The sequence below is a fragment of the Chelonoidis abingdonii genome, chromosome 11 (genome assembly GCF_003597395.2).
Source record: "Chelonoidis abingdonii isolate Lonesome George chromosome 11, CheloAbing_2.0, whole genome shotgun sequence".
In the NCBI taxonomy this organism is placed as follows: Eukaryota; Metazoa; Chordata; order Testudines; family Testudinidae; genus Chelonoidis; species Chelonoidis abingdonii.
In genome coordinates, this window is record NC_133779.1 from 6,356,324 (window position 1) to 6,426,281 (window position 69,958).

The 69,958-nt window shown below is 54.7% G+C and overlaps 2 protein-coding genes across 5 annotated transcripts; one reads left to right on the forward strand and one right to left on the reverse strand.

The window, feature by feature from the left end:
* The first annotated feature begins 16,501 nt into the window (after nucleotides 1–16,501).
* Nucleotides 16,502–24,174, forward strand: LOC116835314 (snake venom vascular endothelial growth factor toxin-like). The gene is made up of 7 exons (XM_032798075.1): nucleotides 16,502–16,570; nucleotides 19,806–19,836; nucleotides 20,403–20,599; nucleotides 21,298–21,377; nucleotides 22,182–22,211; nucleotides 22,817–22,882; nucleotides 23,478–24,174. Exons 1-7 carry the CDS (start codon nucleotides 16,523–16,525, stop codon nucleotides 23,659–23,661), a joined length of 636 nt encoding a protein of 211 aa, XP_032653966.1. The 5' UTR covers nucleotides 16,502–16,522; the 3' UTR covers nucleotides 23,662–24,174.
* Nucleotides 24,175–31,601: 7,427 nt separating this feature from the next.
* On the reverse strand, nucleotides 31,602–57,347 carry LOC116835304 (uncharacterized). 4 transcript variants are annotated; one of them, XM_075071435.1, is made up of 7 exons: nucleotides 57,289–57,347; nucleotides 41,687–41,814; nucleotides 39,563–40,364; nucleotides 38,269–39,245; nucleotides 35,674–35,800; nucleotides 33,902–34,015; nucleotides 31,602–33,345 (listed from the first exon to the last, which is right to left on the reverse strand). In XM_075071435.1, exons 4-7 carry the CDS (start codon nucleotides 39,232–39,234, stop codon nucleotides 33,014–33,016), a joined length of 1,539 nt encoding a protein of 512 aa, XP_074927536.1. In that variant the 5' UTR covers nucleotides 39,235–39,245; nucleotides 39,563–40,364; nucleotides 41,687–41,814; nucleotides 57,289–57,347; the 3' UTR covers nucleotides 31,602–33,013. The 4 variants fall into 4 exon arrangements, with proteins under 4 accessions (XP_074927536.1, XP_074927535.1, XP_074927537.1 ...); XM_075071434.1 differs by lacking the exon at nucleotides 39,563–40,364; XM_075071436.1 differs by lacking the exons at nucleotides 39,563–40,364; nucleotides 57,289–57,347 and adding an exon at nucleotides 43,588–43,921.
* Nucleotides 57,348–69,958: the final 12,611 nt, after the last annotated feature.

Here is a 69,958-nt window from a genome sequence, read left to right on the forward strand (position 1 = left end):
ATGATGGGGCAGCAAGTGGGCAATTGCCTAGGGCTCCATGCCACAGGGATCCCCACAAAGCTCAGACTTCAGCTTCAGCCCACAGCGGGGCTTGAGCTTTCTGCCCTGGGCCCCCATGAGTCTAACACTGGCCCTGCTTGCTGGTCCCCCCTTAAACCTGCTTGTGGCCCCTAGGGGGCCCAGACTCCTGGCTGAGAACCGCTGCACTAGAGGACCCAGCAGAGGACTCATGGGCAGAGCTAAAGGACCCGTGACTCCTGCCCCACGCTGGGGGGTCATTCCTAGAGGGGATCGTTCCAAAGGGCTGGGGCCTGTCCAGCAGCTGTATGGCAGGTGCAGAATCCCACAGGTTATTTACAGCTGCCCTGCTGGCCCCCCGCTGGTGACACATTGGGGCCAGAAGCAGGAGTGCTGGCATGGGGGTGGGGATGGGGTTTCCACCCAGGCAGCATGTCCTAGTGGATAGAGACCTGACCTGGAAGGCAAGAGAGCTGGGTGCTATTCCTGGCTCTGCCGCTGGCCTGGGGGGTGATGACCCCCTCTCTGCCTCGGTTTCCCCACTGTACAATGTAGATCATGATACTGACCTACTTTGTAAAGTGCTTTGAGATCAATGGCTGGAACGCGCTACCAAGGGGCTGTTATGACCATTACTATTCACTGCAGAGAAGGGAGCTGTGGTTAATACAGGCACAATGCCGTCTGCCCCCAGCGCTGTCAGGGCTGGGCGGGGGGCTCATGCCTAAAGGAAACACACACAGAAATCCACCCCCAGGCCATGGTTCTCCGTCAGACAGATGCTCTGATCCCTCGTTTTGAACCCTCCTTGGGTGAAGGGATATGACAGGCCGGCTCCTACCGGGTGATCCTCGGGGTGCTGAGCACCTACAGCACCCACTGCATCCCTAGTGCCCCAGGAGAGGAGGCTGGCGCCACTTGCCTGGTGCCTGCAGTGCCACTCTGAGAGCCAGGGGCAGCCCAGGGGCGGCCTGGCTGAGTTTCCTCATCCGAGCAAAATACAGCAGGGGACTGAGAAGAAGGGGGGCTGGTCTGGTCTGGAGGCAGGGCGCTGGGCTGATGCCCCGGACACCTGGGTTCTCTTCCCAGCTTACCCCTGCCCCGTCCTGCCAGTGGGCCCTGGCCAAGTCTCCAGTCTGCAACTCCTGGCTGTCCCAGAGAGAAGATCATAGAAACATCCGGCTGGAAGCATCCTCTAGAGGCCACCTAGTCCCTCTGCCCGCTGAGCCACCCAGCCCAGCGCTGGCCAGTGCCCAGCACTGGGCGGGTCCCAGGCCTGACCCAACCCTCCTGGCAGCAGCGGCTGGGCTGGGAGCTGCACTCGGGACTGTGGCCACTAGAGGGCACTGCTGTCTCCTGCATGGCTCGAGTGGAGTGGAGTGGAGTGTCCAGCAGTGGGCCCAGCTCAGATCCCAGGCTCCTTTGGGTGGGACTGGCTGGGGGACTTGGGTGCCCTGCCCCCGGGTGCAATCCATGGGGAGAGAGATGCCAGCCAATGGGCTCTGCCTGCGCCAACCAATGGGAGAGGCCCAGGACAGGGGGTGTGGCCTAAGCCGTGCCCTCCAAGTGGAGCCGGTGCTCCCCCCATTAGGGCTTTTAGCCAGTGGTCGGGCACTTGCCTGCTCCTGGCCTGGCTGGCCCCAGAGAGAGCGGGGGCTCTTCAAAGAAGACAGAGAGACGGGGTGGGAGGACGGTGCCAGGGTTGGACAGGCCCTGGAGGAGGTCGCTCCATTTCTGAGACCAGAGGGCTGGAGCTGACGCCAGACAGTCCCTGACCCAAGAGAGGGTGAGGGGCCCTGCTGGGCTGCTGCTGGGCCTGCCGAGATCCCAACTTGGGGGCGCTGGAGTGGGGCTCTGGGGATTCCAGCCTGCAGCGGCTCCAGGCAGTCTGGACAGACCCATCTGGAGAAGCGCCCGACTGGCTGGGCACTGGGCACAAGTCAGAGCTGATCCCACCCCCTGTGCCAAGCAAAACAACAGCCTCCAGCCTCCACCCTGGCTCTGCCAGCGCCCCTCACTCCCAACCCGCAGCCCCCTTCTCTCTGAGACTTGGACTCCCTAGTCCACCAGCTCTGCCAGGGCCCCTCAGTCCTGACCTGCTGCCCCCTGCTAGCCCAGCCCTGGTGTCTCTCCTGAGAGGAGATGGACACAAATGCCAGTTTGTTCTGTGGTTTTGTGTTCTTTGCAAACAACCATCCGTGACCTGAGTCTCATCCAGCTCTCCGGAGCAAGCTGGGCTCCCCCCATCTCTGAGCACCTTCAGCCTCAGCAAGGAGGGGTCAGACAGGGACAGAAAACAGCCCCCATCCCCACCCAGTGGCAAGAACTGGCCTGCTGCTCTAGCCCACGCTGGGCTGAGCCAGTGCCAGGGCCTTGACGTGCTCCCGTTCACGGGCTCGGGGTGAAGAGCCCTTGGCTTCATGCAAGCACCCTTGCCAAGGCCTGGCCCTGGGCCCATCCTGCTGCCTTTGGTGGTGTCAGGCCCAGCACGTCCCCTGGCCCTGGCACCAGCTGACGGGCCAAGGCTAGACTCAATGTGCGACCCCTTTACACAGTCAGTGGCTCACAGTGCCATAGGGTCTGGGTGAGAGGGTGGGACTTTACTCTAGCTGAGGTCACAGCTACAAGCCCTGCCCCCAACACCTGGCCCTGGATGAACACTGAGGATGTTCTGCCATCATTAGGGTTCAGAGTGAACAGCCCATAAGCACCCTCTGCTGCTGTGTCAGGTGATCTCTGACTCTGCAGGCCCAGGCAGGTGGCCGCTGCCTGGCCTTGGTCCAGGAACTTGCAGCCCTGAGAAGCTGACTGCCGCTGCCTCCTGCTTCTCTGCATGCCCCACTCCTGCCCTGCCCCCACTGCCTTTGCTCCTGTCATGCACCCAGCACATGCTAGCCAGGCTTGACACTAATGCCTGGTGCATGGGGAGGATAAGAGCCTACTACTGCTCCTGCTGGGTGGAGTCCCTCCTTCAGCTCCAGTGGCAGAGGCCTGTGCAGTGGGGCTGGCCTGCCTATGGGTGAGGTGGGGGGGCCACACCCAGATCCTTGTGAGTGGCATGGGGCTGTGCATGTGAAATGAACATGCTGGGTCCAGGAGCCTGCCAAGCAGCCAAGGTCCAGGGGCTATTTCACCCCACCCACCCCTGTGCCAGGCCCAGTGCCCTGAGGGGCCCAGAGCCTGGCCTTTGGGAGCCTGTGGGGGAGGGGCTGCGGGCTGGGATGGAACCCGGCAAGTGAAGGGTTAACATCCTTACTGCCTAAATGGGCAAAAAGCCCCTCAAACAGCCTTGGGTGGGAGGGGGTCAGCTGGGTGGTGGTTCTGTTTCCCCATCTGCCAGTCGTAGGGCTTCTGGGGCAGGCCTCCAGTGTGGGAGGCCTTCCCCATGTGAACCCAGGTGTCCGGGGTGCCCCCCAGTTCCAGGCCTGCCCCAGGCTCCAGGCTGCCCTGGCTCCCTGGGGGTTGTTTACCCAGAAGGAAGCCAGGCTGGAGCCTGCGGTGTCGCCGTTTTCCTGTGTCCCAGGCAGCAGCTGCCGTGCCCACCACAGGCAGGGAGACAGACACAGCCGGGCTGTGGGAGCGGCTCGGGGCCCGGCTCCCCGGGAAGCAGGGGGTGCTGCCACCCCCCAGGTCAGGAACCCATCTGGGGGGAACTAGCTAAGCTGCCCATTTCCAACCGTTGGCACAGAGCCCCCAGTGCCGCCCCTCTCTCTCAGGGTGCCTGGGTATCACTACCGGGGGTTGGGCTGCAGCAGGGGCCTCCTGCCCCGCCCCAGATCCACACTCGCTCAGCAATCCCTAGGGCCCCACCCCATCCACAACCCTCTCTCCCTCCCCATACCCACTCCTCCATCTAACCCTCCATCTCTGGACACCCCGCTCCATCCACCCACTCTGCCTATCTGTCCATCTATCCATCCATCCATACCCTGCCCTCCCTCCAGCCCCTCCACATCCATCCATCCATCCCTGTATACACCCCTCGATCGAATCCCTCCATCCCATACACACCCCTCCATCCACCCACACCCTCTGCCTATCTGTCCATCCATCCATCCATACCCTTCCCTCCCTCCACCCCATATACATCCATCCATCCATCCCTATACACACTTCTCGATCGAATCCCTCCATCCCATACACACCCCTCCATCCACCCACATTCCTCTACCTATCTGTCCATCCGTTCATCCATCCATCCATCCCCATCCACACCCCTCCCTCCCTCCTTCCATCCCCATACACATCCCTCTATCAAATCCCTCCATCCCTGTACATACCCCTCCCTCCATCCATATACACACCCCTCCCTCCATCCCTGTACACTCCCCTCCTTCCTTCCATCCTAGTAACACCCCTCCATCCATCCATCCCCCCACACCCCTCCATCCATCCCTGTACACATCTATCTATCTATCTATCCCCATACACCCCCTCTATCTATCTATCTATCTATCTATTCCCATACACCCCCTCTATCTATCTATCTATCTATCTATCTATCTATCCCCATACACCCCCTCTATCTACTATAACCCTTTATCTATCTATCCTTTAAGTACTATCTTATCCTAATACATTCCCTCCTATCTATCTATTTTCTAACTACCCCATACACCCACTCTATCTATCTATCCCTTTATCTATATCTATCTATCCCCATACATCCCTCTCTATCTATCTATCTCATTTATCTAACTTCCCATCACACCCCCTCTATCTATCTATCTACTCCTACATCCCACACCCCTCTTTCAGTCTATCTATCTATCCCACAACTCCCTCTCTCTCTCTCTCCTCTCCCCCACCCCCACCACACCCTTCTGTAGCCCTGGAGCAAACCGCAGCCTCCCGGGAGAGAGCTGCTTCCCCTGTAACAGCTGGACTGAGGTCGAGAGACGAGCAAGGGGTTCGGATCTCTGGCTGCCCTTCCATCCCCGGGCAGGGTGAGCCTGGTATGGGGTCAGGCCAAGGGGAAATCCCACCTTCCCTTCCCCCGCATGAGGCAGCCTGAAATTGAGAGAAGCTGGCTTCACACGTCGGCAAAGCAAGCCAATTGTCAAGGCCGGCTGGGGCGAAGGGCCAATCCTGGCCCTCCCACCCACTCGCCAGCCTGCCATTCAGCCGCAGGGGCACAATCGGAGGCAGCTGGCGGGGCGGGTGTGCGCACTGCTGAGGGCGAGGCGCTGAGGGCCCAGGGGGAGGCGCTGCTGAGGCCTGTGACGTTGCTCTCCGTATCAGTCTATGACAATATGCTAATGAGTGTGAATGTAATGTAACTGGAATATGCTTCATGCAAAAGGTCTCTTGTAAGGTATCATCCCAAAGCTTATCATCTATGGCGCATGGCCATCCTATTTGTACGTATCATTCTTGTATCTGAAACTAGAAATCTGAAATGTAGCTCCGAGGGCCTATTGTAATTATGCAAAGTGTGGGCCATTAATGGTGGTTTGGAATCTTGCTGGCTCCCATCAGCCGGGACAATAGGTTGTAAATGGCTCTGTTTTACTTGCAAGTCTTCCCGTGAGTCAGGGAGGCTTGGGGAGGGTCTCACAGGACATGTGACCATGTCCCTGGTACTGGAATCCATCTCAAACTTGGTGGGGACCCAGAGAGACAAAAGATTCCTGCCTTGTTGCCAAAGATATATACACGGGTGGAGCAGAACAAAGGAGGCTGCAATCATGAGAAATCCCCTAGCTACCATCTGAGATGGAGCAAGGGCTGCACCAGGGGAAAAGATTGGGCCCAGACTCGGAAGGAGTCTAGTGTGTGAAAGAAGCTTATTGCACCATCTGAGGGTGAGATTTCATCTGTAATCAGTTTCGTACTGTATTAGGGTTAGACTTGCGTGTTTTTGTTTTATTTTGCTTGGTGACTTATTTTGTTCTGTCTGTTACTACTTGGAACCACTTAAATCTTCAATAAATCCTACACTTAATTAAATCACTTTTGCTTATTAATTGACCCAGAGTAAGTAATTAACACTGGGGGGGGGGGGACAACTGTGCATATCTCTCTATCAGTGTTATAGAGGGTGGACAATTTATGAGTTTATCCTGTATAAGTTTTATACAAAGTAAAATGGATTTATTTGGGGTTTGGACCCATTGGGGACTGGGTATCTGGGTGCTGGAGACAGGAGTAGCTGCTAAGTGGTTTTCAGTTAAAGCCTGCAGCTTTGGGGGATGTGGTTCAGACCTGGCTCTGTGTTGCAGCAGGCTAGCACATCTGGCTCCACAAGGCAGGGTACTGAAGTCCCAAGCTGGCAGAGAAAATGAGCTCAGAGGTAGACTCAGCACATCAGGTGGCAGCTCCCAAGGGAGTTTCTGTGACCCAACCTGTCACAAGGCCGACTCTGGGTGACCCTGACTGAGGCTGAGGGACCCCCTGGCTCTGCACTTGCTGCGTGGCCCTGCTGCTGGCCCCGTCCTGGGGGCTCCTTGCCATCATTGGCTTCTTGGTCCCAGCACAACCCCCGGGGGCCTGGACTGGGAGCACCCATTTTGCGGGGGCTGGGACAGACAGTGAGTGGGGTGAGGGGACTGGGCTGGGGTCAGGGCTGCACTGGGCTCCCAGGCACAGGGACGGATCAAGACTTCCCGGAATAACCCTGCGCCGTGTTTACACTGTACGTGACCCCAACCCTTTCCATTAACGTCACATCAGCCTTTGCCTCCGGCATTTCTCAGAGCCGCGAGGCCTCCCAGGGGAACAGCCCTGCTCTCCCCAGCCATTCTCACGCCAGCCCCACTCCCCAGGGGCCAGCCTGCGGGACCGGAAGGGAGCAGCCCTCTGGAAACATGCCATGGCACCATCTCCTGCAAGGGACGCCCCCCAGAGGCCAAGCTTGTGGGGCAGATTCACTCTGGGGAGGGTGTCCCCAAAGGAGTCCAGGGTTCTCAGCCCATCCCTCCTTTCCCAGAAGCCAAGTCTTTGACCCCCCACATCAGCCTCTCCAAGTGCCTGGGTGATTCTCCCCCCAGCCCAGGTGGGGGTATGACACTCACCCCACCCCTCACCATTGGGCTGGGCTGTGGGGTGGATGCAGCCAGAGGGGCGGGAATGTTAGGCCTGGCACCGGACCCAGCTGGGCTGGATGAGTGGCCAGTGGCAGAGCAGAGGCTGCAGATGCTCCAGGCTGCCCCTGCCGGGCACGTCCCCATCTGCTGATCGGATTTTTCTCCATCCGTGTGTCTCCCTCCCTCCGGTGTCAGCCTGGGGACTTGGGGCTTGGAGCCAAGTGCGACATCCTGTGGGTGGGGGGTCCCCAGGGACAGACAGAGAGAGCTTCGTCCCCTCCCAGCTTGGGAACACAAATTCCAGTGATGTGACACTGGAGAGGGACTGCGGAAATGAGCCTCAGACTAAGAGGAGAAAGTCCCTGGCTCTGCTGCTGACTTGGGCCAGTTCTGTCATCGCCTGGTGCCTCAGTTTTCCCGTCTTGGCAATGACACCGACCCACCTCCATTAAACACCTGCACTCCCAGGAGGAAAAGACCCAGGGTGACGGTTGTTATGGGCTGTACAATATTGACCCCACCCTGCATCCGACCCCACCCCCTACCCCCTAAGCTGCTGGGCTGTGACAAGGGAAGCAGGGCCCAGCCACACAGGGCTGTGATCAGAGATTTCAAAGCTGGCCTCTCTCTCCTGGCCCGAGTGACCAGTGCAGGGCCAGGACAGCCCGGGTTAAACGTGTCACACGGGCCCAGGCAGGTTGGACACGTGTCATTGGCACTACTCATTTGGGGTGCCCGGCTTCCCTGCTCGTGGGTAAAGGGGTCAGCTGATGCTTATCCACCAACAGGGAGATTCCACCCCACCAGTGTCTGTGGCTGGGGCACCTTTCATGTGTATCCCCAAGCCCCTCTGAGAGGTAAGTAGGTGTCATATCCCCATTACACAGATAGGGGCAAAGTGCAGAGGGGACAAATGATGAAATCAAAGTCCACAAAAGAGCAAGGAATAACACCCAGGAGTCCTGATTCCCCTGTCTCACCCCTGGACCCCACTCCCCTCCCAGAGCTGGAGGCAGAACCCAGGAGTCCTGGCTCCAGCCCCCACTCCTCTAACCACTAGACCCCACTTAGGGTGACCAGACAGCAAGTGTGAAAAATCGGAACTGGGGTGGGATGGTAATAGGAGTCTATATAGGAAAAGACCCAAATATCAGGACTGTCCCTATAAAATTGGGACATCTGGTCACCCTAACCCCACTCCCCTCCCAGAGCCCGGGATAGAACCCAGGAATCCTGGCTCCAGCTCCCCCTCCTCCAACCACTAGACCCCATTCCCCTTCCAGAGACAGAACCCAGGAGTCCTGGTGCCCACCCCTCCCCCATGCTATGCACCCAGCTACACTGACATGCACTGGTAAGTGATTGGCTGCCTCCTTGACTCCCTGGGCTGTGATACCTGCCTTGGTGCTAGGGGCAGCACACTGCCCCAGCCAGTCCTGGGCAACGTGGGGCTTAGACCCCAGCAGGAGCTACAGGTGTCATGGGCGGAGGGTGGCTGAACTCAGTGGGCCTTGCCTGACTCCTGGCTAGTGCGGGTCCCCCTGGCCTGGGCCCTGCCCTGGGGAAGGGGCCACAGCTCCATCCAGGTGCAGGTTCTGCTGCCAGCCTGCTCTGCGCTTACCCCGTCCTCCTGGGCCCACCTGGGTGCTGGGCAGGAGATGTTCCGTCCCTCTCCCCCGCTTGTGCCCTCCCAGCTGGCACCAAAAGCATGTGCCAGCTGGGCCCTGCCTGCCCTTAGAGCCGCTGCCCTGCAGCATCCATCAGCCCCGGGCCTGGCAAATACAACAGGCCGAGCAGGGCCAGGTTGGGCCTGTGAGAGGAGGGGGGCACTAAGGAGAGGGCAGACCCTGCTCAGACCCCTCCTTATCTCCCCTGCTCCAATTGCCCCTTCCTCGCCATCCCTGCTGGAGCCCCCAAGTCTCCCCCCCAGCACTGCCCCTTCCTCACTCGGCTCCCTGACTGGGGGATCGGGCCTGTCCCTGCCCCCTCCTCTCCTTCTGCGGCTTTGGAGGCACCAGGGTACCCAGCCAGCTCCTCCCTGCCCCCCTGCCCTCACAAAGCTGCCGTTCTCTAGTGACCGGGGCACTCCACCGCCCCATCCCATCTGAAACCGTCACCCGCGCCCTCCGCCCAGCCCCTGTGCACGGCCCCAGCCCATCCCCAAGCTGGCCAAGGCCTGCAGAGTCCTTCCCTCCTTGTCTTCCCCCCAGCAGGTCCCAGCCCCACATCTCCAGAGCAACCCCACTTCAGGCATCTCCATGCCAAGGGCTTGTCCAGGGTGAGCTGAGTCACCAAGCGAGGGCCTGAGTGGCTGGTGGGCTGAGATCCCAGCCCCGGTTGTGGCTGTGATGAGCTATTATGGACTGGTGCTGAGGGGGCTGTGGTGGGGGTGTCCAATCTCCTCCCTCCCCTCCCCGCAGTGCCACGCTGGCTCCCGTGGAATGTGGACACAGGATTCGCTTCTAAAGACAGCGGCAGCCTGGGGCCCAGCGGCCTCCCCGGCTCCCAGGGACGGCTCCAGGCCCCAGCACGCCAAGCAAGCCGTGGAGGTCGCTCTGCCAGCACCATGAGAGCGGCAGGCAGGCTGCCCTCGGCGGCTTGGCTGCAGAGGGTCAACTGGTCCCACGGCTTCGGCGGACCCTCCACAGGCAAACCGCCGGAGCCAACCTGCCTGCTGTGCTCGGGGCAGCAAACTTCCTAGAGCCGCCCCTGCTGGCTCCACGAGGGCAAAGAGGGCCATTGCCTTGGTGTTTGGTGGCAGGGCAGAGACGCAGCCACTGAGCATGAGGGGCTGGGAAAATAGCCCAGAACTGATCTAATTACAGGTGTTAATCGGGTGTGTTACGAGCCAGCCAGTGGCTCCACCCGAGTTCAGGGCCCCATCGCTGCACAGACCTGGAGCCGGAGCCAGAGCCAGCCCCGAGCGGCCGAGTCCGAGAGGAAGTGACTTACTCCCCCCTCACAGAGCCCTCTGCTAGACCACCCTGTCTCTTGTAAACCCAGCCCACCCAGCCGGCGCTGCGCTGCGGAGGCAGCTCGTCTTCATGGGTCCTGAGCCATGGCAGCTCCAGCAGCCTCCTGCCTGCAGCTGCACTGGCACTGGGGAAGTGGGGCTGGGGTAATGTCACTCACAGGACAGTCACATGTGCATTCAATCACAGCCATATGCACAGTCACTCCCACTCACACAGTCACATGTACTCGTTCACACTGGGCTCTCGCTCCCACAGAGACTTTACTTTTGTTCTTTCTTGTCCATTTGCTAAAATAAAAGTTGTTCGGGCTGAATGCTGCTTGTTGTGTGTGGGGAAAACAGAGCAAACCCTGCTCCGCCCAAGCACTCATGTATACACACACATACACACTTGTGCGCAGACCCCTGCACGCACACACGTATGGATCTGTGTGCTCCCCCTCCCCCCAGCACAGCTGCTTTCCTGGCCAGTAGCAGCTCTGGGGGCCCAGCAAGGCCCTGATGCTGTTTCAGATTCATACAGCTCAGTCCGGGCTCTGTGTGGACATTCCCTGCCCAGGCTCTGTGCTCAGAGCAGAGAACGCCACTTTCCCCAAGGCCCAGGACCCGCAGGCTAGATCCCATGGCCATGGCATTTGTAGCCAAGCAGGCAGGGGAGCTGGTGCCCCTGCCAATGCAGCTCACAATGGGCCATCCTGACGCCAGCTGGGAAAGAAGACGTTCCTGGGGCGTTCTGCTGGCCCTGTGTTGTAGGGACACGGGGACAGGAGAGGGGTGCAGGGCACAAGCCTCGGGCTAGCAGGTCCATGCAGCAAGGACCCAGGACTGTTTGACCCTGCCCAGCGCATGTCCCAGCCAATGAGGACCGAGCCGGGGCCCCCCAGGCCAGAGCCCTAGCTGGGGCAGCTTGCAATGGTAGGGGAAACCCCAAACACCAGGTGGGGCTGGTCAGACCCCTCAGCCCCTGCGCTGGGCACCACCCTGCAGGGTCCCTGGGGTCTGCAAGCTCTGGGCCTGGCACCCACCAGACGCTCCCACTGGATGTCAGCATGGCAGGGATCCCTGTGGCGTGTGTCTTCCAAGCAAGGCCACGCTGAACTCAGCCCCAGAGGGTGCCCACGAGAGGCGCACTGGGGAACTGCCCCCCTGGGGCACCTCAGCCCTGGTGCCCCTCTGCCCTCCCCCTGCAGCCTGTGTGCCAGGGTGATTGCATACTGGCCTCATAGCAGAGCTCAGTCCCATAGTCTGGGGTCTTTCGAGGGCCCCTCTATGCTGTCTTACTGCCCCCCTTGCCCCCCGTGTTGGGCTGTCAGCCCCAGCCTCCCTGTCCTGGCTGCTCCTAGCCCCGAGCCCAGCCTCCCCTTCCCTGGTCTCTCAGCCTCACAGAGCATGGCCCAGCCTGGGGCTCAGCTGGGACCGTGCCTCTCACCCAGAACAGCCTGCAGTCCCCTCCAGCTCATTTGGGGAGGCAGGGGGCACCTTGACGCACCCTTACAGCTCTGCCCACGCCCTGCCTTGTCTGCCCACCACAGAGCACACTGAGAGCTGTTGTCTGAATGTCAACACCATCCCCCTCATGGGGAAACTGAGGCACCAAGACAGGAGCCCCCCCCCGCCCATCCCTAGTCGCACCCCAGGCCAACAGCTATTGATTTCAGGTGCCTGTTTCTGGGGCCTATAGTCGATCCCTGGGGGCTGAGTTTCGGAAGGGCCAATCAACCCAACTGCAGCAGACCACGTGGGAGCTGCAGATGCTCGTGGCTCTGGCAGGCAGGTCCTGTGGTGGTGGTGGGGGTGCAGGTTCAATGGGGCTCCCCAAACCAATGGCCATTTTGGTAAATCTTGGCCCATGGCAGTGCCAGAACCTGGAGAACTCAGGTGTCCTGGGTGGCCCAGGGCTGCCTTGCCTAGTCCACAGGCCCCCCAGATCCTATCAAATGGGGCTGGGCCCTGAAGCACTGGGAGCTCTGGCTGCAGCATCTGGTAACTAGCATCACCTTTGGCCTGGGCAGTGACAGGCACACGTGCCCGGTGCCCAAGAGTTTGGAATGGGGGGGGCTCTATCCCCTCAGTAACTGTCTCAGTTACTTGCTCTGGCGATGCCGGTAGGCAGAGCAGGGGCCGTACTGACAGACCAGGGCAGCGAGTGGTGATGGCCACAGGGGACTTGTGCCCCTCACGCCAGCTGTGAGGGTATCAAGCAGGGGCATCCTGGGACGTGAGCCATGTGGCTGGGCCATGCCACCCTCGCAGCAAGAGCTATGGGCCTCTCACTGCAAAGGGTCCCTCTCAGAGCCAAGCCAAGCCCAGCCCAGGGGGCACCTTGGCAGGAGAGGGGGGTGGTCCAGTGATGTGCCAATAGAACTCCTAGGTTCTATTCCTGGCCATGGAAGGGCAGTGGAGCCTAATGGTTAAGGGAGGCAGGACTCCTGGGTTCCCTTTCCCTGCTCGATGAGTTTAGGGCAAATCACTTTCCCTCTCTGTAACGGGGAGAATGATCTTCACCCCTCTTTCCTTCGAGATATTTGGCTCCCGGCTCCGCAGATGCTGGGGCAAAGCGACAAGGTGGGCGAGGTCCCATCTGTGACTGGGACAGCGTCTGCTGGTGACATAAGCTCCTGAGCCACACGGAGCTTGGCTCTCTCCCCAGCAGGAGTTGGCTCCAATAAAAGCTATGACCTGCCCCACCTTGTCTCTTGGAAGCCCTGGGACCACCACAGCTGCACCACCGCAGCAGGTGATTCTCGCTGGAGGCATATTCGGCTAATGGCACGGAGCCCCAGGATTGGGGCTACATCCCAGCTTTGGAATAGCCTTTTGGAGGAACCCATCAGTGGGTCAGGCCCCCCCCCCCCGCCAGGGGTCTCAGTTGCCCTCCAGGACTAGCCATGCAGCCTCCCAGCCTCCGAGACTGAACTGCCAAGCTCCAGCCCTCCTGCCGCCCAGCTCTGGGGGCCACGTGTTAAAAGGATGTTGAAAAATGGTTGAAGGGGCAGAAAAGAATCACAAAACTGATTCAAAGGCTGGAGAAATGGTCACCAGGCCCAGCTGGACCGAGCTCAGCCTGCTCAGCTGACCCAAGGAACGGTTCAGAGGTGACGATCCCAGCGTCTAAGCACCTTTCAGGGGAGAACATACAGGTGAGACAGGGCTCTTCAATCCACCGGAGACAGCCAGAAAGGGAGCCCAGGGCTGGGAGCTGTAGCCGGACACTTTCCAGACGGGATTAAGGCCTAAACCTTCACCAGGGAGGAGGATTATCTGGTGGGAAAAACTCCAGTGCAGAAGTGGAGGCTCCATCTCCTGGCTGCCTTTCAGGAAGAGGCTTCAGCCAAACACACTGACTGGGCTCTGACTAACAGAGCGGGCGGGTGACGTGTTGCCCTGTGTTATTACACAGGGTGTCAGACTATGATCTAATGGTCCCTTCTAGCCTGAAACTCTAGGAATCTATGTAGGCTGCTGCTTCTCGGCACTGGGCGAGGGGTCCATGTCTGAGCAGCCCCTGCGCCCCACCCCAGAGGTGGCTGCATCTCAGCACCAAGCAAGGGGTCCCTGTGTATAACATGGCCTGTCCATTGGTCTGTGGTGCTTTGGGATCCCAGGAGCTGACATGCCATTGATCTTCATGCTGGGGCTGTCCACGCCGTCCAACTGCACACGGCAGGTGATGACCCAGCAGCTCAGGCCGTTTCCTTGCCAAGTGTCGGCTCTGTATCCGTGCGCTGCACTGCCTGGGGGCTGCCAGAACCCAGCCAGTGTCACAGCAGCTGCATCCAGGAATTGAGCTCGCTGATGCAATCGTGCCCTTAAGGGGGCAACGCTGCGTGCCCAGCCACCTGCAGGCTCCCTGCGGCACGGCTCTTCCTCCTGTTCGCTGGCCTCTGTCCTGGGGAGCAGCCGGGCAGGATCCAGCCCAGAAGCTGCAGCCTAGGCTGGGTGAGCCAGAGACAGCAGGTCCCAGCCTCCGCCGCAGCCCCCACCCCAGCCTAACCACCCATCTCAGCACCAAACTGGCCCCCTTCTCTCCTCTTCACCCCATTAGCCGCCCCTCCCCTCCAGCAACCATCCACTGCCAGCCCCGGAGCCTGCCACAGCCCCCACCCCACTGCCCCACTTCCTCTCCTCCTCACCCCATCAGCTCCACTGCCAGCCCCATAGCCCACCACAGCCCCCCTCTCCACCCCACTCCATCCTACCTCCCCAGCCAGACTCTTCCTCCATCCCAACCCTTCAGTCCCTCTCCACCACCTGCCCCCAGGCAACCATCCACTCTCCAGCCCCATAGCTTACCCCTACAGGTGCAACCCCTCCCCTCCCTATTTCCACCCCCAACACCCCAGCCTCCTCCTCCCCAGCCCCAGGGCCAGGAGTCATCACCCCTGGAACCAGGCGGACCTTCCAAGAGAGGCGAGGCGCGGCAGAAAGCTTCTCACTACAGTCATGGAGGAAAAGGACAGTGCTGTGGTAGAGCTGACACGCCGGAGATCTGGGTTCGAATCCTGGTTCTGCCTTGCCCGTGAAAAGGGGAAGGCAGCAAACTCCCAGCCGCGATCCTTAAAGTTTGAGTCCCGAAGGGCTGGGCCACTTCACATTCACCCCTGAGCCGGGCTTTTGTGTGTAGACAGGCCCCGAGTGAGGCTATAAAATAATCACCATAGAGACAGACCCCAGGCCTTAGAAAAGCCTGCCTCCCCGGGCCCTTCTGCTGGAGCCCCGACGTGTTTATTTGCTCTTGCGCCTGCCGAGACAAGTCGTGAGAAGGAGCCCAGTGAGCAGCGGCTGCTAGGGGCAGCCTCCTGCTCTCAGCCTGGCCGGGGCTAGACATCCCGACCCGAGGGACCCCAGGCAGGGCAGTAACGCAGCAGCGGGATCAAATAACCGCGCAGCAAGAAGGAAGGGGCGCCAGACTCCCAGCGCTGGGGCACTGTCTACACTGGCGCTTTCCAGCGGTGAAACTTGCTGCGCTCCCCCGGTGTTTGTTCACAGCCCTGAGGGAGAAAGGTGCAGCGCTGTGAATGGCCAGTGTAGACAAGCCCTGAGTCAGCACCGCAGAGCCGGGATACGCAAGCGCTCGGGAGCCAATCGTTTGCCATGGAAATGCAGCCACCTCTGAGGTGGAACACAAGGGCTGGGTGGGAAAGGAGGCAAAGGCCCGGGCTGGATCCAACTGAAACTGACAGAGGTGGTGGTCTGTCATCCCCTTTGGGGTTTGGCTGGAGGTGGGTCACCTCCGCGCTCAGCGCCACTGGATCCCTACTGACCCCCAGGGGTTAGACCACACACCCCTACTGAGCCCCCCTCCCTGACTCCAGCCCCCCGCCTCGCTCCCTGCAGCACAGCGCCCCCTGCCGAGCCCCCCTCCGCCTGCAGCGCCCCCTGCTTAGCCCCCCCTGCAGCGCCTCCTACTGAGCCCCCCACCCGCTCCCTGCAGCACAGCGCCCCCTCCCCGCTCCCTGTCCTGCTGCGCTGAAGCGTTCCCCGGCCTCTGTTAGCCCCTGACAGAGCCACCGATGGGGGAGGAGTGGGGCACACGGGGGTCCCCATTCAACCCCCTGCCTCCACCCTGGGAGCAGATGCCACCTTACGAGGCCGGGAGCACCCCTGGCCTGCTGTCACCAGCAGAGCCCCCTGGCTCAGGGCGCAGAGCGGGCAGCCTGTGGGACCCACTTTCCAGCGCTCGCTCGCCACTAACTTTGCTCTTTCTCTCCCCCACCAGTTGCCCCTTTACGAGGTTCTCCGGGAACCCGGAGACGGCGGGTCCGGGGCTGTGCCGGGGGAGCCTGCGGGCGGGAGGAGCACGGGGAGGGAGAGCGAGCTGGGGATGTAGTCCAGGGGCTCCGGAAGGGGGCTTCGTAGTGCACGGGGCTCTGCGGTGTATGTATGGGGGGCTGGGGTGGTGCAGGGGAAGGGGACGCTGGGGGGTACATGTGGGGCTGGGTGGTGCAGGGGGAGGAGGCGCTGGGGGGCACATGTGGGGCTGGGTGGTGCAGGGAGAGGGGACGCTGGGGGGTACATGGGTGCTGGGGTGATGCATAGGGAGAAAGCGCTGGGGGTGATGCATGGGGGGTTGGGGTGGTGCAGGGGGAGAGAGCACCGGGGTGATGCATGGGGGCGCTGGGTTGGTGAAGGGGGAGGGACGCTGGGGTGATGCATGGGGGGCTGGGATGGTGCAGGGGGCGCTGGGGAGTACACAGGGGCTGGCGTGGGGCAGGGGCAGAGAGCGCCGGGGTGATGCACGGGGCTCTGGGCGTGAATAACCCCTCCCCAATTCCCCCTTGCTGGCGGCTGGGGCGGGAGCGCAGGTCCGGTTCTGGGGCTGGACCCTCCCTCTGTAACGTCCTTGGTTCCTGTCTCTGCCCATCGCCTCCCCTCCAGCCCGGAGCCCGCGGCTCAGCCCAGCCCCAGCGTCAGACGCCTCCGGGCTCCGGTCCTGGCTGCAGGCAGAGCTCGCCGCGGGCAGAAACGCCGGGCCGGGCCGCAGCTCCCCCGCCGAGCCCCCGGGATGGGCCCGGGAAGCCGGTGGCTGCTGGGCGCCGCCCTGCTGTGCCAGGTAAGGGCTGCGGGGAGAGCCTGGCCCCCTGCTGCCCTGGGTGGACGGGGCGCCCGCCGGGGGATTGCGCAGCCCTGTGCCCAGCGCGCCCGGCCAGGCACCGCGCCCTGCCCGGCTGGGTAGCTGAGCGGGGCTGCAGCGCCCTGCCCCGGGCCGGTTTGTGGCCGGCTCCCCTCTGCTTCCAGCTGCTGCGTCGGGCGGGGGGGGGGGGCGCAAAGGCGGGAGCGGCTGCCGCGGCCTTTCCCAGCCTGGCCAACTGCTCGGCTCACCGGGCACCTGCTGCCGGCGGCGGGGAGGGGCTGGCGCGGCCGGGGCTCGAAGCCGAGCCCAGTCTGAGCTCGCTGGAGACGGGGCGGGCCCGGTTTGAAGTGGCTGCAGTTCACCGGGTACATGGAGCTGAGGGCCCTTCGCCTGGCGGCGCCCCCGAGAATACTGTCCCGCCGTGCTGCTGAGCCAGGCCCTGCGCGGGGGTCGCAGCCAGCCCTGCTCCGAGGGACACGGCCCCGCAGACAGCGGAGATCTCCCCGCAGCCTGCTGCAGCCCCCCGGATCCAGCCCCCTCCCCGCAGCCTGCTTCAGCCCCCCCGGATCCAGCTCCCTCCCCGCAGTCTGCTCCAGCCCCCTGGATCCAGCCCCCTCCCCACAGCCTGCTACAACCCCCTCCCCGCAGTCTGTTCCAGCCCCTACGGATCCATCTCGCTCCCCGCAGCCTGCTGCTGCAGCCTCCCGGATCCAGCCCCTTCCCCGCAGCCTGATCCAGCCCCTCCGATCCAGCTTCCCCTGGCAGCCTGCTCCAGCCTCCCGGCTTGTGGCGCGTCCGACCCCCGGGTTCGGGGCCCATGGGCCTCATGCGGGGCTTCCCTCTCCAGCTACACCGGCCCCGGCCCTGCCGGCGCCCCCATGTCCCCCCTTTCCTGCGCTGGCCTTGAGCTCCCACTCCCGGAGGTGCGGGGCGTGTGTGACACTCCCACCCCCAATGTCCCGCGGGTTAAAGTGAGTGGTTCTCCGCTCCCACTCTGAGTCCGGGCTCTGGGGCATATGCTCAGAAGCTCCTGCTCCCGCCTCCCCCCCTGCCCCCATCGCAGCTGGGCTGCCTTTAAAAGTGCTTCCCTGCCACCAGGATGCTTTGGAGACTCAGGACCCCCACCCCACCTCTTCTTAGGGTGACCAGATGTCCCGATTTTATAGAGGCAGTCCTGAATTTTGGGTCTTTTTCTTATATAGGCTCCTATTACCCCCCACCCCTGTCCCGATTTTTCATATGTGCTGTCTGGCATCCTACCCTGTCTGGGTTATAGCAGGGCCAGTCTGCCCCCCACTTCCCCCCCCTCCCCCCTCCAGCTAGGCGGATGAGATTGGCACACTGAGATCATTCAAGCTTCCCTGGCCCTTAGGAGTGAGGGAAGGAGGAATGGGTGGTGGGATGGGGGGGGGGTGAGGGAGAGAAGTGAGTATGGGGGAGGGATGGTATTGGGGAAGAGGGGGGGGCAGGGGAGGAGGTTGTAGGTATGGGAGAGTGGGGTGTTTGTGAGGAGAGGGGAGGGGAGCGGAGAGGGAGTGGGTGGTGGGATGGGGAGAGGTGAGTGTGGGGGTGGTATTGGGGAGGAGCTTTTATGTATGGAAGGGTGGGGTGTTTGTGAGGGGAGGGTCAGTGGGTGGGGTGGGGTGAGTGGTATGTGTGGGTGTTTGTGAGGGGGTGGTGGTGTGGTGTGAAGGGAGAGGGAGTGGGTGGTGTGGGGGGGGGTGGGGTGGCAGGTAGTCCCAGTCTTCTGCCCCATTCCCAGTCTGCTAATCCCCCCACCCTGATTCTTCCTCACTTCTTGTCCTAATCTGTTGCTGCCACCTCCCACCCCAGAGGTGACTGCTCTTCGTGTAGGAATCAGCCCCTCTGGGAAGAGGTGACTGGGGCCACCTGGTCTGAGGTTAGAACCCAGGACTCCAAGTCAGGAGCTTCTGGATCTGCCCACTGCTCTGGGTGACCCCCAAGGCCCCAGGCTGGGCACCCTCCTGCTCTCATGGAGCTGGGGCGCCCTCTGGTGGCTGACTGGGAACAGCAGGCCCCCAAGTTTTCACCATTACCCCTCTGGGTGCTGCCCCCTTGGCCTCTCCCCTTGCCCAGGGCTTCTCCGCTGCTGCAGCTCGCTCTGCTGGTGAGAGAGCCTGGGGCTGCAGCTAGGAGGGATGGGGTGGAAGCCATACATGCCCTGACCCCCACATCCCATGACAGGAGGGAGATAAGGGATCAGTCACCTTAACTCTGACCCCTGGGGCACCATCTGGGCAGACCTCTGCTTGCCCCCTCCAGAGCCAGAAGGTGGGATAACTAGGGGGTAAAAGTGGGGGAACGACAGGGGCTAGAGCAGTGGTTCCCAAACTGGGGTTCATGAACCCCTGGGGGTTCACAAAATGTTACAGGGGGTTCTCAGGGAAAAAAATCTCTAACGCCAGCCAGAGCTGTCCCTAGGGACCCCGGGCAGCACGGGGCCAGCAGCCTGGACCCCCTGGACTTCCAAGAGCGAAGCAGATCAAAGCAAGCATCTCTATCACACTGAGGAGATTGAAACTTCAAGACTCCTTATAAGAAATAGAAAGGGAAGGGGATTTATTTTTTGCTCTTTTTTAAATGGAATGGGCAGCTAGGATTGTTTCTTAAATGATTAGGAAGAACAAGCTAAAGCTTTGTTGTAACGTGCACTGTTTGCCTGGACTGCTCAAGACCCGAATGCTTGTGTACGGGGAACTCTGAGTTGGCTTCTTAAATCCTGTCCTGCTGTTTCACATCGGATGCTGCTTGATGAAACCTAGGAGCCTTGTCTGAGACCAGGCTCAGTCCAAGTGCTACAAACTAGGAAAGTGAGAGCTTGGCAGAGTGGTGCCGGTTTCCTAATGTAATAAATTTACTGTCATGATACGTAATAATTAATACTAAATAGTGTGTCATAAACATGTCTTAAAAACAAATGTTATCGCGGCTTTTATAATTTATGCTCATGTAAAGGAGAAAAATCCCTGGAAATATTCATTTTTAGGAGGGGGTTCACAAGACTTGGCTGTGATGGGGGGGGACTAGGGGCTGGGGCCGGAGCTGGGGGGCCAGAGCTGGGGGTGGCTATGGTGTTGGTGGGGAGCTAGGGCTGGGGCAACGGGGGCAGGGACTGGGGGGCCAGAGCTGGGGGAGGGGCAAGAATAGGGGTCCTTGAGGGGTGCTGGTTTCTAACAGGTCTGTTGTGTTTCAGGTGGCGCCTCTGCTGGGCCAGACAGCAGCAGGTGAGTGCCCCAGCCCCTCGGCTGTAGCTGTTGGCTCCCACCTGGTCCCAGCTCTGCTGCCCTCCGCACTCAGAGTGCCCTGGGAAGGGGCAGCAAGGCTGGGGAAGCAGAGGGGATGGCGCAGAAAGAGCTGTGAGAGGGTTTGGGGAGGGGCAGGGGACTCTGGGCCCAGGGTGTGGGGGGTGAGAAGGGGCAAGGGGCTGGAGGAGGAGAGGTCAGTGGTGAGGGGTTTTGAGGACAGGCTGGGGCTGGAGGAGGACAGGGCAGTGGTGGGGGGTTTTGAGGAGGGGCTGGGGGTGAGGGGTGGGGGAGGATAGGGCAGTGGTGGTGGGGGTTGAGGACGGGTTGGGGGTGGGGGAGGATAGGGCAGTGCTGGGGTTTTGAGGAAGGTCTGGAAGAGGACAGGGCGGTGGTGGGGGGTTTTGAGGAGGGGAAGGGGGAGGACAGGGCAGTAGGGGGGTTGGGGAGGGGCTGAGCACAAGCAGGTGGTGGGAGAGGGGCCCTATGGCTCAGCAGGGAAAGGTCGAGTTGCAGCCCAGTTCTGGTATCCCCCCGGCCCCCCACAGTGGTCCCCTTCGAGGAGGTGTGGAGCCGCAGTTACTGCCGTGCCCTGGAGACGCTGGTGGACGTGCTGGGCGAGTTCCCCCACGAGGCTGAGCACGTGTTCAAGCCGTCCTGTGTCCCGCTGCGGCGCTGTGCCGGCTGCTGCGGCGATGAGGACCTGGAGTGTGTCGCTGTGGAGACCCGCCCCGTGGCCATGCAGGTGGGTCCAGGGGTGGGGGCACTCTGACCCCTGGGCTCTGGCCCTGTCCTGCGTGGGACTGTGGCTGGCAAATGGCCCCCTGTGCTCCTGCCCTGGCTCCCCTGGCCACCTTAAAATCAGGACATCTGGCCACCCTAGGCCCATCTAGCCCGGTATCCCGCCTCCTGCAGTGGCTGGTCCCAGCTGCCTTAGGGGAAGGTGCACAGAACCCCTGGTGGTTAACTCTGGAATAATCTGGCCAGGGATGGAGGGCGGGGGCAGCTCGTCCTCTGACCCCGGGGAGTGTAACCGGCTGTTCCCTGGGCCAGAGACACATCTGGCCAGCTCTGGCTCCCACTCGGCTCTTGGCCTGGCTGAGACCATGTGGCAGTGAGTCCTACAGGCTGCTGGTGCCCTGGTATGGTACAGTATGTACAATATTATGGTGGAGCCCAGGGGCCGCAGGCAGACTGTGCGTCCAGGCTGTGTCGCGTGGGGCAGGGGAGCATTTCCCCCACCAGCTCCCTGTCTTCTGCCCCCTGGGCACTGGCTTCCCTCCCATTTGGCCAGCTGGTAGCCCCCCAGCTTGGTCAGTACTTGGCCTTGCTGCTGCCTGGGAGAACTGAGCTTGGCCAGCGGAGCAGCAGCCCGGGGGGCGGGGGGCACGGCATGAGGCGGGCTGGGGGCCAGGGTACCAATGAGCTGCATCCTCCCACCAGGTCGTCCGCCTCAGCCCGATCCAGGGGAAGAGTCAGCAGGAAGAGATGAGGTTCACCGAGCACAGCCGCTGCGCATGCAGGTGGGGGGGGGGGGCACAGCCAGCGTGTGCAGGTGTGAGGGGGGCACAGCCAGCGCGTGCAGGTGGGGAGGCACGGCCAGAGTGTGCAGTGTGAGGGGGGCACGGCCAGCGTGTGCAGGTGAGGGGGGCATGGCCATCGCATGCAGGTGTGTGGGGAGGTATGGCTGGCACCTGCAGGTACAGCTGGTGCATGCAGGTGGGGGGGTACAGCCGGCGCATGCAAGTGTGGGGGGGTACGGCCTGCGGGTGCAGGTGGGGGGGTATGGCCGGATCATGTAGGTGTGGGGGCGGGCCCTGTGGCCGGGTACAAGCATAGGTGGAACACAGGTAGATGGCGGGTGTGTGTGTGTGTGTGTGCAGCTTGTGAGGGGTTAGGGCACGTGGCTGGTGCATGCTTTGAGCAGGGGGTTGGACTAGGTGACCCCTTGAGGCCTCTTCCAACCCTGATATTCTCTGATCCTATGTCTAGGGGAGGGGATAGTGTGGCCAGTGGGGGACAGTGTCTGTGTGAGGGGGCCGGGGCCGGTACATGTGCTGGGGGTGGGTTGTGGCCTGTGCGGGGGATGCTGGCCTGTGGGTGTAGGGGGCAGCTGTGCTGCTCATTCAGCCCCCACCAGGGACTCGCTGTTGGTTCCCGGACTGGCCCTGAGCCCCACCAGAGCTCAGTCGGGGTCCCAGCCCCAGGACCCCAGAGGTGCGGGTTCCATATCTTGCGCATCATCCCCCACAGTGAGACTTGTCCCTGGCTGAGCTACTTCCCCCTCCCCCCCGCCCGCCCCCTTACCAGTGTCTCTCCGCTTTCAGGCCTCGGAGGAAACGATTGAAAAGCGAGAGGTAGGTGCTGGTCTGGGGGCAGGGGGGGCTCCCTGGGCTGCAGGGGGTTTCTTGTGGGGGCTGGAGAGGGAAATGGGGGGCTCTCTGTGGTGCACAGGGTTCACTGGGGGGCTGGAGAGGGAAGTGGGGGTGGTTCCCTGGGGTGCAGAGGGTTCCTTGTGGGGCTGGGGAGGGAAGCAGGGGGAACTGGGCTCTCTGGTGATGGGGAGGTTCCCTAGAAAATTTGATGAATTGGGAAAGACCCCCAGCCACAGTGGGGGGAGGGGAGAGATGGACAGACATGGTGAGGGAGGGTGAGCACAAATCAGGAAGTAGCGGGAGGGGGGGGAGAGATTCCCCCTCCCCCCACCCCCCGCTTTAGCATGGCCGGGGGCTCTGGCACAGGGCTGTGGCCATGTCTGGGACCTCAAGGCTCTGGCTGGTGCCAAGTGGGTGCTGTGATCTGTACGTTTGGTGCCACCCCCCCGTCTGGGCCCTGAGTTCCCTGGGCTGGTGCCCAAAACCTGGGGGTGGGGCATAGCAGAGCTGCAGGATGAGGGAAGGGAGCCCTTGGAGCAGGGCAGGGGGCCTGGCATGCAGAGAGTAACTCCCCCCACCTCTTCCAGAGACAGCAAGAGAGGGGCCAGGAGGAGACCTCGGGACCCGGGCCCTGTGCCCCTCCCCACCCCCCTGTATGTACACACCCGGGCATAGGGGACAGAGGGGCTGGTGTGGGGGACGATGGTGTAGGCGGGGTGGGGGGCACCTTGGAATGCAGAGGCTGCTGGGAGTTGTGGGGAGGGGCAGAGACTGCTGTGGTCTCAGGGGGTCTGGGCTCCAGCCCCCATGACCGTTGCCCACTCTCCCTCCCATGATGTCTGGCCAGGACAGGGGGACACCAGCCGAGGCGCCCGGCCGCTCTCCATGGGCCCTGTGCTCTGGGGTGCTCCAGGTGACTCCCAGCTGGCTCAGGAATCAGGGTGAGCAGATCAGGAGAGAGGGGGCTGTTTCTCCAGTGGGGTTGGGCACAGGATCGGCTTTCAGCTGATTCCCAGGGAATTGCACCCCACACCGCCAAAGTGTTGCCGAGGCCCTGGACCGCCGCCGAGTATTCCAATTGGGGCCCGCGGGTCATAAAACCGGCCCTGGTTGGGCACAGCACAGGGGTGGATGGTGGGGGTGGGTGATGGACCCCAAGGAGGCTCTGTCCTAGTCATGCTCCACCCTCCCTTCTCCCCTCTGGTCCGGTTCTGCTGCGTGAGGCCATTGTCTGTGTTCCCTCCACAGGTGCCAGCCCCCATCACAGAGGGAGCTGAGGCCACAGCCGAGGCCAAGACCTGGGGTGAAGGAACCAGTCCTGCCCCCAGGTGGGGGTCCAGGGTGCAGCCCCCAAAGCAGACTGGAGCTGGGACCACCTCCAGCACCCAGTGAACGAGCCCACGTGCAGCATCCAGGCTGGGGGGGCTGGTGACCCCATGTGAAAGGGGCAAGGGGTGATGCCTCTAGGGCAGTGGGGGGAGGGGACTTGCTCTGAAGTGGCTGCTGTTCCAGGGGGTTCTGCCAGGGCAGCCAGGGGCTCCCAGGTTGATGTCAGGGATAGGCAGGAGCTGAAGGCAGCTGGATGGGGAATTGAGGACCTGAACTTCTGGCAAAGGGAGCTTCAGGCCAGGTGCCCCAGGGCCAGGAGCGGATAGTGGGTAGATGGGGGTTTGGTCCCACCCCCCCTTTCCAGCAATGGGAGCCCAGGAGCCAGCACCCTCTCCCTCAGCTTCAGGAGCCTCCCCCCCCCCCCCGATAGGAACCAGGTCCCCCTGGATGGGAGCAGGAGCCACCCGTAGCGAGATGTGAGCCGGTGAATTCCACGGGGCTGCAACGCCCAGCCTGGCCTCCCCTGTTCTGAGGCTGCAGATTGCTCATGTATAACCCATGCACAGATACTGAACCCAGAATAAACCCCATCTCCTACCTGCCCTGTTGTGAGTGTCCCCTCGCCTGGCTTATGCCCCAGCCCTGCCGGTGCACGATGGAGGAGTAGCCCAGAGATTCCCCAGAACGAGCACACCTGTGACACGGGCCCTGCGAGTGGGTGATGTGACCCACAGCTCCTGGCAGCAGGCTGGGCGAAGGGAGAAGGTAGCTGCTCTGACATGGGGGGAAAGGTGGAGGCTGTTGGGGACTTGGTTTGGGTTGCTAGGTTGTGTTCGTACAGGTGTGGGTTCCCTGGTTTCACACCCTAAGAGCATTTTTTTTAAACACCATCCGTGTCAGGGGGCCGCCCCACTGGCCGGCCCCCAGCTGTACAATCATGTGCTGCCTCCTAGCATGATGAGCTCAGTGCTGGTGGGGGGATCCTGCAGAGAGCACAGAGTGGCCTCATTTTTGGGGTTCAATCCCTTCCTGGTCTCCCCAAACCAGCTCCTGCCCCTGTGCCCTGAAAACCAGCAGGCCCAGCCCACCAGCCTCTGAGTCCCTGTGCCTGGCCCATGCAGACGGACGGGGCAGCTCAAATGGCTGCTCTGGTCCTAGCACCAGCCCATTGAGCCTGCTCCAACCTACCCCTTCCACTGGCTAGTGGGGAGGATGCAGCGGGTGAGGGAAGGATCCTGTCCCCCCACTGCATGCTTCGCTCCAGAGGGAGGAAACCCAGTGGGTGAGCCGCAATGGAGCTGCTGGGGCTGCATCGTGCTGTGCCTGAGCAAGCTGCTGACCGCTCCCCATGGAGCAGCGTTTGGGGGGCAGATAGCGGCCCTGCCCCACCACACAGGCCTCCAGGGGCTCTGGGGACAGGAGGACGACTGGGGCATTTTGACCCAGCCGTGAGAGTGCACGTGAGAGTGCACAGCTCCTTCGGGCGGCCCCTGGAACGGTGCAGCTGAGGCATGGATGGACTGACGGACAGACACACCTACATCACCCTATGGCTGCCTGTACAATGCCACAGTCAGGCTGCTGCGGTTGCATTGCAGTGAACACACTTCCTCCACTGATGGAAGGGATTTGTGCGTCGCTGGAGCTAGATCAATAGAAGAATCCTTTCCTTGGCTTCGCCATGGCTGCTCGGGAGCTTTGTCGCCCTAACTGGTGCTCTGGGCGTGACATTTTTCACAGGCCTGAGTGATTTAGGTCCCAGTCTAATTTTTCACTATAGCCCAGACCACATGGAGGGGGACAGAGGGAGGGACACAAGAGGATACACGCAGAGAGAGCGACACACAGATAAATCTATGCAGAGGGACATGGAGGTGGACATGGACACGGACACAGATGGAGGGATATACTCACACGGATACACACACAGGGATATGCACATGCGCACACTCAAAACGTACTGACCGTTACTGGCTCAGCACACAGTGCTTGTGCTGTTGAAGGACAAGCCAGGACCTGGCTGGGCTGATGGTGTTCGGAGGCAGCTATGATCCATGCAGTACAGGCCACGCCGTGGGCTCTGGCTTGACCCCAGCACAGGCCTGGTGCTATGGCATGATGCCTGTGACGCACTGGGAATGTTCTTAATGTTTGCTCTGAATACTGTGTCGGTGCCTTGGCATGATGCCTGTGATGCACTGGGAATGTTCTTAATGTTTGCTCTGAACACTGTGTCGGTGCCTCAGTGTCCCCTATGCAGTTCTTAATATCTAGGTGGTGGGATAAGGGTGTGTGATTGCTGCAGAGCAAAAGGGCCAGTGCACCTAAATGCCTGACGCTCTGTCTCCTAGCAATTGATGGCCTGGGCCCCTCCTCTGCAAAGGTGCCAATTGAAGGTGTTGGAGACAAAGGGATCAGGTGACCTCCTGGCCCGGGAAAGGAGCTGAGCAGAGAGGAGGGGCTGGAGGGGGTTGTTAGTCTGGAGCTGGTTGGGGACAAGGAGTGAAGTGCAGACGTGGGGGTCTGGCTCACTGGCCCCAGAATGGACCCAGCTGAGGGGTCTGGCTCACGGTACCTACAAGCTCTGTTTTAGACCCTGTTCCTGTCATCGAATAAACCTCTGTTACTGGCTGGGTGAGAGTCACGTCTGACTGCAAAGTGGGGGTGCAGGACCCTGTGGCTTCTCCAGGACCCCGCTGGGGTGGGCTCGCCGTGGGAAGCGCACGAAGGGGCAGAGGATGCTGAATGCTCCAAGGTCAGACCCAGGAGGTGAAGCCGTGTGAGATTCTTGCCCTGAAAAGTCTGCTCCAAGGGAGAGGAGGCTCCCCAAAGTCCTGACTGGCTTGGTGGGGAGCAGTTCCAGAGCATCACCCCGTGACTCCGTGACAATGCCACCTTGCTTGCCTCTCAGGGTTGGGCAGTTTGTCCTCAGAGCCATTTGCAGCCAATCAGCCTGAGAGTCTAGGGCAAGTTCTTCCCCAGCTCCCTGAATTTCACATGCTAGAGCAGAAAGTCCCGTTACCAGCTTTGCCTGTTTCTTTGGGGTATGCTTATGTATTAGGGTTATTCTTCGGGGGGGCGGGGGGAGGTTCTGTAATCCTATCAATGTACTGCCTGTGTCATGTGTGTTCTCATACAGAGCTCTACCCCCTGCTGCACAGTCCCTCCCACCAGCGCTATCCTGCAGGACCTCGGTTCCCCTAGGCTGGGTTCCTCCAGCCCCAGAATCAGACACACACACACCACACACACATTAACAGAGTGCTTCTGAGAGCACCGCGTTAATCAGTGCTCCCAAGCTGACCCCTTATGTCCCTAAACTCAGCAGACTGGGTCAAACAGCACCTCCAAGCTGCTACCTTATGTCCCTGGTTCAGCACGTCTCTCTCCCCACTTTCATGTTACAATTGTTCTGGTAGTAACCCACTTGATGAGAAAACCCCATAGGATTTTTGGGCATGGCAGGGATCTTTTAGCTTAGGTACAAGGAGCATCACTGCAGAGCGAACGAGGAAACCACAAACAGTATGGAGAGGGAAGAGAGCAAGAGCTGGGTTCTCACCACTCCATGAAGCTTGAATCGATCAGTGGTCCCAGTTGGTGGTGGTAGCTGAGGGTCCGGAGTGCTGGAGTCAGGCAGAGCCCCCAGCATGATCAGTCAGGGGAAGATGAAGTCCCCGTGGAACTGATGCAGAGTTTGGATCCAGGGATCAGAACGTTTCCTTGAACCATTGTTGTTTTTTACAAAAAAAATTGTACCCATGCTCAAGTGAGGACACTAGCTTTGTTTATGTGCAGACAAGGGGGATACCAAAGTTGTTTTGCTCAGGCTAGACAGGGGAGCTGATCATTCCTGGCTATGGGCAGTGTTCCTTCGAGAGACGGCACAATGCAATTAGGGAGCTTCACTATTTTGGATCCCAATAAAGGATTTATTACTAGAATTAGTCTGATTACGCAAAACCACAGCCCCACTCCCTCTGCAGATGAGGGTATGCCTCCAGCCAAGACTATGGTGCCCCACACCTCCTAAGCTCACCCTCCAGAGGACACCCTCCCACCCCAACTGGATCTCTCCAGACCCCCAAGACTACAATAGCACCACCCCTGCCTTGGCCCCAACAGGACCCCTGCCATCCAGATGACAGCGCCACCCCAGCCCCATCTAGGGACCCCCATGCTCCCACCACAGGCATTCACTCCTCGGGTGCTCCAGCGCTGGGGCACTCACTGGCAGCCAGTGAAAAAAACTGGTGCTTAGCACCTCCCGCACACCATCTCCTCCCCCACAGCACACACTCGGGGAAGGGGGTAGAATTGGGTAGCCAGGCCATCAGCTGCCGGGCTACAGCGTGCCGGCAATTGTCTGTGCCCAGGTAGCTAGCCGGCACTCACACCTGCCCACTAGGGGTCTCTGCAACAATCATACACCCTTGTCCTACCACCTAGATACTTGAGTAACACACAGGGGAAACTGAGGCATTCACACTATTCAAACAAAACATTAAAAACATTCCCACTTCGTCACACTCTCCCATCAGACAGACTAGGCCTGGCCAGGATGTCTCCCCACTTCCCTCCCACCAGAGACTCCAGAACTGGCCAGGATGTTTCCCCCCTTCCCTCACACCAGAGACCCCAGAACTAACCGAAACGTTTCCCCCCTCCCTTCCCACCAGAGAGACCAGAACTGTCCGGGACGTCTCCCCGCTTCCCTCCCATCAGGGAGACCAGAACCATCCGGGATGTCTCCCACCTTCCCTTCCACCAGGGAGACCAGAACCAGGCGGGACGTTTCCCCCATCCCCTCCCACCAGAGGGACTGGCACTGTGAATGTGTCCTAAAGTCTGGGGCTAAGGTAAGGGGGCTGCCCTGCCCCATTTCATTGTGCCCCTGGCAGGAGCCACTAACCCCAGGGAGGCGAGGGCCTGGGTAATGGGCTGGCGACGCATCCCAGCCCAACACCCTTTTGAAGAAATGGCACCGGACCCAGGCTCAGACCTTTCCAATATCCCCCAAAGAGACGGAAGTTTAACAGAGCCACAGATGAACAATACAGACACAGCTATGCACAGTCCAGGTGAGCCAGTGTCTCCACGGGATCTCATCTCCCCCTGCAGAACGTGGCTGGGGGCACACAGGGCGTTCCTCTCGCCCCTTGCTGTCCTAGACCCAGCCCCACTGAGCAGAGGCCATTGTCAGGCTTCCTGCATTGAATCTGTGACCCGCCCCTGGTGACAGCTCTCGCCTGTGTCCTGGTGTATGTTGTGCAGTGGCAGCACCCCCCGGGAACAGGCAATGAGTTTTTAGGCAGCCACTAACCCCAGGGAGGCGAGGGCCTGGGTGATGGGCCTTCAGCCTGCCCCAGGCGCACTCCTCCACTATCCGGCATCCGCTCTGGGGTGACTGAGCCTTCTGCTGTCAGGTGCTCTCTGTGACGAACTGGGACTGTTCCTAATGTTTGCTCTGAATACTGTGTTGGTGCCTCAGTGTCCCCTAGGCAGTTCTTAAGTATCTGGCAGAGCAAAGGGCCAGTGCACCTAATGCCTGGCACTCTGTCTCCTAGCAACTGATGGCCTGGGCCCCTCCTCTGCAAAGGTGCCAACTGAAGGTGTTGGAGACAAAGGGATCAGGTGACCTCCTGGCCCGGGAAAGGAGCTGAGCAGAGAGGAGGCGCGGGAGGGGGTGGTTAGTCGGGAGCTGCCTGGGGACAAGGAGTGAAGTGCAGACCTAGGGGTCTGGCTCACTGCCCCCCAGAATGGACCCGGCCGAGGGGTCTGGTTCGCTGTATCTACAAGCTCTGTTTTAGACCCTGTTCCTGTCATCGAATAAACCTCTGTTTTGCTGGCTGAGAGTCACGTCTGACTGCAAAGTGGGGGTGCAGAACCCTGTGGCTTCCCCAGGACCCCGCCTGGGTGGGCTCGGTGTGGGAAGCCCACGGAGGGGCAGAGGATGCTGAATGCTCCAAGGAGAGACCCAGGAGGTGAAGACGTGTGAGCTTCTTGCCCTGAACAAGTCTGCTCCAAGGGAGAGGAGGCTCCCAAAGTCCTGCCTGGCTTTGTGGGGAGCAGTTCCAGAGCATCGCCCGGGGACTCCGTGACACTCTCTCATCAGGGTTCAGCTTCATAAGCCAGGGCAGGGGGTGGGCCTGGCCATCCACGCAACAGTGGGCACAAACACCCCCATTGATAACCATATCATGGGGAAGGGACCAAAGCCCCTAATTGTCAAAACAGATAAATGCCAGGCCTCTGGAATGCTCTGGGACCATGTGCCTGGCCGGTGCGTCCTATGCTGGGTCCATGAATCCCCCTCTGTGGTTGTCCAAAGGCTCTTTTCCAACTGCCCCTTGGCCCCTTATGCTAGGCAGACCATAGCAACAGAAGTGCCAGCAAAGGCTCCTATACCAGCGTTAGTCAACAGGTGGACCATGGACCAAATCCAGATCGCCAGACACTTTTGAATGGACCCTGAAATCTTTCTACTTACTACTTATTATCATTATTATTGTTTGAATTTTTCTCTGGAGTGTGGACCTCGACTACACTTTTACTCTGGACCTTGATAAAAAATAACTGACTACCCCGATCCTACACGACTCGGAAACGCCATCAGCTCAAAGCCAGTCAGTATTTCGGGGCCCTTAATAATCGCCACCACCCGGGGACAAACCCCAGGAACAATCACCTCCCAACTTTCCATCACCACAACACCGACGGTTGGCTTGTTACCACCAAACTGACCAGCCACCGGTCTGCAACAGTCTGGGGCAGCCAGCTTCCATATGGCACTGGTGCGCCATTTCTGGACTGGACAGGTCTGGTCTCCCTGAGTCCTGGGGCTCAAGGGTCGGGCAAGCTCCTCACATGGCTCCTGTTTACTGACTTGGTGAGCTAAAAACACTTCCACACACAGGTCGAGGACACACAAGTTCTCCCACAATCCATTACAAAACAGTTCAGTGAGTGGCTTGGTCTCAAAATGGCCAGTTATGGGGAATCTGCCACAATCGTTGGCTATTAAAAATTTGTGCCTTATTTCCAGTGTGAATTTGTCTGGCTTCAAATTCCAAAGATTGGATCTTGTTAGACCTTTGCCTGCTAGACTGAAGAGCCCATTATTAAATATCTGCATCAAAGCAGGTACTTAGAAACTATGATCAAGCCACCCCATAACCTCCTCTTTGCTAAGCTAAACAGACAGAGCTCCTTAAGGCTCACGGTAAGGCAGGTTTTCCAATCCTTTCATCATTCTAGCAGCTCTTCTCTGAATCTCTCCAATGGTTCTATGCCCTCTTGAACTGTGGGTACCAGAACTCGACACAGGATTCCAGCAGCAGTCACACCAGTGCCAAACACAGAGGAGAAATAACCTCTCTGCCCTGACTCAAGGTTCCCCTGTTTATACGTCCAGAGATCACCTTAGCCCTTTGGGCACAGCGTCACACCGAACATCATAGAATATCAGAGCTGGAAGGGACCTCAGGAGGTCATCTAGTCCTACCCTCTCTCAAAGCAGAACCAATCCCCAGACAGGTTTTTGTCCCAAATTGTCCCCTTGAGGATTGACCTCACAACCCTGGGTTTAGCAGGCCAGTGTTCAAACCACTGAGCTATCCCTTCCCCCTTGGCAGGTTATGTTCAGCTGATTGTCCAAGATGATTCACCAAGATGATCTCCAAGTCTTTTTCAGAGTCGCTGCTTCCCAGGGTAGAGCCCTTCCAATCCAGTAAGTGTGGCCTGCATTCTCTGTTCCTCAATTACATTTACGTTTGGCCCTATTAAAACACACATTGCCCCCTTTACCAAGTGATCCAGACCGCTCTGTATCAGTGACCTGGCCCCTTCATTATTTACCCTTCCTCCAGTGTCTGTATCGTCTGCAAACTTTATCGGTGATGATTTTTTGCCTTCTTCCAAGTCATCGATAAAAATATTACACAGCGTAGGGCCAAGCTCCGATCCCTGCGGGACCCCACTGGAAACACACCCATCCACGAGGATTCCCTGTTTACAGTTATCTTTTGAGACCTGTCAGCAAGCCAGTTTTTAATCCATTTAATGGGTGCCACCATGTTCATTTCGTAGTGTTCTAGTTTCTTCATCAAAATGCTGCATTCACAAGTCAAATGCCTCACAAAATTCTAAGTATACCACATCAATGCTATTACCTTTATCAACCAAACGTAATCACATCAAAAAAAAAAAGATCTCAAGTTAGTTTGAGCCGATCTATTTTCTATAAACCCATGCTTTGCCATTAATTCTATTACCCTCCTTTCATTCTTTATTGATTGAGTTGGACATCTACCATTCTATTATTTTGCCTGGGATCAATGCCAGTCTCACAGACCTACAATTACCCAGGGTGAACTCTCTACCATTTTAAAATATTGGCACAACATTAGCATCCTTCCAGTCCTTTGGGACTTCCCCAGTGTATTAAGACTTTTCGAAAATCAGCATTAATGGGCTAGCAAGCTCCTCGGCCAGCTCTTTTAAAACTCCTAGATGCAAGTTATCTGAATCTGCTGCTTTAAAAGTAGCTGCTGTTAACATGCTGCTCCTTAGTTGCTGTTGGAATAGAAAGTATTTCTCACCATCATGTAACATGAATACATTATCTAGCATTTTCCCAAATGGAAAACAGAAATATTTATTGAACACGTTTTCCTTTTCTATGTTATTATTGTCAGCTCTACTATTTCCACCTAGTAATGGTCAAATACTATTTTTATGTTTCCTTTTGTTCTGAATATTCTTAAAGTATGTTTTTATTGTCCTTAACTCGGCTGGCCATAGATAATCTCCTTGTGTCCTTTTGCTTCCCTTAGCAATTTTCTACAGTTCCTAGCATCTCATTTATATTTCCCCTCATATGTTACGTATTGTATTTTTTTATATCTTCTTTCGCTTTTCCTCTAAGCCAGGTTGTTGTTCTTTCCCCCCACCAGTATAGCCTTCTTTCTTGCTTGGGGAATTTGGGCTTTTGGGGCATCTAGTAGAATGTTCTTATACAACTCCAAAATAGCATTCACAATTTTCTGATTAAATGCTTTCTCCCAGCTCATTGACTCGTCACTGTTTTCAGCTTTGTGAAACAGGCCAATTTAAAGTACAAGTGTAGATATAATTATATTGGTTTGGACATAATTCTGTTTGCACCTGACAAATGTAATCAAGTAATGATCACTGGCACCTAAGCAATGATCAATAAGCCCAAGATGCTTTTCCTTAATAATAAAATCAAATAAAATAATAATAAGACCTAGCTCTTGTCTAGTGCTTTTCATCACTAGACCGCAAAGTGTTTGACAAAGGTCAGTAAGATTATCCCCATTTTACTGATAGGGAAACTGAGGCAGAAAGCAGGGCAGTGACTTGCCCAAGGTCAGCCAGGAATCTTTCTCCTCTGGTTTCCACTCCAATGTCCCCGTTATAGGATTCCCAAGCAATTAATCACCCCATGAATGTGCTCCCTTTCCCCGAGCCCACAACTCACGGCTGACCTCACATGCCTCGAATGGTGTGTGATGCAGAACATGTCTGGTGGCCCCTGGACACATGTCCCTGCTGGTTTCTATCCGGCGGGGAGTCTCTGATGCAACACCAGCTGTGACGCCCTGCACAGTCAGTGCACGGAGGGGGTTTCTCTCCGTGCAGCTCCAGAGGGTGCCCACTGCTTTGCTCGCTCTCCAGTCGGGATTCCCAGATGAGGACTCTCGAGTTGGAGACACAATCCCATCATCATTTGGGATAAAGAGGCCGTCTGGGCACGAGCCGTTCCCTGGGGGTGGGAGACAGGGAACCTCAGGAATAGGAACTGCCCGCAGGTGTGTCACTGATAACCACTGCTCCCAGGACATGAAACCCAGAGCCCAACGCACAACATGCATCTGCTGAGGGGAGGAAATGGGCAAGGACAGCTAAGGGAACAGTGAAAGGAAGGCGCCAGAGTGACTCTCTCTTTCGAACATTAAGATCCTTTCTGGCTCAGTCACTAGCCCCAGGGCCGGATCAGGATTCTTCAGGGGAGGTTCTCTGGCCCGGGTGATTGAGGAGACCAGACTGGATGGGTGTAATGGTCCCTTCTGGCCTCAGGACTCTACATTTATATTTTGATTTATGGTTCCAGAATTCTCTGGTACTCAGGCGGTGAATCCCCCCAGGCAGAAAGGGGCTGCTCAGAGCCAAGGCAAACACTGCACATCTCCGGCCAAGACCTGCCTCCGCGGAGCTCACAAGAGGTGGCAGAGCTGGGGGTCCTCACACCGCTTTCCCAGGGTCCCAACATTTCACTTCATTCATCCACATGTTTGGAGGGGTTTTATCTCATCCCTCACCTGTGTAGATGCCTCTCAGGATCTCTGGTTCCTCGAGGTCCTGGGCAGCTGGGACAAAGGGCTCCTCTCCTCGCTCCAGGCAGGAGATGATGTCGGGCTTGTGAATAGGAATCCCTGCTCATGGGAAAGTCCGCAGGTAAGGTCCCAGCCTGCCAAATGTCTTAGCCATCATTGTTCCATTATTTTGACCCCAGCCACCCTTCCCGTGCCCACAAGGACGTGGGATAGGCACAGCTGGAGAAATACCACAGAAGCCTTCTGGGGAGGTGAAGTGTCTGAGAGGGGAGTTGATGTGCCCCTGTTAAGACACCAATGCCTCTGCTAAATACCACTGGACCCTCTATCTCCAACTCAGAGGGAAATCCAATCCCTGGATTGGCACTACTGTCCTTCCCCCTCTGGGGTCAAGTTACGATGGGGGGGCCACAAGTTAAAAGGGAGGACATGTGACCACCCTACGTCTCCCCTGCCAAGTGACCCTCCCCCCGCACAGTCCGGGGCCGCCGTGTTCTCCCCGCCCCACGCTACCTGCAGGGAGGGGCCCCGGGGGTTCTGTTCTTCTCTCCCTGTGCCTCCCCCTTCCCCCAGGCAAGTCCGACCCACTCTCCCTGGCAGCCAGGCAGGGAGCAGGACAGAGCCACGTCTGCCTGAGGGAGCCTGGCTGGGAGGCAGCCTGGGCTCGGCAGCCGGAGGGAGGGAGCAGGTCTCCGGCTCACTTGGCCCCTGTCTCTGCAGCATGGCCTGGATGGAGGGTGGTCCCTTCTCTCCCTGTGCCTCCCCCTTCCCCCAGGCAAGTCCGACCCACTCTCCCTGGCAGCCAGGCAGGGAGCAGGACAGAGGGCGGCCCTTTGTCACCCCAATTGCCAGGGAGAGAGGTGAACAAACCAGAGTCCTCCCTCCCTCCCCGCAGTCGAGCCCAGGCAGGGAGTGGGACTTTCTGAATATGGGTAGTAGGCAAGACACCCAGAAACCTCCTCTTCCAAGCACAATGCTGTGCTCGGCGAACACGTACTGGAGATCCTAATGACTGTAATCCACCCTCAAGCTGCATGGCTTCAGCCAGGCACCTGAAGGGGTCAGGAAGGATTTTCCCCCCACTGATGCTCAATCGTAATCTAGGGAATTTTTCCATCTTCCTCTGAAGCATCAGAGTTCTGGCCACAGCGAGAGACAGGATCTTGGTTGGGGTGGGCTGGTGGTTTGAGGTGATGCAGAGAATCCTCTCTCTAGACGCCCGGCTCCTCCCTCACTCACACACTCGGGGTCATACTGATGCTGGATTTGGGGTTGGGAAGGAATCTTCCCCTTGGTCAGATAGGCAAGGACTGTGGGGGGGAGGGGGTCACCTTCCACTGCAGCATGGGACGAGGGTCGCCTGCTCAGATCACCCTAACCAATTCCCTGCCATTGCAGGGGCCTCAGGTGCTGGTGACGCCTGGATCTCTCCTGTCCTCTGCCTTTGGTTCACAATAGTGGAGTGGCTCAAGGGCTTTAGTTTAACTGAAGTCACAGGGTTCAAAATAGGGGTACTGGGGTGACGTCAGGGCCTGTGACACACAGGAAGTCAGACTGGACGATCTGATGAACCCATCTGCCCTTAAAGGCTGTGAATCTAGGAAAGCTGTCCTGTCCCATCTCCTGCTGGCGTGGATCTGGGAGTGGGGGGTAACAGCCTCTCACACAGATTCTGGGGACTACAGAAGCTGAGCCCTAGGAAGTCTAAGGGATGATGAGAAAACCTGAGCCAAGGCCTAGAGAAGCAAATCCCTTACCGAGAGAGGCCACGTTCCCATAGTTCTCCAGCATCGTGTCCCGGTAGAGCTGCCGCTGGCTGTCGCCCAGAAGGGCCCACTCTGCCTCTGTGAAGTGCACAGCCACATCTGCAAACGTCACTGGCATCTGGAAGAACAAACGCCCCCTTCTCGGTGCCTGCCTCTCCCGGGCCTGCCCCGCTGCTCATCCGCGCATGGAGCAGCAGGGGCTCGCACCGCGTGTTCTGTGCAGCTTTGCTTTCTGTTGAGAGGGAAAAGGCAAGAGGCAGTGATGCCTTTGTGGCTCTGGCCTTGGATTCAAGACACCTGGGGCTCCCTCTAGCCCAGTGCCTGGTATCCAGTCTCTGACAGCAGCTTAGAAGAAGGTGCCCCAAACCCTACAGGAGACAGTTACGGGAGTCCTGCCCTCAGGGAAATTTCTCCTCTTCCCCAGTAGTTAGAGGGTAGTTCATGCCCTGAGACAGGAGGATTCTGGCCCTGTCCAAATCCTGGTTTGGGTTTAAATATTTATTATTGTAAGTGGACAAGACAGGCAGAGAAACAGTTCTACCGCAACAGAGAAAGCTGCCTTTCTAAGGGCTCAGATTATTCCGACTCTTATTCCAGAATAAACATGCCTTATTCCAAATTAGTTTAATTCACTTTGGGATTAAGCAAATTCAGAATAAAGCACATTTATTCCAGAATAAGAGCATCCATATGTCAAATTAATCTGAGATAGTTAATCCATTTAAATTCATACCTTACTTCATTCTGGATTAACATTTATGTGTAGACAAACCCTAAGGCCCAGGAACAGATTGTACCACTTTGGGGAGGAGAGTGTGTGACAGTCTATACTACTATGTTCACCCCTTTTACAGGACTATGACAAATTCTGTACAAAGTATGCCTTGTGAGGTATCATTTGAAAACTCATAATTTACTGACAATTATTGTCCTGGTAAAATATGTGTGTTATAAAGTTATAAGATTCTACTATATGATGTTACTAAGACATATTCAAAGTCGGGGGAGCAGTCACAAACCAGTTCCCCAGAGAGAAAAGGTTACCCGACACTTCAGCCAGGTGTCAAAAAAATCAAATAGAGCATCACCTGGAAAAGTCGCCATTCTTTGGTAGGAAAGAGGGTGTGTGTGTGTGTGTGGGGAAATCTACATCTTGATAAAGAAACAGCTGGGGGTTCCCCTCCACACAGACTTTCTGTTCTGAACATTAGCTGGAGATGATTCTCAAAGAAGAGAAAGAACGATAAGGGAGAGCAGATGCCCCAAATTATTCCTCCCTTTCTCTCTACCCACGGCACCCACAACATCTGGAGAACAAAGGAAACAGCTTTCGATTGGACGAGGGATCTTGACGGGAAGAAATTCAGCAAGTACGACTGCTGTAACCTGGTGAGAGAGACGGAGCTGGCAGAGTGGAGCTGGCTGGGGCTGGGCTGCTCCGCTTCCCGCCGCCGGTGAGTGCAGGGAGGTTGGGGAAAGGACGCCCCCCGCACTCACCGGTAGTGGGAAGCAGAGCAAGGCAGCCCCAGCCCGCTCCACTCTGCCAGCTCCCAGATGTGGTGCTCCGCTTCCTGCCGTCGGTGAGTGCGGGTAGGTTGGGGAAAGGACGCCCCCTCTGTACTCACCTGCAGCGGGAAGTGGAGTGCTGCGGTTGGGAGCTGGCGGAGTGGAGCAGACTGGGGCCCGGCTCCTCTGCTTCCGCCACTGCTGGTGAGTGTGTGGGGGATCCCTTCCCCTAAGCCCCCTCCCCCAAGTGACATGTCTGGGGTCGGGGCGAGGGAAGCAAAGTGGGCTACTCCTGGCCCCCCACTAATCCCCTGGGCCACTCTGAGACTGCGGGGTCCCCAAAAGTGCCCTCCCTCAGCTCCTTCCCCCCAGATCCTGGGTGGGGGGAAGCCCCTGACCGCCCCCGAGACCCTCTGCCCCTTATCAAACCCCTCGGCCCCAGCCTGGTCCGGCACCCTTTACACGCTGCTCAGAGCAGCGTGTCAGAGCTTTACCATGTTATATGCGAACTTGCGTTATATCGGGTCACGTTATATCGGGGTAGAGGTGTAGTTGTGCTTTTCTTTTATTTTCTTATAACCAATTCTGACTTTTATGCCTCATTACTTATATTCACTTAAAATCTTTGTGCAGTTAATAAACTTGTTTATTGTTTTATCTAAAACAGTGTGTTCAAACTGAGGTGTTTGGGAAACTCCATGTGGGATAACAGGACTTGCGCATATCATTTTCTATTAACAAAATGATGAGCTTTGTGTGAGCTTGTATTGTCCAGGAGAGGGCTAGGCAGTCCAAGACATACATTTCTTGGGACAGTCCAGGACTGGGAGTTTGCTGGTAGTGCTCTGCAGTGTAAATCAAAAGTGGCCAGATGCAGCACTCAGACACTATAAGTGGGGGTAACGTACATGCTGCAGGCTGTGTGAGAGCAGATCAGGAGTGCTAGCTCTCAAACAGTATAAAAGGCACCCCAGGTTGGAGAGCTGAAGTGACATAGATGTTCATCAGTCCAGATTGTATCCTGGATAATGTCACAGTGTCCCTGTATCCCGCCCCTGCCCTGGCAGCCGGAGGACTCACCTTCTTGCAGTGTCGAATGAGGTCTGTGCCGTGGCTAAATCCTTTCCCACACCCCGGGCAGCGGAAGGGACTTTCCCCCTTGTGGACCCTGCGGTGCGCTATCAGGTGCGAGTTCTGCCGGAATCGCCTCCCGCACTCAGCGCATTGATGGGGTTTCTCTCCAGTGTGCACTCGGTGATGGGCATGGAGGGAGGAGCTGTGCCGGAACCGCTTCCCGCACTCGGCGCACGAGTGGGACTTCTCTCCGGTGTGGATCCACTGGTGGGTGGCGAACGCGGAGTGGCCAGCAAAGCTTTTCCCGCATTCGGCGCACTGGTAGGGTCTCTCTCCAGTGTGGACCCGCTGGTGGGTGATCAGGTGCGAGCTCTGCCGGAATCTCCTCCCACACTCAGCGCATTGATGGGGTTTCTCTCCCATGTGCACTCTCCGGTGCGTGTTCAGGGAAGAGCTGTGCCGGAATCTCCGCCCGCACTCAGCACATTGATGGGGCTTCTCTCCTGTGTGGACTCTCCGGTGCGTGATCAGGTGGGAGCTGTGCCGGAAGCTCTTCCCACACTCAAGACACTGGTGGGGCTTCTCTCCCGTGTGCACTCTCTGGTGCGTATTGAGCGAGGACCTGTGCTTGAACCTCTTCCCACACTCGGCACATTGATGGGGTGTCTCTCCTGTATGAACTCTCCAGTGTGTAATAAGGTGTGAGCTGTGCCCAAAACTTTTCCCACATTGAGGACACTGATGGAGCTTCTCTTTTGGTTGGCTCTTTGGGTGGCCCCAGTCAGATTTACTCTGTCTCTTCCCTACTGTGTCTCCCTGCTGCCACCGTGTCCCGCTCGGACTCCCAGAGGAATCTTCTTTGCCAGGACCCTGGGAATCACGCTCTCTGAACCTTTCTGTTAATGCCATGAGCGATTCCACTGTCGTAGGAGTGTTCTGAGCTAGCCCGGCCTCCTCATTGTCAGCTCCCATCCCATTCTCATCTGCAAGAAAAACAGAATCCAGACACAAGTCATTCCCTGGGCTGTGGAGACAGACACATTTGGGAAAGGTTTGTAACCAATAAATCACTGATCATAAGAGCTTAAACCGAAGCGGTGAATCTCCCAATCCTTCCTTGGATGGAAGAGAGTACAGGGAGGGGATAGTACAAAGACAGAAAGCACCTTAACACTAGGAAGGGGCCTGGGGAGCAGCTGTCAGGGCTCCTACGCTTTGCCTCCTCATTTGCAGTTTTTAAAAAAAAAAATCTCAAATCGTGGCACTAATGGCCCCCTCCATGCAAAGGACCATTCCTTACCTTACCATAATTGCAGAACTTTGAAATGCTGTTGTCAAGGTGGGTTCGAGTGTAGGTGTGCAGGAGATGAGACCTGAACAGCCGTGGCCGTCATGGCCATGCATGCACCATGCACTTCCTTGCACTCCAATCTGAGAGCTCCATAAAGCGTGGAAAGGTGGTAACTGCCCCTTAGTTCCCTAATTCAGAATCCTGCAGGCAGAGGGCTCCAGACAAGCAGGGATGGAGGGTGGATCCACACTGATAACATCCCAGAGAACCAGTTACCGTCGGGTAAGTGACCATTCTCACTGCTTCAAAAACACATCAGTGTGAATCCTGCTGGAGGTGGCTGGCAAGCAGTGTTCCATCTGGAAGGGAGCTGATCTAGCTGAACTGTTCTCTGGTCCTTGGCATCTGACCCGCAGCTAGGTCAAGCGCAGAGTGCTTAACGAAGCTCAGGTGGTTACCCCGTGTCACTGCTTTGCAGATTTCAGATACAAGCAGATGATGTGGCTTGTCCTGCGGTGGAGTGAGCCTCAATGACTGGAGGGAGAGGCCCACCAGCCATCCGGCAATACATCGAGGTATGGATATCCTCTGGGGCAAAAGAGTCTGCCCTCTCAAAGCACTGGAGATGGCTATGAAGAGATAAGGAGATAGATGGTTTTGTTCTGTCAGTGTAGTGTCCCTGAAGTGTCCAGAGAGTGGGTTTGGGAAAGGACCACACATGAGCCGACAGACTAGTTCAGATGAAATGTTGAGACTACATTGGGGGTAAACTTCAGATGAGGTCTCAGCTTCACCTGATCCTTGTGACAGGCTGCGTGAGGAGGGTAAGCCATGAGAGAGTGAAGTTCACTGATGCTTCTAGCCAGTGTAAAGGTGTGACAGAATGTACCCCTGTATTCATTCATCCTACTGTAATAAACTTCGTACAAAGTATGGTTGTAAGGTATCATTTGAAAACTTGTAATTTGCTGGTCAGTATCATCTTGATAAAAAGCGTGTGGTAACACTGTATGTGAAGTTGTAAGATTCCACTGTGTGGTGTGAACAACACACGTTCCAAACCCACAGCCCTGCTCAAACTGAGGTTGGCAAACAGGTTTGTCTCAAACAAAGGAACAGGTGTTCTGCTTAATTTGCATTTAAGCAGTAAACAGAGTCATCAAGCAGGAAGGGAAACAAAGAAAGCTCAAATAGGAGAAAAAATGCAGCAAGGAACATCCTTCCACATAGATTATTTCCCTCCTGGTTTATGTGCCACCAGCAGAAACAGAAAACCTTGATATAATATATATTTTTGAAAAAGTTACGATAGGGATAATTACTCCAGGTAGGATAGGGGAGGCATTTTAGAACTCACTACTCAAAGAATTAAATTTAAGCATAAGAGAGAAATAAAATTATGAAATGCACAGACCAATCAAAAAACTAAACCAACAGCACCTTGAAAGAATAAAATTACACAGAATATATATGCACTGAAGGAAGTACCCAAGAAGTAACAACACAAGTATGTGTTAGGAGGTGAGTGTGAAAGAGAGAGAGAGAGAGTGAGAGTGAGGCACCTAGCATCGGCCACTGTCGGTCAAGAGGATAATGGCCTGTATGGACCTTTGGTCTGACCCAGTAGGGCCATTCTTATGTTTTTGTTCTTAATTCAGAGACAGAGAGTGTGTGTATGTGTAAGGCAGAGTTTGTGTGTGAGTGAGAGAGACAGAGACTGTGTTTGTGCGTGAGAGAGAGACAGTGTGTGTGAGACACAGACTGTGTGTGTGTGTGAGAGAGAGAGAGAGAGAGAGAGTGAGAGACCGTGGGGGTGGGGGGCGTGCTGGCTGCTGGGGAAGTCTATGAGAGATTGTGTACTGTGTCTTTAAGCACAGAGACACTTACCAGAAGGCTAGTTCAGATCACAGCAGCTCCTTCCTGCTCCTGAGTCCTGTCCCTCCTCCCCGCTCTGCAGAGATGGGGTACAAAGACAGAGGGAGAGGAACACCCTGACATCAGCACCTCCCTCCCTTCCCCCCCGTTCTGTACAGCCAGCAGGAGGGTCCCAGGGATCAGCTGGCCAGGGCTCCAAGGCAGAGGTCAGGAGCAGCGCAGCTGCAGAGCAGCGAGGGGAGGTGCACTTGAACTCACGTGCTGGATGTGCGCGGCTCTACTAATCAGTGTGCGGCACTTGATTGATTCTTGGGCAGCTGCACAGCTTAGACAGAACACTGCTCCTGGAGCCCAGCTGGAAATGACTCTCAAGAGAGGGGCTGAAACTATAAAAAAGAGGGTCAAATACACCAAGGCACCTCCCTTTCTCTCTCCCTTCCCATCATATTCAATGCATCTGAAACAACAAAGGAAGCCTTCGTTGGAGTCTGGGGGAGGGGTTCTAACCTGCAGAATTTGGCCAGTAAGACTGCAGACAGCATATGGTGAGAAACTGCTTGAATCTGATAGTTTGTTAAATTAGACATTAGGAAACATTTTATCTTTATTTTCCTTATAACCATTTCTGACTTTTATGCCTCATTACTTATATTCTTTGTAGTTAATAAACTTGTTTTATCATTTTTTCTAATCCAGTGTGTTTAAATTGAAGTGTCTGGGAATCTGCATTTGGGGTGGCAAGTTATGCGCGTATTATTTCTATTAAAGAAATAGCAGACTTAATATAATTTGTATTGTCCAGGAGAAGGCAGGGCAGTACAGGACATACATTTCTAGGGGGAAATTTAAGACTGGGGGTGTGTTGGGGTCACCTTGCAGGCTGCTGAGAACCAGGGCGTGACTTACTTACTGGAAGACTGTCTGAGAGCGGCCCAAGTGGGGGCTACTTCAGCCAAGCACTGTAAGACGCACAACATTACTGGGCTGGAGTGACAGAGCTGTTTATTAGTCTGGACCAGGGTCCCCAACACGGTGCCCACGGATGCCACGGCACCCGCGGGGGCATCTAAGTGTGCCTGCGTACTGGCCAGCGGATGAGCATCTGCTGAAATGCCATGGAAATTCAGTGGCATTTTGGCGGTGACGCCTCTGGATGACACCAAAATTAGGCAGCATTTCGGCAGTGATGCCTCTGGATGATGCCACTTTCCGCCAAAATGGCCACGGTCCTTCGTCTGGCACCCGCCAGACGAAAAAGGTTGGGGACCACTGGTCTGGACTGTCCGCTGGTACAGCACAGAAGATAAGAGCTTGGCTAGACATTTGTCAGTTTTTTGCCAGAAAAAGTTACTTCAACAATTTTATTTATGCTAAAACATGCCAATTTCAACGCAATGTCCCATGTAACAGAATTTCAATAACTTTTGTTTTTCATTGGGAAATTTCTTTCTACATTATTTCACATACACATACAGAAGTAGTGCATAATTAAAATGTCTCCTCTTTGTGTTGTAATTCGATAGTTTTACTCTTTGACACAAATCCAACGTCATGCTGCCTCGCATGGGACACAGCTTAGAGCGCCTATCTCGGGTCAGACTGCTGGAATACAGGGCATAGACCCCAGACTGGTGTATATGCTATCATAAGATTTCACCAAACCAGTAACAAATGTCTGCTTCCAAATACCCTACCAGTTATTATGGAGCCAGACAGACAGACCCCTTCAGGCCCTCTAGCCCTCGTGCACTACCCAGACAAACCAGACTTCTGTGATAAATTATGATTAAAACCAGAAATCACAGGTATTAGATTCTTCCAGTTCCAAAAAAACAGACACTCATCCCCGGTTAAAATCTATTTCAAATCTTACCCAAAAACCACGCCAACAGCCAATCCTTTAGTAAATTAAAAACTAAACATTTATTACTATAATAAAAGAAGAGAGTTATTAAAAGGTTCAAATGAATCATATACATTACAATTGATTTCAGAGTTTGTAGATCAGGATAACAGCAGTGATGTTAAATCTGCTAGCTTGCAGTAAGTCTCTCCTGATCACCCAAAAGACTAGGGGTTCTCAGTCCATTGTTCAAAGCTTCCCTTTGTTAGAACATATAGTCCACAGATGTGTAGTAGGAAAAAGTCTCCATTCATACCTTCAGCACATGTACGTGGAAAGTTACTGTCTCCAATATGGAGTCACGGATCACACGTCTTATGTGCCCTGTTGAAACACTGGGCCTCCACTGTCCATGTGCTCTCTGAGACATCCTCAGGAGGGGCCCATTGAAAGAGTTGATTCTTCTTGATGGCTTATCAACCATAGCTGGCTGGTCTTGATGTAAATCTGTCTTGTGGGTGTTACCCAGGAATACAAAATGTTTGAGATACAAACACATAGCAAAGATTCATAACTTCATATACAATGATAATACACTCATATAAACAGGGTAATAATACTTAGCAGACTATAACATTCCCGTTGATACTTTACAAGGCCTACTTTGTACAAGATCTATCGCAACTGTGTTGCATTTGTGTCTAAGTGTAAAACTATTTTGTTACAACACAAACAGGAGGCCTTTCGATTTAAAAAAGATACAACGTTTCAAGCAGTAATAAGCAGGAGTTGCCCGTAACAATTTAAAAAATAAAATTAAAATAAACAAGAATATTTCAATTATATTATGTCATGATATGACAGTAACATAACTAATCTATGTTGACCTCATACTGAGCAATAAAAACCATCGAGTCCCTGGAACAAAAGTATGAGAGAACTAATAAGGAACGAGTATTTGATAATGGGCTCTTCAGTCTGGCAGAGGAAGATAGAGGACAACTTTCTGATTTAGAAAGTTGAGGACACAACTAGGGAGTCATCCCTTTTGGATCTGGTTTTGACCAACATTGATGAATTAGTTGTGAATGCGAAGGTGGTCGGGAACTTGGGAGGAAGTGATCATGATCTGATGGAATTCAAGATCCTCAAGGAAAGGAAGACATGAAAACAGCAAAACAAGGAAACTGGACTTCAGAAAGGCAGATTTCAACCAACTCAGACAAATAGGAAAGATCAATTAGGAAAAAAAGGAGTCAAAGGGCAGGGCTGGCAGTTTCTAAAAGATGTAATCCTGAAGGCTCAACAGCAAGCTTCTCCAGTGCAAAGAAAATATAAGAAGAGCCACAGGAGACCAGTGTGGCTGCCCAAGGAGCTTTTTAGCTATTTGAAATCCAACAGGGATGCTTACAGGAAATGGAGGGGCATGTCACCAAGGATGTATATATGAGAATAGCATGAGCATATAGGGAAAAAAAACAGGAAAGCCAAGGCAAAGACCGAGTTACAGCTGGCAAGGAATATTAGCAACAACAAGAAGGGGTTCTACAAATTATCTCAGACAAAAAGAAAGATCAGTGATGGTGTGGGCCCACTCCTCATTGGAGAAGGTGAGCTGGTAATGGAAGAGGACAGGAAGGCAGAGCTGCTCAATGCCTACTTTCCTTCAGTCGTCACACAAAACATAATGTGACTGGATGACCAGTGAAGTTATCATAGACAATAAAGGGAAAGGAATGCAGGTTGGGATAAGTAAAGAACACGTCAGAGATCTTCTGACTCATCTGAATGAATTCAAGTCAGCAGGGCCTGAGGCTATTCACCTAGGGTGTTGAAGGAAAAAGCTGGAGAAATCTCAGAGCCACTGGCAATAATATTTGTAAACTCATGACAGGAGAGGTCCTGAAAACAGGAGAAGGGCTAATGTGGTTCCCATCTTTAAAGGGGCGGAAAGGAGGAACTGGGGAACTACAGACCACTCAGCCTGACCTTGATAGCTGGGATCTACTAGAGTAACGTATAAAACATTCCTTTTGCAAATACCCAGAGGCTGAAGGGGTGATGACTAGCAACCAGCCTGGATTTACTAAAAACAAATCATGTCAAACCAGCTTAATTTCTTTCTTCGACAGCGTAACTGGTTTGGTGGACATGGGGAATGCCGTGGATATAAGGCCTTTGACGCAGTCCCACATGACATTCTGATAAGTGAGCTGGAGAAATGCAGGCTCAGTAGAACTATCATTAAGTTAACACATAATTGGTTAAACAATAACAAACAGAGAAAAAGTGAGGAGGGATAGCTCAGTGGTTTCAGCATTAGCCTGCTAAACCCAGGATTGTGAACTCAATCCATTTAGAGATCTGAGGTAAAAATCTGTCTGGGGATTGGTCCTGCTTTGAGCAGGGGGTTGAACTAGATACCTCCTGAGGTCCCTTCCAACCCTGATATTCTATGAGGTCTCAAGCAGGGTTCCACAGGGATCTGTTCTGGGCCTGATGTTGTTTAACATCTTTTCTTTCTTAACGACCTGGATGTAGGACTAAAGAGCATACTGATCAAATCTGCAGATGACACAAAGCTAAGGAGAGTTGCAAACACTTTGGAGGATAGAGCTAAAATTCAAAGAGATCTTGATAAATTGGAGAACTGGGCTATAAACAACAAAATGAAATTCAACAAAGACAACTGTAAGGTGCTACGCTTAGGGAAGAAAAACCAATTGCACAAATACAGAATAGGGGATAACTGGTTTGGCAGCAGCACTGCTGAGAAGGACCTGGGAGTTGTGGTGGATCCCAATCTCAAAGTGAGTCAGCAATGCAATGCTGTTGCAAAAAAAACCAATGCAATTTTGGATTGCATTAACAGAGACAGAGCCTGCAAGTCATGGGAGGTGATAGTATCTCTCTACTAGGCGCTAGTTAGGCCTCAGCTGCAGTACTGTATCCAATTTTGGTCACCAATGTACAGAAAGGATGCAGAGAAACAAAGATGATCAGAGGGATGGAATGCAAAACAGATCAGCAAAGACTGAAGGAACTGGGTATGTTTAGTCTTGAAAAGAGGAGATTAAGAGGGGACATGATAGCGGTCTTCAAGTATTTGAAAGGCTGCAATAAAAAAGATGCGGAAAAATTATTCTCTCTTGCTAGAGGGCAGGACGAAGCACTGGGTTCAAACTACAGCACAGCAGTTTTAGACTTAGGCTTGGTCTACACTACAGGTAGGTTGACGTAAGGTCATTTACATTGAGCTAATTATGTCAGTGCCCACACTACAGCCTTCTCCTGCTGATGTCAGTGCCCTCCTCTACTGACATCATAACTTCACCTCCACGAGAGGCATAAGGCTTATATCGGTCTAGTTTGGGCGATGCAGTGTCCGTGTAGACACTGCGTTACTTATATGGGCTGTTGGCTGTCACTCTTGTCAATTTCACGGCCCCAGCTGTGAAACTTCCTAACTATAAGAACCACAGGCATCAATGTCTCCTGGTGCCGGTGGGTGCTCATGTCCTGCCCCCATTCCAACCCCTTCCTTCAAAGTCCCCGCCCCAACTCCGCCCCCTCCCTGCCCCTATTGGACTCCTTCCCCAAATCCTCGCCCTGGCCTCTCCTCTTCCCGAGCACACCGCATTCCTGCTCTTCCCCCCTCCCTCCCACAGCTTGTTACGCCATGAAACAGCTGTTTCGTGGCAGCAAGCACTAGGAGGAGAAGCAGGAACAGTGTGCTCAGGAGAGGAAGAGGCGACGGCAGAGGTGAGCTGGGAATGGGGGAGGGGGGGACAGGGCAGGGAGTCTGGCTGCCAGTGGGTGTAGAGCACCCACCAATTTTTCCCTGATGGGCCTCCAGCCCCAGAGTACTCACGATGTCGGCGTCTACGGTAAGAACAGTAGGACAACAGAACTGACTGCCTAGGAAAGTCGTGGAAGCTCCTTCACTGGAGGTTTTCAAAAAGAGGCTGGGTAGCCACCTGTCTTGGATGGTTTAGACATAAGAAATCCTACATCTTGGCAGGGGGGTTAGACTTGATGACCCTTGCAGTACCTTCTAATCCTGATCCTATAACTAGGGCCCTACCAAATTCACGTCCATTTTGGTCAATTTCACAGACATGGGATTTTAAAAAAAAAAATCACAAATTGCATGATTTCAGATATTTAAATCTGAAATTTCATAGTGTTGTAATTATAGGGGTCCTGACCCAAAAAGGAGCTGTGGGGGCATCACAAGGTTATTGGAGGGGGGTTGCAGTACTGCTACCCTTACTTCTGCGCTGCTGCTGGCAGCAGCGCTGCCTTCAGAGCTGGGCAGCCAGAGCGCGGCGGCTGCTGGTCGGGAGCCCAGCTCTGAAGGCAGAACCACTGCCAGCAGCAGCGCAGCAGTAAGGATGGCCTGGTATGGCATTGCCATCCTTCTGTGTTACTGCCTTCAGAGCTGGGCCTTCGGTCAGTAGCCACCAATCTCTGGCCACCCAGCTCTGCAGACCGCAGCGCAGAAGGAAGGGTCACATGGTATGGTATTGCCACCCTTACTTCTGACACCCCCTAAAACAGCCTTGCAACCCCCCCACAACCTCATTTTGGGACAGGACCCCCAGTTTGAGAAACGGTCTCCCCTGTGAAATCTGTGCACTATAGGGTAAAAGCACACAAAAGACCAGATTTCAGTCTGTGACGCGTTTTTCATGGCTGTGAATTTGGTAGGGCCCTATCTATAACACAAGTCAAGAGGTGGAAGTTGAAGCTAGAAAAATTCAGACTGGAAATAAGATATATATATATTTTTAAACAGTGAGGGTAGTTAGCCACTGGAGCAATTCACCAAAGATCACGCTGGATTCTCCGTCACTGGCAATTTTATAATCCAGATGGAAAATTGTTCTAAAAGAGCTGCTCTAGGAATTATTTGGGGAAGTTCTCTGGGCCACGTTATACAGGAGATCAAAATAAATGACAACAATGGTCCCTTCTGGCCTTCCCATCTATTAATCTATGTCAGTAGCAATAGCACACATTACTGCTGATAGGTCATGAAATCACATCAAAATAATCAAAATATAAAAATGAAAAAAAACAAAATTAGAATTAAAATTTTAAAATTCCAAAGTGAAATTCTGAATTTTTCCAACACACATTTTCTCCCCAAAGAGAATTTTTCAAAACTTTTTGAACTGCCATTTTGAGGAATAAATTCTCAGGGAAGATTTCCTTGCTTTGCACAACTCTTGCACCAGTAGGGAGCAGTCTGTGTCCATGCCACTCAACCAACCAACATCCAGGCTGGTAGATGCAATTATTTCAGATCTAGAGGGAATGTCTGACCGTGAGCCTGCAACAATATGTCCAGACAACCTGGAAGTGGGAGACTGAACACATATCTGGAGCAGGCCCACTAGCCAGAACAGCCTTGTCCGTTAAGAAGACCTCCATCACTGACCACTTGTGGTTGGGAATGAATCATCTGCTTGGGAAATCTGCCAGACTGTTGCTGACTGCTGGAAGATAAAGTACATTGTAGATGTCTGGTTTGTTAGTATCAGCACTGTGGTATGGCACAGAACAGGCTGGAATGCCATGCAAGCTAAGAGCCATGTCCTTTCCGGAGCAGGTCCCTTAAATCTACAGGGGATTCAGTCAGGCTCCCCAACCAGTTCCTGAGGCATCAATGACTAGCATTACCTCCAGAGGGCGTATGTGTAGGAGAATGGCCTTCTTCAAACAATTCTGGGGTCTAACCACCAATTCAAGACATGTGGGGGAACAACTTTTGCTCATGCTGTGCTTAGTAGGAGAATAGGCAAATCTCATCCAGGCCTGCAATGGCCTCGAGTGAAGACTGCCAAGCAGCATCACATATATGCAGGCTGCCATACGTTCGCTTTCAAGTAAGACCCTAAGGAACCACATGTTGATTTTAATTAAGTAATGCTATACATGTTTCTTCTCTGTAAGACCAAGCAAATTGGACCAAAAGCCACAAACAATAACTTTAAGTAATTGCTTTTGATGTTTTATACTAGTCCCTTTCAAACCAAACACTCAAAATAGCCAAGACCTCACTTATAAGAGTGCCCTAAGACAAGTGCATCCATACTCCTTGGAGAACTACTTCAAGTGTGATAAACATATTAGAGATACTAAAGAACTGATTGCTGATAAAAATATGTGATAAGAAATCTTAGCGATTTGTAGTGTTCTATACTATAACTGCTTGACCTCAACGCTGTTCATGTAAATCATTTGCAGGAGAGTCCGGTTTATTCAGTACCTGCCTAGAACGTCTGATATCTGAACTTAATCTATAAAATTATTGATTGCATATCTATGTGGTTCTTGATGAATTAATGAATTTGTTGATTGGTTAAGAATAACTAAGTGCCCTGATTGAAAAGTACTGTACATGGTAACTTAGGAAACCCTAGACTCAATGAAAGGGGGTTATCATTATTAAATTCCATTAAAATATTGGCTATAATATTTATCAAATTGGCAAATCTAATTGGTTAGATTTCAGCTTTAACACCTACCTGCCACCTCAGCAAAGCCATAAAATTGGCCCCTTTCATATGTAATGACCGGGCTCCCTAGGTACTTCCTGTGAGCTGGGTGGATGGCAGCATGAAGTACGAATCCCATAAGTATTATTATAATTTGTTTTATGGTAGCCCCTAGATGCTGTAGTCATGGACCAAGACCACACCGTGATAGAGCCACGAATCAATCTTGAGCCTCAAAGGATGGGCTGATGAAGGCAAGTGTTACACCATCCTGAATCTTCTCTGGTCTAGGGTAGGACAAAGACCTCCCCTTTCTTCTTCAGGATAAGATAATACCAGGAATAGCAGCTTCTTCCCCTGTACTCCTGAGGTACTTCCTCTATGGCTTCTAGATAAACCAGGAAGCAACCTGTTGGGTTTTTCCCCCCCAGTATTCTTATGAGATGGGTCCCTGAAGGACAGGGAAAGGGGCAGAGGTTGGAATTGGACAGGGTGGCCACAGGCAATTACATCTGGTATCCATCTGTCTGTTGCTATGGCAGCCCAAACTCAATGGAATGGGGAAAAGTGACATCCAAAGGAGGGGTTAACTCTCCAGTGGTGTAAATGTGGCACTCAACTCTCATTGCAAACCTGTTGCCTGGTACCAAGTGTGAAGTGGCCAATGCTAGATGGCCATGAGGGTGTCCGCCTGAAGTATCCTCGTCACTTCTGTGGTAGATATTTGGAGGGTCTATTCTAAGTAGGATGCCGTCAGTCAAGGCTACCCCAGGTATTTATAAGGTTTATAGTTTGAGACTGGAGTGTAAATTTGTAGTGAGAGCAATGTGGCCCTCTAGTCCTTGAGGGAGTGGAGAGCAACATCTGCACACACACTAAATAATTCATGGCATCAAACAGCAGATCTTCAATTGCCTGCAGTACCTCTTTAGGGAGGCCGGCAGCTTGCAACCACAAGGCTCTCCTGATGGTCCCAGCAGTGGCCATGGACCTAGCTGCTGTGTCTGATGTGTCTACAGTGGCCTGGAGGGACAATCTGGCCTGAGCTGACCTACCATAATAATATCCTTGAACTCCTGGGAGATTCAAGATAAATGGGGTGACCCTTTCCCAGCTTAGGCAATTGTACTTTGCCAAGAAGGCTTGAGTCATAGAGGAAAGAGTAGCATAAAAACCCTCATTGGCAGCTGTACTGAATTGCCTTACCTGTAAGGCAGGGGTTCTCAAACTGGGGGTCAGGACCCCTCAGGGGGTTGTGAGGTTATTACATGGGGCATCGCGAGCTGTCAGCCTCCACCCCAAACCCCGCTTTGCCTCCAACATTTATAATGCTGTTAAATATATAAAAAAGTGTTTTTAATGTATAAGGGGGGGTCGCACTCAGAGGTTTGCTATGTGAAAGAGGTCACCAGTACAAAAGTCTTAGAACCCCTGCTGTAAGGAATTAAACAGTTCAGATAACCTGGCACCTGATCAGAAGGACCAATGAGGGAAGAAGATACTTTCAAATCTGGGGGGAAGAATTTGTTTGTTGTTCTCTTTGTTTTGTTCCATCTCTGGACAGAGAGAGAAGCCAAACAGGTACAACATCTCCTGAAAATATACCTAGAATAATCCATCTAAAAAACCACAGAAATTGTAGGTAGGCCAAGGAAATGCATTAGGTTATCTTTTGTTTTAGCTTGTAATTTTTTCCTATGCTACAGAGGTGGTTTTATTCCTGTTTTTGTAACTGTGAAGCTGAGTCTAGAGAGGAACGCTCTGTGTTTTAAATCTTTTTATGACCCTGTAAAGGTACCTTCCATTCTGATTTTGCAGGTGTGATTCTTTTACTTTTTTCTTTAGAATAAAGTTCTTCTTTTAAGAACCTGATTGTCTTCAGGACACTGAAAATCAAAGGATCTGGTCTGTGTTCACATTAGTTTCAAGCCTCCCCAGGACAGGGGGTGAAGGGGCTTGCAGGGATATTTTGGGGGGATAAGGATTCCATGTGACCCTTCCCTGAATTTTTGTGCAAATCACTTGGTGGCAGCAGCAATACCGTCCAAGGACAAGAAAAGGAATTTGTGCCTGGGGGAAGTTTTAACCTAAGCTGGTAGAAAATAATCTTAGGGGGTCTTTCATGTGAGTCCCCACATCTATATCCCAGAGTTCAGAGTGCGTGTGAGGGAACCCCTGACAGCGTGGCAGTTTGAAATATGAAGTTGGAGTGAGGCAGAGCTACGCTCCTTCCTCCCAAAAAGGTCTAAGTTGTTTTGGAGCCTCACCTTGGGGGGTACTTTTTGTTTGTTTTGATTTTTCATGAATAGCAGATACAACCAGTGAGCCTAGTGCTGGATGTAATAATCCTGGCCTTGGCACTAGCACCTGCTTCAGTTTTGACCAACGGGGTAATGTTAGGGCCTGCATATGTAACACCGCAGCATAGAATGCTGTCCTAGACGGAGAGACAGTCAACAAGAGGGCAGCTCAAGCTGGATAGGGGGCTCAGAATCTGCCATCGAATAGGCAGTGGGAAGGCACTTCAAGAAGCAGGAGGGAAAGAGAGACTGCACTGAGCCAAACAGGAGATTTGCTGAGGAAGCTGGACCACGAAAGGCAGTGTACAAGGAGCCTGGCCACGAGGGGCACAGAGCGTATGGCCAGTGAGGTGATCACTGAAACACTGACAGAAGGATACAGTTTGGGTGCCTGGGAAGGGGTATGGCCCTGTAGCTGAGGAGCAGGTGCATCTGTTGGAAACAGATGCAGCCATCGTAGCATCGAAGTAATGGAGCATCAAAAGCCAGAAAGAGGAAAAGATGGGACAGCTGGGGTGAAGCTGGACTTTGCAGCCAGGGAGAGGAGTCGTCAATTCCCTCTTGGGGTGACACAGCGTGATGTAAAAAAAACAACCCTTTTTTTACTGTGATGGTAATTTAAAGTTTATTATTTTCCTGAGCAAGTATCTGATGCTATTTTACATTATTTATATTATATTATTAGTGTTCCTGCCAACTTTCTGGGATTTTTCAGTTGGACAGGTTAAAATTTAAGGTAACCTCCAGCGTGTTGGTTTGCCTCTGCTCGCCTCACAGTAGGCACAGTCTAGCTGTGGCCCGGTCACTGCATTGTGTGCATAACGTACCGTTCAAAACCCTTTTGTGGCACCTTGTGGTGCCTTTCTGCTTGTTTGGCTGTGGGCGAGTGTTGTCGCAGTGACTTTGTGACTTCTAGGATACTATCGTTAATCGGAAGAGTGACTCTGGCCAGTGTAGCTGAGCACAGGTTGTCAAACAGAATATGCGCCTCTTCCTCTACCACAGAGGTTTCTGTATCCAGGGTCTGTGCAGTTCTGGAAAGCAGGCCCTGGAAAGCCCTGAAGTTGTCCAGAGCTGATGTTGGCAGAGATGACAGCTTCATGTGGACATGAAGAGAGGGTGCCCCCATTCAGATGCACTCACCTCAACTCCCTGCTTCTGTTTTCCCAAGACAGATGACGGCAATCTGACTTTGCATAGGCGAACCTTAATCTTCTCTTTCTAGGATGGGAAGAACAACTCCCGGAGGCATGGGATGGGGGTCCCCAGTACATCCATGGCAGCATGTTATATAGAAATGGCTGGCTTGCTTGTGGTTGGCCAGTCCACTGCCACCCACAGAGAGGTTGGAGGGACAAGCCTCTAATCCATTCTACAGAGTCTTTCCTTGTTTTCAGAGGAAAGGGTTCTCTGCTAGAGATCAGCAAGAATGAGTGCCCTGGAGATAGGGGTGATGAAGAAATGTCCTCAACGATTGGTGCCAACTTGTACGGCAATTTCAGTGCTGTGATGGGAACATGCATTGGTGCCAATCGAGGCAGTGGTACCTGGGACATCATCAGTACTGGTTCCTCTAATAACGAGTCCGCAGATTCCATTCACACCTGTGTTGCTGACATCAGTACCAGTCCTATGGATGGTGTTAAGATCAGTACTGGGACATGTTTCTCCAGAGCCAAGCTTATGATTGAGAGAGGATCACTGGCCTTTGCAACTGTAGAGAGCTTAGCAGTCTTCTCCCTGGAGGGCTGATCCTTGTCTCCACCTCTCCTTATGGAAGGACGCTGAGTGGTTCCTGGATCCGTGTCTGCCTCGGTGTTCTGACACCCCTCATTTCTTGGTGCTGGATTTGAATCCAGGGTCACAAATGCAGAGGTCACTAGTGCTGAGTCTTCCTCTGGTATCAACTCCTTGTCCACATTTGTTTTAGCGGTGGTGCGCCAGCTAGTATGGGAACTAGCAGAGGATGACTTCATGGGAGCCTGGTATGATCTAGAGGAAGATCCTCTCTCTTCTGGAACTGAGATGATCCATATGGATTTCTCCAGCAGGTAAAACTCGAGGCAGCTGTCATGGGATTTTCATACTCACACTGAGCATCAGCCAGGGATATGTATTTCCCTGAGGCACAAAAGATGGGCTGTGGCTGTCAGCTAACAGGATGAGTCCCTCACAGGATGGACAGGCCTTGTAGCCCAAAGCCGCAAGTCTGCCATTAGATGCAGACAGGGCTTTTTTTGTTTGTTTTGTTTTTTAAATAATCAGAACGAAAGAGTAAAACAAAATTCAAATAGTTAACATAAGACAAAATACAGGATAGGTCTTGATCCAAAGAGAGCTCAGAGAAAAACTGTTACAGGATAGCAGGCGAACTCCACAGCTCTTTCTCGCTGCCACAGGTGGGAAGAGGGAACTGAGGAACAATTGCAGCCACTTTACCCTTTATGATCTCAGAAGTGCACAGGGCATATGCAACCCCTACAGATGCTGCTGTCCAAGATATTCGGAGCTCACTGAGAGGGCTACACACAGAGGCCAGTGCTGAGCTGGTGATCCAAGGGGGACAGACTCAGCCCAGGGAGCAGCACCATCCCTGGGTCATTGGCAGGGAGCCCTGCGCCGCCCCTCGGTCACTGCACAGCCACTGCCGAGACTACCAGTATCCCCCTGGGCCTTGCCCCATGCCGACCTACCCCTGGGCCCCTGCCTCCTCCCCTACCAACCCTACACCTGGGCTGGGCCCCGTCCAGCCCCTATCCCTTCTGCCCCTGCCCCTACCCTTGAGCCCATGCCAACCCCTATCCCCACATGCCACCACCTGCCTGAACCCCACCTCCTGCCTGCCCCATCCATACCTGCTCCTACCACTGAGCCCCTGTGAACCCCTATCCCCATATGTCAAAACCTGCCCCTAACCCCACCTCCTACCTGCCCCTATCCATACCTGCTCCTACCCTTGAGCCCCTGCTAGCCCTTATCCCCACATGGCCCTACCCCTAACCTCATCTCCTGCCTGTCCCTATCCCCCACCTACTCCTACTCCATAGCCCCTAAACCCTATTCCCATGTGCCCCTGCCTGCCCCTAATCCCACCAGCCTCTGCCCCAACCTCATCTCCTGCCTGCCCCTATTCCCACTTACACCTACCTCATAGCCCCTGCCAGCCCCTATATCCTATCCCCACATGCCCCTACCTACCTCTGCCCCTAACCCCACCAATGCCTGCCCCATCCCCACCTGCTGTTACCCCTGAGCCTCTGCCAGCCCCTACCTGCCCCATTCCCACCTACTCCGAGTACTAACCCATAGCCCCTACCAGCCCCTATCCGCTAATGTCTCTGCCTATGCCTCCTCCTACTCCTGCCTGCCCCATCCCCACCTACTCCGAGTCCTATCCCATAGCCCCTATCCCCAAATGCCCGTGCCTGCCCCTAATCCCCCCTGCCCCTATCTCCACCTACTCCTACCCCATAGCCCCTGCCAGCCCTATCCCCTATTCCCATGTGCCCCTGCTGGCCCCTAATCCCACTGGCCTCTGCCCCAACCTCATCTCCTGCCTGCCCCTATCCCCACCTACTCCTACCCCATAGCCCCTGCCAGCCCCTATACCCTATTCTCATGTGCCCCTGCCTGCCCCTAATCCCACCAGCCTCTGTCCCAACCTCATCTCCTACCTGCCCCATCCCCACCTACTCCTACCCCATAGCTCTGCCAGCCCTTATATTTACCCCACATTCCCCTGCCTGCCCAATCCCCCCTGCCCCTACCCCATAAACCCCCGCCAGCCCCTATATCCTATCCCCACATGCCCCCACCTACCCTGGCCCCTAACCCTCACCCATTGCCTGCCCATCCCCACCTTGCTGTTACCCCTGGCCATCTACCAGCCTAGCCCTAATGCCCTTGCCTCCCCCTCCCCCTGGCTGCTCCATCCCCACCTACTCGAGTCCTACTCCATAGCCCTATCCCCACATGCCCCTGCCTGTCCCAATCCCCACCTACTCCTCCCCATAGCCCCTGCAGCCCCTATACCCTAATGCCTCTCCTGCCCTAATCCCCCCTGCCCCTATCCCCACCTACTTCCTACCCACTAGCTCCTGCCAGCCACCTATTTACCCTAATGCCTCTTGCCTGCCCCTGAATTCCCCCCACCCCTATCCCCACTACTCCTACCCCATAGCCCCTGCCAGCCCCTCCCTATTCCCATTGTGCCCGCCTGCCCCTAATGCCTCTGCCTCCTCCTCCCTGCATGCCCCATCCCCCACCTACTGTGAGTCCTATTCCCATAGCCCCTATACCCTATCCCACATTGCCCTGTCCTACCCCAATCCCCCTGCCCCATCCCCACCTACTCGCTACCAATAGCCCCAATCCCCTATGCCCCTGCTGCCCCAATCCCCCTGCCCCTATCCCCACCTACTCCTACCTATAGCCCTGCCGGCCCTATCCCCTAATTTCCATGTGCCCCTGCCTTGCCCCTAATCCCACGCCTCTGCCCAACCCATTCCTGCTTGCCCTATCTCCCACCTACTCCTACCCCTTTAGCCCTATATTCCTATCCCCCATACCCCTACCTACCCTGCCTAACCCCACCAATGCCTGCCCCATCCCCATCTGCTGCTACTCCATAGCCCCTACCAGCCCTAATGCCTCTGCTCCCCCTGCTGCCTTGCCCATCCCCAACCTGGTCCGAGTCCTTACCCATAGCCCCTATCCCCACATGGCCCTTGGCGCCCTCCCCCAATCCCCCCCGCCTCTCTCCACCTACTCCTACCCCATTTAGTCCCTGCCAACCCTATCCCCTATTCCATGTGCCCCTGCCTGCACCTAATTCCATCAGCCTCTGGCCCCAACCTCATCTCCTGCCTGCCCCAATCCCCCCCTACTCTACCCCATAGCCCCTGCCCAGCCCTTATATCCTATCCGCCCCCGCCCGCCCCACTCCCCCCCTGCCCTACCATAGCCCCTGCCAGCTCTATATCTATCCCCACATTGCCCCTACCTACCCCTGCCCCTACCCACCCATGCCTGCCCCATCCCCACTGCTGTTACCTCCTGAGCTCTGCAGGCCCTAATGCCCCTGTCTTCCCCTGCCCCTCCCCAGCCACACCTGCCCCTCTCTACCCCGCCCCGCCCCTTGGCCCACCGCACGTCACCTCCATCGCTGCTCGTGACTCACGCTGCCGCGCACCGCAGCCCCGGCCGCTCTCTCACCTGCGCGAGGGCCCGCGCGGCGGCCGGCTCCATGCTGCTGGGCAGGGGGGCTCCCCGCCTCGGCCCCAATTGCCACGCGTCCTGTCTTCGGATCCAGCTCCCGATTGGAGAGACCGGCTGCCCAGTCAGGTCAGTCGGGGCGCGGGCTTAGCCCGCCTCTCGCGGCTCTTAAAGGGGCAGACGGACTCTCCGTAGCGGACCTGCTCCTCCCCTCGCACCCAGACCCCCAAGTCCCTCCTTCTGCCATTGCCTCCCCCACAGCACCCAGAAACTCCCCCCACATTGCCCCTCCCCCACAATCCCCAAATACCAACAGCCCAAGATCACTCACACCCTCCCAGCTCTGACCCTGCGCCTCTGCCAAGGAGGCCAGTACCCTGCACCACCCCCAACTCTCTCTACACCCCACTTCCCCCATGCACCCAACCCTCCTCTACAGCCCACTTCCCCCATGCACCCAACCCTCCTCTACACCCCAACTTCTCCATGGCACCCAAACTCTCCTATACGCCCAACTTCCCCCATGCCACCAACTCTCCTCTACGCCCCAACTCCTCCATGCACCCAACTCTCCTCTACACCCCAACTTCCTCCATGCACCCAACCCTCCTCTACACCCACTCCCCATGCACCCAACCCTCCTCTACACCCCAACTTTCCTCCATGACCAACCCTCCTCTACACCCAACTTCCCCCATTGCACCAACCCTCCTCTACACCCAACTTCCCCATTGCACCCAACTCTCCTCTACGCCCCAAACTCCTCCATGCACCCAACTTCTCCTCTACACCCCAACTTCCCCCATGCACCCACTCTCCTATACGCCCCAACTTCCCCAGCACCCAACTCTCCTCTACGCCCCAACTCCCCATGCACCCCAATCTCCTCTATGCCCCAACTTCCTCCATGCCACCACAACTCTCCTCTACCGCCCCCAACTTCCCCCAGCACCCAACTCTCCTTACTACACCCCAACTTCCCCCATGCCACCCAACTCTCCTTCTATGCCCAACTTCCCCCATTCACCCCCAACTCTCCTCTATGCCCAAACTTCCCCCAGCACCCAAACTCTCCTCTACACCCCAACTTCTCCATGCACCCAACTCTTCCTCTACGCCCCCCAACTTCCCCCATGCACCCAACTCTCCTATACACCCCTCCTTCCCCATGCACCCCCAACTCTCCCATACCCCAACTTCTCCCCATGCCACCCAACTCTCCTCTATGCCCAACTTTCCCCATGCACCCAACTCTCCTATTACAACCCAACTTCCCCATCGCACCACAACCTCCTAATACCCCAACGTCCCCCGTGCACCCACTCTCCTCTCATCCCCAGACTTCCCCCATGCACCCCAACTCTCCTACTATGCCCAACTTCCCCCATGCCACCAACTCTCCTCTATGCACCCAACTTCCCATGCACCCAACTCTCCTATACACCCCAACTTCCCCATGCACCCAACTCTCTCTGCCCACTTCATGCCCCCACACGTTATACCCCCTTCCCATGCAGCCCAACTCTCCTATTACTACCCCATGCCCAGACTTCAACACCCCAGTCGCATCACCCCAACTCTCTCTATTAGCCCCAACTTCCCCATGCACCCACCTTCCTATACACCAGCTTTCTCCATGCACCAACTCTCCTATACACCCCAGCTTCCCCCATGCACCCCCAACTCTCCTCCTATCGCCCAGCTTCCCTCCATGCACCCAACTTCTCTTATGCACCCATTCCCCCATGCACCCAACTCTCCTATACCATCCTCATCACCCCCACCTTCTTGCCCCACTGCCCCCAACTCTCCTCTGCCACCAAGCTTCCCCCATGCACCAACTCTCCTATCACCCCAGCTTCCCCATGCACCCAACTCTCCTATACACCTCACTTCCCCCATGACCTTCCAACTCTCCTCTATCCCAACTTCCCCCATAGCACCCAAACTTCCTATAACCCCAACTCCTCCCCATGTTACCTCTATCCCAACTCTGCTCTCGTTGCCCAACTTTCCCCCATGCACCCAACTTGTCCTATACACCCCAGCTATCCCCCATGCACGCCCAACTCTTCCTATACACCCCAACTGCCCCCATGCACCCAAACTCTCCTATACACCCCAGCTTCGCCCATTGCACCCCCAAACTCTCCTCTATGCCCCAACTTCCCCCATGCACCCAACTCTCCTCTACACCCCAGCTTCCCCCATGCACCCAACTCTCCTATACACCCCAACTTCCCCCATGCACCCCCAACTCTCCTCTATGCCCCAGCTTCCCCCATGCACCCAACTCTCCTATACACCCCAACTTCCCCCATGCACCCAACTCTCCTATACACCCCAACTTCCCTCATGCACCCCCACCTCTCCTCTGTGCCCCAACTTCCCCCATGCACCCCCACCTCTCCTCTGTGCCCCAGCTTCCCCCATGTACCCAACTGTCCTATACACCCCAGCTTCCCCTATGCACCCCCAACTCTCCTATACACCTCAGCTTCCCCCATGCATCTCCAACTCTCCTCTATGCCCCAACTTCCCCCATACACCCAACTCTCCTATACACCCCAACTTCCCCCATGCACCTCCAACTCTCCTCTATGCCCCAACTCCTATACACCCCAACTTCCCCTATGCGCCCAACTCTCTTATACACCCCAGCTTCCCCTGTGCACCCAATTCTCCTGGTCTCCCAGCCCCTGTGCTCCATGAAGCTGCTGGCTAGCCCTAAGTAGACAGCACCCCCCATGTCTCTTCCCAGGGCCTCTGTAGGTGTGGCCCTACAGCCATGGGCCGTCCCCCTTCTGAGGTACTGTGGGGTGTGCTGTTGCTTGGTGGACCTCGTATTTCCATGGAGCCAGCCTGCAGCGCATGCCGCAGAGGCCAGAAAAGAGGTTTTGGTCTTTATGACCACCTCAGTCCTTGTGATTCATGCACACAGAGGATGTATGTCCAGCAGGGCTCCTACTCCTGTTACCAAAATGCTGTGATTTAAATAAAGACACTGCCATTAGATTTGTTTGAAAATGTTCTTTATTCAGCTTCCTCCTTGCAGCAGCAGCAGGTCCTGCCAGACCCTTATCTCTGACTGTTATGAGGAAGGACGTTAGTATCTCAGGGCAGCAGAATCCTCAACAGCACTTGGGAGCAGACATTGCCTTGGCCCAAGAGCTACAAGGTCCAGCAGGGAGCAGCTGGCAGATGCTATCAGGAATCATTTCAAGAGATAGAATTACACTGATATGGGGGAGCAAAGCTAACCCCCAGCGAACACTGGCCCAAGTTCACCTCTGGTGATTCACGGCAGTTACACCAGAGAGGATTTAATGCAGTAACTCTTGTCCTTTCAAACGGGGGGAGGGAGAATGGAAGTAGGGAGGTTGGAAGAGGAAGACCAAACCTGGATCCTTTAATTAAAGGGTCCAGAGGAGATTAAGCTACTATCAACACGTGGGGATAGGTTTATCCTTGGCGGATGCGATCGGCTGTATCTCAATTTCAAATGCACCCTAGGGAACAGGCCCATGGTAAGAAGGGCAGATATTCTCTCCAGGAAGGGATTATCTCTAGGAGGGCATCTCAGTGCTGCCGGCAAGTGTCGCTGGAGCACAGCAAGCTCTCTGCCACATCGGAAACTACAACAGCTACGGGTGGCCTTTGGAGAGGTGAGAGGATGTGCTTTTGGTTCTGCAGGCTGCCACACACCCAACCCTACCACTGTCCCCAGCTGTGTACGAGCCCTCAACTACAACAGCGATGCTGTCTTATGCAAGGCATGCACTGCACGCTCCAGGACTGGTCATGCCCACAGGACAATTCTGTCTGTCCGACCCGAATGCGGGTTCGGTGAATTTCTTTTAATCGAGTGAGGAAAAAAAACCAGACTGACAATTTAAACACCACGTGGCCGTTTATTAACAGGGAGAAAATCACAATTTAAACACCACGTGGCCGTTTATTAACAGGGAGAAAATCACAACTTGAGCTGGGGAGGAGCACTTTTACCAGCTAACAGTAACACAACCTAAAACAAACTATTTACGTCTATTAACACATAACCAAATACCTAAAAATTAACTGCTTTTGTAAAAGGTAAACGAATACACTAAATTAAATGATCTGTGTGCACACTTAACCAAATATTATTATCAAAGGCACCAAATTAAATTTAATAGCAGTTCTTACAATAACTCAATTCTGGTACCATATACACATAACTTTATGACAGACAGCAGCATATGCAGTGGTATACCAAATAAAAGGGGAAGAAGCGAGGGAAAGGTTAGGCGAAGCACAGACAGTTAGCGAGTAAGTATCATGTTCCAGGTGCAGGTGACCAGCAGAGCAGACACCAGAAGCATACCGAATCCATGGAAAAATACCGTTACAAAAATAAGCAATCCGTAGAAAATACCGTAGAAAATAATCAATCCGTGGAAAAACCCTGAAAATTAATAAAACACACGACACGAGCCGGCTATATCCGGAGGAGACCCCCGGCTGAAGGGTTGATCAGGTCATTCAGTCAGTCAGCGGCTACTCCTACAGACCCTGGCTTGAGGCATGGTTTTATTCCAGGGACTGTTTTACACCTGGCAGAATTTGATTGGTCCCTAGCTCCCCCACCCTCCAGGTTCCGAGCTGTTGCCCCCTACGTGGGCAGATTTTGCACACGGCACACTAGAATATAGACGAGCTGCACTTAGCAAACTAGCATAGTTTGCACACAACCCTAATCTGACCTTGAACTGCATTACGATTGGTCAGATTGGCCCTTTGCACAAGCACGCTGGGTGTTATGCACACAGCAACTAACACTGACCCCTGGGTTGCTAGGCAAAGAGCAGGAGACTGCACACGACACTAGCCTAAACCCTGGGTGACCAGGTAAAAAGGCCGGGAATCTGCACACGCCGCCTCTAAGGTTGTACACACGCACTACGTGCTGCACACAGTACTAGTGTGACCTTTAGATGACGGCAGATTGGCCATACAGACGCATGTTAGGCCAGAGGCCTTTGGGCTGCGACACTGTCCAGCCCTGAATGCACAAACAAAATGCATCCTCCTGTGACCCTAGCAGCATCCTAATGCATGAGACAAGGGGCTCTCTGCTATTGGCTAGTGAGTTCAACTGGCCTGACCCGTCGTGTACCCAACGTAATGTCATGAGCCTATATCTAAACAGTAATCATGTAAAAAAATCAATAGAAAGCTATGAAGGATCCGGCCTTTCCTGTAGCCATGTTGTAAGGCCTTAAACCTAAAGCCTTTGTCTGCAGCTAGATTTCAAGAGCAGCAGCATTGCTGAGAAGCAGGAAGTCACAACCTCACATTCCCATCTAAATTACACATAAACAATGTAATATAAGGCTTAATAGCACCCACTATCACCAGATAAAGAAACAGATCTTAAGATGGTTAAGGAACTTAGTTTCAATAGACTATAGACTCTAGGACTGGAAGGATCTCGAGAGGTCATCGAGTCCAGTCCCTGCCCTCATGGCAGGACCAAATACTGTCTAGACCATCCCTGATAGACATTTAATCTAACCTACTCTTAAAATATCTCCAGAGATGGGAGAGATTCCACAACCTCCTAGGCAATTTATTCCAGTGTCCAACCACCCTGACAGTTAGGAACTTTTTCCTAAATCCAACTAAATCTCCCTTGCTGCAGTTTAAGCCATTGCTTCTGTTCTATCATTAGAGGCTAAGGTGAACAAGTTTTTCTCCTCTCCTGATGACATCCTTTTAGATACCTGAAACTGCTATCATGTCCCCTCTCAGTCTCTCTTTCCAAACTAAATAAACCCATTCTTTCGCTTCCCTTCAGAGGTCATGTTCTCAAGACCTTTAATCATTCTTGTTGCTCTTCTCTGGACCCTCTCCAATTTCTCCACATCTTTCTTGAAATGCGGGGCCCAGAACTGGACACAATACTCCAGTTGAGGCCTAACTAGCGCAGAGTAGAGCGGAAGAATGATTTCTAGTGTTTTGTTTACAGCACACCTGTTTGAAAACATCCTGTCTGGTAAGAAATCACTTATCAATAGTTGTGGTTGTGAAATTCTCATTTCGTTATTGTTTTGTCACTATGGTCCCCTCTTCCCTGTTGTTTGTCTGTATGATCTCTGTCTGGTTCTTTGTTTGTTTCTATCTGTTACATAATTAATTTTGCAGGGTGTAAATGAATTAAGGTGGTGGGGTAGGATTGGTTAGAGAATTTTGTTTCACTGTGTTAGGATTGGTTAGTACCATTTTAGTATAATGATTGGTTAAGGCACAGCTTAGCAGACCTCAAGTTTCACTATATAAACTGGGTCCAAAAGGAAGCTCTTTGGGAACCATCTCCAGGACACAGCCCCAAGAACAGAGCTGCCAGACCTCAACACTCTGCCATCAACACGGTACAGAAACTGGAGTTCCCCCAGATGGACCTGATCCTGACTGGCCAGCAGGGAAAAGTTCGTCTGTCTTACTGGGAGTGGTGAGCACTGTATGTATAGCATGTGCAGTCTGTTTTGGTGATTGTTAATAAACAGAGGTTAAGTAGGATATTACTGTGTAAGGTTCTTTCACTGGTAAAAGACCCTGTAAACCTGCAAAAGATTAAGCCTGGAGCCAATGGGTTTTTGCCCGGAGCCTGGAGGGAATGGGTGTTTGCCTGGAGGTAATAGCTGTCTGAAATGACAGGGTTATGCCTGAGTCCCAGAACCTGGGTTAAGGTGGGTGCCCTAGAGTGTAAGGTTACACCTGAGCACACAGAAGGGTGAGAATGGTGCCTGAATTAAGAGGATTACGCCTTGAGCCCTAGGAACTGGGTAAAGGTGAGTGCCCCTAGAGTGTGTGAGTAACAGAGAATTTTGTGCGAGTAACAAGCTAATATCACACTGATCATTAATATTCTTGTGTGGTGTGGGCACCGGGGACCAATACAACATTACAAACATAGCAGAAATTATGTTCTTACAGTAAGTCCGCCAGGCAGGGCTGAAGTTACCCCACCCTAGACAAATATGGTTCTGGTTCTGCCCCCTTGAAGGTACCTTTCAAGATACATGAAGAGGCAATGGGACTGCATTTACAGAAACGGCAAACAAAACCATCAAGCTAACAAGGGGAGGAGATCACCAGTCAGCATCACAGCCGCGGAGGGAGACTTCAGAAACAAATCATTTTGCATTTTAACGAACAGCAGCGAGAAGGAAACCAGCCTGGAACTTCCTTCACCAGGAGACTCCATGTCTCCTCCATCACAGCTTGAATGAACTTTACTCTTGTGTAGGGATAAGCTTCCGAAGAATCCATTTCAAAGCTTCACTGGGCTCTAAAAGAGAGAGATAACAACCCCCTCCCTCCCTGAGGTATCTTTCACCTCAGCTGACAAAGGAACTTTGTGGGGGTGATCAGCCATCTTGCTGGAGATGTGGTAAGAATCTTACCTTGAACCAGGACTGTGGTTTTGTTCTGTCTTAGTCTCTAGAAAGTGTCTTTCACTTTTATGATGCTCGTGACCATTTCGAACTCTGCCCTTCATACCTGAACTCGCTTCACATCCTATCTTATTTTTAATCGAAACCAGCCCAGTGCTGGGTTTGAACCGAATGATAGTGAACTCCAGTTACAGTGCTAAATTGTGCAGTTTGTCTCTTTAGAGGAGCAAATGAAACAAATGATTCCTCTGATTAGTCCAGGGGAGGGCTGGACACTGCAGAACACAGCGTTTGGGGAACAATCAGGACTAGGTGGTGCTGGGGTCACCTTGCCAGGTATAACCAAAAAGCTGGTGGATACCAGAGTGTGGCTGGGATGTAACAAGCAGGCTGCTGGTATCAAAGTTGCTGGTCCAAGATTACTTATCATACAGACACTCGGTGCATGCTTATCTGCTGGCTGGGAGCATCCAGACAGGGAACTGCATCAGCAGAGCAATTTAAGACACCCAGGGTTGCTGGGCAGGCAGTGACTCAATCCTCGCCGGTCTGGATTGCACCCCATTGTGACACTTCTGCACAGCATGACCTCACATGGATAGGGAATGTGGGGTCATGCTGTGCAGAAGATGCTATTTTGCATGCAAAATGTATAATTGCATGCCTGGCTGAATATGACCCGGCATGCCATTGGAGGTTTGCCTGGCACTGGGTCCAGCTGGAGACTCCAGGCTCCCCACAGTAAATGGAATTAGAGAATTTGTTATGGGTTTCACCCCCTCCCCCCAGCACATAGATTCTCTTCTGCCAACAAACAGCCGCAGCAGCAGCTCCAGGATCTCCAATGGCCCCTCACTCCTTTGCCACCATAGAACAGCAATAACCCCTGGCTGCTAAAAATGCTGGTGCCTGGCTTCACAAATCTCTTGGGGCAATCTGCCTCTGGGGCAGGGGGCTAGTCCCAACACAGCCCTGCCCATGACTGCTGGGGGTGTCACGCTACCACCCCCTGTGGTCCTGGGAGTCTCACGACAGCTGATTTTCATAGTATTTTTCATAGATTTGAACACCGGAAGGGAGCATATGGCCATCTAATCTGACCTACTGCAGGGCAGTCTGTAGGATTTCACCTTTATCCCTGTATCGAGTCCTTAACTTCGGGTTGAAGTGGAGCCCAACGTTGACTTTAACATTGCAAGGGATGGAGAATCAATTATGCCCCTGGGGAAGTTGTTCTGGTGGTTAATTACCCTGGCTTTAATCAGAACTTGTTTCTCTTTTGCTTCTAGCTACTGGATCTCGTTATATCTATGTCTTGCAGATTAAACCATCTTCGACTGTCAGAATTTCTCTCCCCACGTACCTATCACCTCTTGACCGTCTCAATAAACCATGCTATTAACGATGGAGTTTAAACCATATTTGTTCTATAACTGTCACGCTGCACTGTTCAAGGTTCTGGTGATGCTGCGGACCTAAAAAAAAACCAGCCTAGATGGCAGGGTTTTATTTATAATATTTCATTCCCACACAGATAGTGCAACAGGTGTCTGCTGCCAATAAACTTCTAGAATCAGAACTGCACTTTGAAATTTTGTACCTAGATATTAACGAAGCAAACAGCTTTGTAATTATGTGGTCCCTGCAGCTCACACAGGCTTAGGATTCTCTGCTCTTGTTTAGTAAAACCATATGAATTTTTAGCCCAGGTGGCTGTGACCCCTGGACTGAGCCACTTGGGGGTAGGAGAGAAGGGAGTGGTGAGTGAGATGGTGAGACGGAGAGAGAGGTGGGAAATATTGAGGGAACCTGGTAGAAATATCTATAATAATGCAGAAAAGGCAGATCCCAGGTTCAATCAGTGTTTCTGTTCTGTATCCGGGGGGAAAACAGATGATACAGTCTCATTTCACTCATATCTCTGGAGGGTGTTAAAGCAGCAGCTACTAGAATTAGGCATTTTTAAATCAAAAAGTCCAGATAACTTACATCCAAGAGTTTTTAAAGAGCTGGCTGAGGAGCTCCCTGGACCGGTAATGTGGATTTGCAGTGAGTCTTGGCGCACTGGGGAAATTCCAGGAGATTGGAAGAAAGTGAATCTCGTGCCAATATTTAGAAAGGGCATATGAGGTAATCTGGGTAATTATAGGCCTGTCAACCTGACATTGATCCCGAGCAAGATAATGGAGCAGCCGATGCAGGACTTAGTTAATGAAGGACTAAAGGAGGGTGATATAATCAGTGCCAATCAACATGAGATATGGAAAATAGAGCCTGTCAAACTAACATGATATGATTTAGGCCTGCTATGAGTGGGGATCATGTCCCCTCACTCCCCTGCACTGGGCATGGTGGGAGAGGCATCTCCCCTCTCTTTCCCCCTCTGCCACACCCTCCTTGCTCTCCTCTTCCTCAGGGGCAGGTAACTGCTGGGCTGGAGCCACCTGGGGTCCCCCCGACTGCTCCGAACCAGTGGCTGGTGTGTGGATGGATCCATGTCTGGGGGATAACATGAATTAAAAGCCCCCCTGGGGGGAGCGGCAGGTGTGTAGAATTGTGAGGGCCTGGAGTCACCTCACCCTGCAACAATTCCCTCCTCAGGGCCCCCAAACACTTTCACTGAGGGCTCTGAGGAAAGGGGGTGGCCATGTTCCCCCCTTCTCTCTGCCGTGTCTGTCCAGGCTGTGTGCGGCAGAGGCGTCTCTTGCGATGGTTGAGCAGTGCCTGGTGATCTCGGTGGAGGGGTCATGGGGGAGGTCCTGTTGCTTTAAGAGCTGCCCAGGCAGCGTAAGGCTGGGGGCTCCATTGGGGGCAGTTGGAACCTGCCTGCGACGGGTAGTTACGTCCCCTCCTGCACTAGAGGGAGGTGGTGCGGGGGGCCCAGCAGACTGCAGGGGCTGGGTAAGGGGGCGAGGTCTGGGGTCAGGCCTACCACCCATCACCCCCAATCCTGACGGAGGGGCCCAGACAGGGTGCAGGGGCACCCGCTTTGGGAATATCCCTGCCATCAGCTGGATCGCTGGGCCTTCCGCCAGGGTAGCACATGGGCACACGCCGCCCGCCTGCCACAGGATGGGGGTGGAGCGTCACAAAGCAAATTCAGTCTAGCGAGCAGGGACGGTGCAAGTGTGGGTGCAAAGGGAACAGGCAGCGGGTGCCCGGCAAATTCACCCCAACCTCCAGAATCAATCACTCGAGTGGCCCTGAGGGGCGATGTGGGCACAGATGCCAGTGCCCCATGGGCAAACCCAGAGCACCTGACTCTGCTCGGGCACCGCCCCTCAGCAACACCTGAGTGAGGGTGTGGGGTCTGCGCCCGAAGGGGTCTGGGTGGCTACTGGGCGAGAGTGTTGTGGAGCCGGGGACTGACCTGAGCAAGGCACAGGCACAGGCCGGTTGCTATGTGAGTTGATGTCCGGTCCTGAATGAAAGGAACTGCCCGTTACCGTGCGGGATCCCTGGGGAGAGGCGGGGGCTGAGCTCATGGACAGGCGCAGGGAGCGAGTTGATGGGACAGAGGAAGGAAGTGGAGTATTGAGGCCACCTGCTGCCGTATCCACCTGCCCTCGGGGGGTGTCAAAGGAGCTGTCTGTCCTGGGGCCAGGCAGGGTGACTGGACTCTCCTGCAGGACTGACCCCAATTCGGAGCTTCCTCCGAGGCTGATCTCGTTCCTGGAAACTCTGGAGCCTGGTTCTGTGGCTGGGATTCCGGATTCCCGATGGCTGGGCCGGAGGCCAACCCCAGAGCAACACCTGTGTCCCTGGGGCGCTGTATGCGGCAGGGTAGGTCAGCTGCTGTCTAGGGTGACGGGAATGGGGACGGGTCCCTGTTCTGGAGCATTGCAGTAGTACCCTGTGGGCTCCTTCGTGGCAGGGGAGAGGCTGGAGCTGCGGCCAGCACCCCGGGAGCTGCTGGGAGGGGAACAGCATTTCCAGGGGTTGTTTCCCCCCTGGACCTTGTGCTGGAGCTGGGCTGTTGGCAGGGCTCTGCTACAGACAGGAGAAGCCCAGCATGAACCACGTGACCCTCTCCTGGCCTGGCCTCCCAAAGTTATCACACACACATGGCCCTTTGGACAGGAACGAACACCCCTGGCTCCTCTGGGGCGGTGGCGGCACCATCCATTTCTCTCCCTGAGACAATGCCCACACCCCATTAAACTCCTCTTGATGGTGCTGTCTCCCTGCTGCCGCCCCCTTCCCCCCAGGTCTAACAGGAGCCTGGGCTCTGTCCCCTCATCCCTGCAGGTTTCCAGGAGCTGTACCAGGCCCAGCAGCTCTGCGATGTTGCCTTGGTGGCTGCGGGACGGCGCTTCCCCTCTCACAGGTGGGTTTCTGCTCCGCGCTCCCCCCTTGCTAGAAGGAGTTGGGCAGGGGAGCCAGACACCTCGTGTGAGCTCTGGGGCAGCAGAGGCTATTTACCTGGGAAGGTGACACAGACTGGCCTGATGCAGAGAGCCCAGAGCAGCACAGGGGCGGGGCCCAAGGGTTCTGCAGGGATTGCTTCATCCAGAGCAGAAATGCAGCCATCTCTGGGGTGGAAGGCAGCAGCTGACGGGTGCAAAGCACTCGGCCCTGCCACAGCAGATTGTCTCTGTGTCTTTGGCTAAAATGTTCCTCTGACGCCTGGGATCTGTGATATCTGTACAAGGCAGACGAGGTGCTTTAGGTTTTAAAGCAAAATTTTGCTTCTGAAAGGTACCTGCCATAGTGGCCCTGTGGGGCCCCAGGAATTCTGGCTCTTTGCTGGTGAGATCTGCCCCGTTTCCAAGGGAAAATGTGGAGCATTTCCCCCCGTCTGCCCATGCCACAAACTGCACTGGGGTCGGACAGTGAAGCTGGTTCCTGCTGGCTGGTGCCTGTGGAGCCCACACCTGGTCAGGGCCTTGGATGTCTCCCGAGAGAACCTGGTTCCTTGCAGTACGGCAGACGCCCTGCTCTCCACAGCCCCTGGGCTTTCTTTTGACCATCTCCCATCCAAACAGTGACATTTTCTAAGACTGGTCCCGACCCGCTGTATGGGATGCTGCTCCCAGAATGACTCCATAGGGCCCTCCTGGTGCCGCCTGGGCCAGGGCTGCATCGGGATCACGGCACTGATCAAGGCGCTGTGGGTGGGGAGATAAGGGGACGCTGGTGTATTTTTGTGAGATGATTTGAACCCATCACACTACACATGAGATGGCCCTTTATCCCCGCCCCCCAGCCACACCCCAGCTGCCCCGGTGGGATTG

Excerpts from the sequence above, each read along its gene's own strand:
- LOC116835314 (XM_032798075.1), top strand. The coding sequence starts at position 16,523 with ATGGGCCCGGGAAGCCGGTGGCTGCTGGGCGCCGCCCTGCTGTGCCAG. Across the intron at positions 20,600-21,297 it reads CCCGCCCCGTGGCCATGCAG|GTCGTCCGCCTCAGCCCGAT; the intron begins GTGGGTCCAGGG and ends TCCTCCCACCAG. Across the intron at positions 21,378-22,181 it reads CACAGCCGCTGCGCATGCAG|GCCTCGGAGGAAACGATTGA; the intron begins GTGGGGGGGGGG and ends CTCCGCTTTCAG.
- LOC116835304 (XM_075071434.1), bottom strand. The coding sequence starts at position 39,234 with ATGGGAGCTGACAATGAGGAGGCCGGGCTAGCTCAGAACACTCCTACG. Across the intron at positions 35,801-38,268 it reads TCATTCGACACTGCAAGAAG|ATGCCAGTGACGTTTGCAGA; the intron begins GTGAGTCCTCCG and ends TTGTTCTTCCAG. Across the intron at positions 33,346-33,901 it reads CCTGAGAGGCATCTACACAG|GGAACGGCTCGTGCCCAGAC; the intron begins GTGAGGGATGAG and ends TCCCACCCCCAG.